We start from the raw sequence: 72,089 nt of genomic DNA on the forward strand, positions 1-72,089 counted from the left end.
CAAAAAATGATAAAAAGTTTAATAATAATCAAATATAATAAGACCAACGCGGATCAAACTAAGATGGGTCAGATCTAAATCCAAATCTAAGTCCAAGTCTAAAGCCAAAGCCAAGTCTAAATTTGAATATGACTTTGAATTCAAGTCCAATGCCCAATGTCCAAAGTCCAAAATTCAAAGTTTAATTGAAAAGCCCAAGATCCAAGCCCCTTGAGGGCCTTGCCCTTTAAGCCAAATCTCAACATTTTAAACTCAAAGAGTTTTTCAAAGATGTTCAATATAGAATTAAACACTTTTCATAAAGTGGACTTTTTTCTCCAAAAATCATTTAAAAAAACAACTAGGCAAAGAAAGAGATATTTTGCCAATGACATTGGTTAAAAAATGGTATAATTTTGAACCAAATAATAACAATCCTCTACATGAGTCAAAATTATAAAAGAAAAAACAAGAAGTTATTCGTGAAAGTCATATGCATAAATGAATGTACCTTTTGGGTTTAAACCTTCACTTAGTGTCAACAAGATTTAAACAATATTATAAACTAAGTAGTTAAGCTTTAAACTTAATTCATATTGTGAACTTCTCAGGCTCATTCGCACACATATTTATTTCAAGTAGCCACATGTGTCATCAATATATAAAAACTACATATATTTAGGGTCTTATGTAGTATCCCACTTTATGAGTACTCTAGAAACCTTAATATCATAAAAAGTGGCCCACACCATCATACTCATATAGGTGAGACTGTCAAGAGTGAAAACTTGTTTAAACTAGTTTAGTCAATTTGGCCTACATATCTCATTAAGAGTCATGAGGCTCATTCTTACATCACAGGTTTTTTTAGTGCATACATCAAAATGAGACTTAAAGACGCTCTCTATCTTCATATTCTCCCGAAGAGATCAAGGGCAAGGGGAGAGTCTGGTAGAGGCGATCGGGGCTTCTGCCAGCCCCCGCCGACTACACAGGGGTGGGGAGGGCCCGACAGAGGCTGTCAGGCCTCTGTTGGCCCTCCGGCAACCATAGGGAGAAGGGGTCGGCTACACCATAGGGGAAAGGGGAATGGTTACCTACGGACGGGGCTCGCCGGACAGGGGCTCGCTGAAAAACCCAGAGGGGGAGCAACGAGAGAGAGAATGGGAGGGGAAAGAAAGAAGAGGTCGATGGGCGTCGGGCGGGCCAACGGAGGTCGACGTGCACTGGTCAGGTGGGCGACAGGAGGTTGCCGGTTGAACGGGCGATGGGAGGTCCCCTGGCGGCGGGCGGGCGACGACAGAACGATGGGCGGCAAGCGGGCGATGGGAGGCAGACGAGCGCCAGTCGGGCGATTGATGAAACAGAAAGCTAAAAGGGGCTCACATTAGGGATTTATGAGAAATTTAGCAATGGATTAGCGATGATAAAATTTTGTCACAAATGTCGTCGCAAATATGCGGCGGAGTAGCGACAAAATTTTTTTGATGCTAAGCCATCGCGAAGTTGCGACGAAATTTGAGACACAATTATTTCGTTGGGAATCCATCACGAATTTGTGACAGATTCCTGACAGAATTTTTTCTGTCGCTAAGTCCGCAAATAATTCAAATGTTAGCGACGGATAGTTTTCTCTAGCTAATCCATCACAAATTGGCGACGAAAAAAAAAAATCGCAAATTTTCGTCGCTAAATAGAGTTTTTATTGTAGTGATTATCAATGCAATTGACGTGAGAGAAATGAATGTTTTATTTGGATTTCACAGAAAAAAACTGACTTTGTTCACGCAACTGTTATACTTTGAATTTTGGCACCAAAATGATTCTTCCATTGTTTTTTTTTAGAAAACATTATATAACATTGATATTAATAGGTATAGCTCAGCTAGGTGGTGAGGTATCACACCCCCTACAAACAAAAATTATTCCATTGTTGAAACTAATTGCCACTCTTCACATAGCTAAATACTTCTACCTACAACTCCCATATGTCCACTATCCAGCACTTCTTAGGTCTTCTTTGAGTTCCCCCTCCAATCTAGATTTATGAGTGACAATATTTCCCATGTAGTTCCTATTCCACCACTTCAATCTTTTGGCGAAAATCAAATGGAGAACATAACTTACCGGAAGTTGCTATCGACGGTCCAGTCAAAACTTACATAAACATGAGTGGTCGGTGTTCTCTTTAGCCTATTGATGCCCTCAATGAGCCCAGGCCATCGGGTCAAAAGCTGAACAAGACCCTTGAATCCAATAAGAGAGAGAGAGATTACCTTGGTTGCAAGCTACCATGGATCTCCTTATATAGTGGGAGAAGAGTGGGGGTTACTTGCATGGCATTCATGCATGTGAACCATTCACATTCCCAAATTGAATGTAAAATTTTCACATTCACATAACAATCCACCCCACTCTCATTTTTGTCTTTCTGTGTGCCTTGTGTCAAACCGGGTCACATCCGATTGGATTCGATCCAAAAAGTCCATTCTCCCACTTGACCCATTGATACAAAAAAATATATAATCGAGGTTCTTTACCGTTATTTCGATTTAATTTTCATGTGGGTTCACATGCTATCCTGTATCAGAAGAATAAATCATATAAGTCATAGAGATGAACACAACTATATGAGATGCTATATTTCTATGTACTACAATATTATTTATTTTAAGTGTTTAGCATGTTATGGATACCTTTATGAACAGGTTGGTCTTTAACCCATTCTATTGGTCATTTAAATATTGTTATTCTACGATTCTATCTTTTCAAAATGAAAGATACTTTACATAGAATCAACAATACACAAAACCATAGAGAATCAATTTAGTTTTATAAATATGATCACATAACGCCATAATATATTGTTATACATCATAAGGAATCAAATAGACCCATTCTCATTACATGTTGAAAATATAATCTTGGTGCTAGCTTTTTAGTAAGAGGACCAGCAGTCATCTCCTTTGTACTAATTGTATCAATATACACTAAATGATTCTCAATCATTTCTTTAACAATAAAGTATTTTAACTTCATGTGTCGACACAAGATAGAGCTCCTATTGTTATTCGAGAAAGACATTGCAACTTCATTATCACATAAGATCTTTAGTGGTCTCCCAATATAGTTCACTATACCAAGACCTATAATAAAGTTTTTAATCAATATGGCTTAAGACAACGTCTCGTATAGAGCAATAAATTTTGCCTCTATAGTGTAAGTCATAGTTGTAGACTGTTTTTCACTTCTCCATAAGACAACACCACTTGCTAATTTAAAGACGTATCCAGTAGTAGACTTTTTACTGTTGAGACATCTTTCTAAGTCAGCATTAGAGTATCTAATGACCTCTAGGTAGTCAATCTTTTTGTAAGTTAACATATAGTCTTTTATTCCTTTCAAATAGCACATGACCTTTTTCACTGCCTTCCAATGCGTAATGCCTAGATTAGACTGATATTTACCAATCATCCCAACAATAAATATGATATCTGATTGTGTGCAAGTCTACGCTTATTAAAAACTCTCAATCGCTGAAGCATATAGAACGTTTGCCATCTAAACATTCTCATTATTATCCTGAGGACAATCCTTTAGGCTCAATTTATCCCCTTTTACTATGGGTGTAGATCTAGGAGAGCAATTTTTTATCCTATATCTTTTAAGGACCTTAAGAAAATAGGATTTCTGAGAGAGGCCAATGGCACCCTTAGTCCTATCACGCAAGATCTCAATTCCAAGGACATATGAGGCTTCACCCATGTCCTTCATAGTATACTCAATTCATTAGTTGCAAGAAGAATATCATCAACATATAAAACCAGAATTATGAACTTACTCTTACTAGCCTTAAGGTATATGCACTGATCAATAATGTTTTCAATGAATCTAAAGTTTAAAATCATTTGATTTAACTTTTAATATCACTGGTGGGAGGCTTGTTTAAGTCTATAAATTGATTTCTTCAAATTGTAAACTAAATTATTTGAGTCATCAGCACTAAAACCAAGAGGTTGTTGCATATATACCTCTTCTTTCAGATCCTTATTCAGAAAAGATGTTTTCACATCCATTTGATGTAGCTCTAAATCAAAGTGATCTATAAGGGCCATGAGCATTCTCAACGATTCTTTAGTTAAGACAAAAAAAAATGTTTCATTATAATCAATGCCCTTCATCTGTGTTAATCCCTTTGCAACAAGCCTAGCCTTATACCTCTCCACTCATCCTTTGGAGTCTATTTTGGTCATAAAGACTCACTTACTACCAATATGTCTTAATTCATCAAGTCAATGTATAATATCTCACACTTGATACTTTGCCATAGAGTCAAACTCTTATTTCATGATATTGATACAATATGTATATATTTTATTTTCAATGGATTATGCAAAGGTTAACAGATCATCATCAATGTCTATGAAATCATTGAGCTCTTATAAATACACCATATAGTCTGGATGGATAGCAAATTTCTTGGTCTTCATGAACTTTCATATAAGTGCTACAGGTGGTTCAAAATGAACCTTTACATCATGTTATTGTTGTATATCCTCATTAACAACTTGTTCTACTTGAGATTAATGTTCACCAACCGGATTTTTTCTAACATCATCCAAAAAAACAATGATAAAAAACTGAGTCTTTTTTCTTCGCAGGTATGAAAATTGAATCATACAATTCTTCAAATGCAAGACTTTGAGATGCATATATCCCAATAAAATTATTTTCAAGAAATCTTGTTTTATCTCATTCTACTATTTATGGTGTATAAGATGAACAATAAAACCTAAAGTCCTTTGATTTTTTTGGATAACCAATAAAAAATTCACTAGTTGCCCTAAAATTAAAGGCTTTTATATGTGGGTTATATAATTTAGATTCAGCTGGACATCTCCATATACACATATATAACAAAGAAGGTTTATTACTAGTCCATAACTCATAAAAAATCTTTTGAACAACCTTCGTAAGAACTTTATTCAATATGAGAACTATTGTTCTAAAAGCTTCACCCTACAAGGTCAAGGGGAGGTTAGAGTGATTTAACATCATTTGAACCATTTCCTTAAGTGTATGGTTTCTCCTTTCAGCTACATCATTCTAGTAAGCACTACCATACATGGTGTATTGAGGTACAATGCTTTCCTCTTTTAGAAACCATGCTAATGACCCTTTTGTTTGTCTCATCTCAGTGAAAGAACCATAATATTTATCACCTCTATCAGACCTTACCATTTTAATAACTTCACGCATCTATTTCTCTATTTCTTTTTTGAAGTTCTTAAAAATCTAAACAACTTCAAATTTCTTAAATAATAAGTAGAGATATATATACCATGAGTAATCGTCTATAAAGGTGACAAAATATTTTCACCCATATAACATGAAAAAAATGGCTCACAAACATCCGTATACACAATTTCTAATTTTTCATTGCTATGTTTGGCATCCTTTTTATGTACTAGACTATTTATCCTTTATGCAGTCAACACATGGTTTTGTATCTGTAAAATCAAGAGATCTATGAATCTATTTTTTCATAAGTCTTTGGACTCTCTCTTTCGAGATGTGTCCTAACCTTCGATGGCAAAGCAAATAGAATTGACCATCCTTTAGGCTACATTTATTATTAATCATTATATTATTAATAGAGTGAGATTCTTGGATTTGGAATTTGGTTTTAAATAATACAAATCATCAGATACATATGTAGAACCAAAAAGAATAAATTTTTTAATTATAATAAGCTTAGAGTTTTCAAACTTAAATGCAAAACCAAACTTATTAAGTTTTAAAATAGAATTGAGGTTCTAACTATAGGATGAAACAAAATGTATCAACCAAATCCAATATGAATCCAGACTTCAATACAACTCTATAGGTCCCAACGTTCTTGACATGCGAACACATCTTATTTTCTTAAAAAATATTTTTTTTATGATTTGTTAGTTCTTTTTTGTTCAGAAATGCCTACAAAGAGTTGACAATATGCACCACGATACCATAATCAATCCACCAACTATGCAATAAAACACTAATTAAATTGCACTCATGAGAAATAAATGACTCATTACCTTTATTCTTGAGTCATTTTTTATGCTTCCAGCAATCTACCTTCTTATGACCCTTCTTATAGAAGAAACACTTTATAGAAGAACCATCACCTTGGGATTTGGCTTTTGCCTGAGAGTTGAAACTCTCGCCATATGTTCTTATTCTTCTTGAAAAAACCCTTTTTTGCTCTTGGCCTATACTTTCCCTAATGAGAAGCCATATGTTCACTCGGCACCTTCTCACCCTTCAATCTTTCTTCATCAACACACATGGTCAAGAGATTATTTGGTGTAAGTTTTATAAAAGATATTTTTAAAAAGATATTTTCAATAAAACGTTTATGCAAACCAAATAACAAATAATAAAAACCAGTTCACACTAATGGCGAGATCCGGGTCAAACTCAGAGAATGAAGATGAAATCTAAGTATTCTAAACATCTTCACACCTTTATTGCCTTAAAAAAAATAAAATATAGCACACAAGTACAAAAACCTATTACAAGATGTTCGAGAAAAAGGAAAATTAATACAACCTAATTAAAAGTGTCCTAAGGCCCTACTTCACTAAAAAAAAAAAAGCATAAAGGAAAATGCCGCTGTTTCTGAACCATGATCCTTGTATGCGGGTGTCAAAAGTCTCAGTGCGTCCACCTAAACACCAACCTTCTAGATTTTATTTTCGTTCATGAAAGCCACCTGCACAAACACAAATATGCAACCAAAACGAAGAACTACACACGACTATGTTAGTGAAAAATGCAAAAATGAGAGCATTAACAGAAAATAAAAGAACAAAAACTAAACATGGATCCCAACACGATCTCACTGGTTTCTGAACTAAAACACAGTGTCCTCTATTCTAGGACATGATACCAACTCAAACATTCACTCATGACACTTAAAAATTACAAAAATAATAATTTTGCCCTACGTGATTTAAAGAATCACCTATTCTGAACAGATTCTTATAAAACAGCAAGACAAACAAGTAAACAACGCCGTATCCTAATAAAATTTTGCAAAAATGTTTTTAAAATACTCAAGAATCTAATAAAATTTAGGGAATTGAAGAAATTTACAAAAAGTTACATAAGATGACGATGACAAACAAAAACATTAAACTGATAAACAAAATTTTTTGGACAGAATTCAGGAAAGTAGTATGAAAGTCTGTAAAATGGATTCAAATCCTGACAAAATTTTTCAGAAATATTCTAGATTCGTTCGAAGACCTAACTCAATTTACAGATTTGAAAAATACATCCAAAATCTTCAGATACGCATAAAACAATATCAGAAAATCAAACAAAACTAAGATCTAACGATTATACATCTTGTGAAGACTCAACACATGCACTCATTATCCTTCAAAAAAAAATAAATTCTAACTAATGAACTGAACAAAAAGAAAATTTATTAATCTGCTAAATATCAGAAAGAAAAAAAGTAAAATAAGAAAATGCCAAAAATAAAAGAGAGTGCCTACAATGCAACCGACAACTAGGATTGGATGATGGTCGAATCTAGCTGTCGGTCCTCTTTTTTTCTACAAAAAAATCACAAAGAAAAATTCAGAATATGCTGAAAGAATAAAAGTAATTAAATCTAATCTAATAAATACAGAAAAATAAAAAAATAACAGAAATAAAATATCTAGATCTAACGATAGAAGGAGAAAGAAAAGAATCGATTGAACCGTCAAATCCGATGTCTTTCGATGGATTGGGTTGAGGAGAGAGCGAGTTGTGGCCTCGTGAAGTGTGCAGCAACCCTTCGAAGTTGATTCCCAAGCTGATCCTGCAAAAAAATAGAAAAGAAAATAGAGAAGGATAAGAAGGAGAAAAAGAAAAGAAAAGAAAAGAAAAGAAAAGAAGAAAATAAAGAAGAAGAGGGCGTTGGGAAGAAGAGAGGGAGAGAGAGTTTCACGTGAGATTGAAAGAGGGGAAAAAGAAGAGGGGGGAGTGTTGTAGAGAAGGCCAAAACTGATCTCACGCCCCTCTCTTCTACTATTTATATTAGTTTTTTTAAGTTAAAACAAAAATTAGAAAAAATGACTTAAGTTAAAATTATTTCAAACTACTACCTAACTTTATCCTAAATTACAAAAACAAGTGTGGCACCTATGAGGAGTGCATTTTAGAAGTTTTCATAATGGATTTGCATTGAATGGATTGCTGAACATGTGTGGATCAGATCTAATATCCATAAGATGATGTTTTGGGCAAAATCTGGAATCAGTTCTTCTTGAAATTCGATCCAAAACCATAAAATGGCTATAACTTCATCATTTTAGCTTTGATTTGGACAAAATTCGAACCATGACTCCTTGACACATAAAGCACCATAAATATGAGTATCAAAACAAATACATAAATGCATGAATTTAATAGTAAGTATGAATACATTTTTATGCATTATTATTATTGAAGGATCACTCATCATTATGTGTGTTGTAAGAGATCTTGAAGGGCCCATATTCAGTAGGCAACGAGATAAAAAATAGGTAGACTAGAAAAGATTTTGAAATAACGAACTTCATGTCATTCAACTGAGATGCAATATTTTTTATTTCCAAAATGTGCTATCAGATGTGAATATCACCATAATATTTTATAGATACAATTTGGACATCCTAGCTTTATTAGAATTGACAAATTGAGTTTCAATGGCTCTAAAGAATTCCTTCACTGTCCAACAGTGAGGGATGATGCCTCGAATGTTTTTAGCAACACTCGATTGCAAAAGCAATCGACTAAGTCTATTCGAGAGCTCTTACTTCTCATGGACTGCTTTCTGATCAGTTGTGCTTTGCTCTTTAAGAGCGCAAGATTCGTTAGTTTTAAGAGTCAAATATAAGTCGATGTAACCCAGAGTGAATAACATTTTAGGTACAAACATACTTCATGGATTGGTATACACATCTACTATTACTTCCTATGTGAATTTGAAACATAATGACCTTTCTTTGGGTAGAATTATTGTTTCATAAAATCACATACAATCATAATACTGAATCTTAACACGGTTCATAAATTCTTCAATCAACACAACTCAGATCACTTTGGTGACTGCATGAGTCAGTTAATCAAGATCTTTTAACACAAACATATTCATATTATAGAGCATGCTCATGCACTTATGATAATGCATGTATATTCATGACAAACTATGTATAATAACACCAAAAACACAAATTTATACTTTATCTCATATGAACAAATAAAATTTTGATGAAACACATCACATATATCATGAACTTAGTCATAATTAATGCTTAAATATCATGAATAATTGAAAACAATATAAAATGCATGCAAGAGTCATGCATCCATGTAATAAATACACATAATGAGAAAATGGCAAAGACATGCTGTTAGAGGTAATACCTGGAGTCCTAGTGTTATAACCAGTTAAAAGTACTTTGAACCGGTCTAAAATAGCCTTGAACCGGTTTGAGAACTGCCAAACCGGTTTAAAACACATACTAAAGCCTATAAACCCCTAAAACCAAATGAGAAAACCAATATTCTTTCTCAAATATAAGAAAACATGGTCGCCTCATACAGTAACCGGTGAGAAACCTTTCAAAATCGATCGAAAAAGGATTTGAACCGGTTCCAAAATTCACTGTATTTATCATAGAACTAGTTATGCTCCTTAAAAGGGGTAAACAATGCATGGATCTAGTTTTAGACTTGACCCAACTCAGTTCGGATCCAAATTCAGATTTAATGGGTTCCAGGTCAGATCCCACGATCCAGACTTAGTTAGACTAGATCCCAAGTCTGAACCATCGTTCCAGACCCAATCTGAATTCATACCTGATTTGATCGAATCCCAAGTCAGATCTGGATCCTGGATATGACCCAGATCTAGACTGGTTTAAAAGGATCCCTGGTTAGATCCAGACCCTGAATCAGATCGAGTTCATACCCAATCCACCAGGTCTTGACCCAATAGGCGGGTTTCGGGTGGATAGGTTGAGGAACCCGACCCGTCGGGGACTGGATGCGGATAGGGACGGGCATGGATCTGGTCCACTTGAGACCCCTAATAGGTCTAGGTCTAGGGCTGGATCCACCACGTTGATTGAGACCCGCTCCATCCAAAAAAATGGATAACGAATCCGGGTCGGGACCGGGTCTATTGTTATCGGGTTTTCACTATAGCTTTAATGCTACAATGAAAACCCGACATTTCACTTTTAGAAAAATGAAAGTGAAATGTCAGAGCTCTCCTTAAGAGAGAGAAATCACCTTGGTTGCACCCATCAAGTTACCATGGATCTCCTGATATAGTGGGAGAAGAGGGGGGGGGGGGGGGTTACATGCATAGCATTGATCATGTGAACCATTCACATTCCCAAATTGAATGTGAGTTTTTCACATTCAGGTAACAGCCCTCCCCCCACTCTCATATTTTGTCTTTTAGCGTGTCCTGTGTCAAATCATGTCATTTCCAGTTGGGACCCGATCCAAAAAGTCTTAACACGATCTTCTTTTTCACTTTATCTAATTTTCGAGTTAGGCCATACATGGGTACTCCTTCAGTCTTAGTATTTGCCAACTATTCTCGGCAATTTCCTTACATTGTGATCTTAGTGTTCACATCTTAAAGCATCGGAAAAATAGGGTATCATAACGGGATCGTCATTGCCATTGTCAACAATTAATCCTTGGCTGTCAAAACTTAGCTTAGGTATGAAATTTAGCATAGAGCAACCAAAAAGAACTGGTTAATTCTGTCGATTTTACTAGCACGGAATCTACTACTTTTCTAGTTAATGTAAAACAAAGGAAGCCATTTAGCATGCTCCATCAAATCATTCGATTAATCACATTATTGAACTCCTGCATTGCCAAAGTATGTGCTTGATTTCCCTGCCTTTTTGAGTTGATCTGATCACATTCCAGTCCCCGAGCAACCCTTATGGCTGCTGAGCTACCATGCCTAACTCACGCCTCTTGGTGCAATAATTATGTCCGTAGGCCCCCAGTGCTGCTCCTTGATTCTCACCTTTAGACAAAATAATGGTGATGGCACCCCAACATGCACAACAGCATCATTCTGCAAACGAAAAAGCCTACACGTCTCCCCTTCAAAATGCGCATATATTAGAAACTTATCGAAGGATATCTTAAACTTATGGCACCCCAAATTTTTGTTTCTTTGAAGAACACATCCACCTGAGTTTTTTTTTCAAACTCTTTATAATCTGAATCAGATGGGCCCGGTCCGGTGGGCCAACCCAACCCAGCCCACCATGGGTCAAGCTTTTAGGCACTGACCTGATAGGTACTGGGTTGAAACCCGCCCGGCTATATACAAGGAACCGGGTTGGCCCACGGGCTATCGGGCCGACCCAATGAGCCTGAACTACATAATTAATTTCTTAGTAGCTGGCTACATAGTAACTTGGTAACTATTACTATTTACCTAATTAGTTACATTAATTTTATAGAAACTAGAAAGACAATTATTTGTGTACATGTTATTAACTATTACTATTTACTTAATTAGTTGGATTGAAATAAAATGATAATTAGATGGGTGCATTAATTTTAATTTAATTCATTGTCTTTGGTATTATATAAGAATTAATTTATGAACTTCATTCGAAAATAACATAGAAATAAGTTTGGGCTGGGCTGGACTGACCCCTAAACATCAGCCCATTGGGCCAATGAGCCAGGTCATGGGCTGCTCTTCAAACCCGAGACCGTTAAGAACCTGACCAAAACCCATCTCATTAATTAATGGACTGGGTCATCTTCAGGCAGGGCTGCACTTAAAACCTGATGGGCCGAGCCAGGCCGGCCCAATGCTCGCCCCTATTCCTGGCCATTAGTTAGCCCGAAAATGGCTAGCCACCCTTTTTTGGTTTTAAGTTTTTTTATTGTTTGGCTGGCCATTTTTCAGCCAACTACTAGCCGGGAAACAGCTAGGGCGGTGTTGCCGAGTGAAGGCAACACCAGCCCAACTATTTTCCTGCTGATGGCTGGAAAGAAATTGGCCAGTTTCTTTTTTATTTAATTCTTTTTATTTCTTTTTTATTTAAACTTGGTTTTTGGTCGTCCAAACACTTGTTTAACCAGGATTCTAGCAAACCAAGTTAGCTAAAAACCTGGGTTTTGCCTTATGTCCTCCAAACAGGGTTTAAGGGGCTGATTCGATCAATCTGAATCGGATGATTGCGATTGATTTTCATAAGATTGCCTTGAACAACCTCCTAATTGCAAAACAATGACCAAACTGACTAGGACGGCCCTCCAACGTTTGTTGGTCCATCCTGGTTTTGATTTGGATCTGATCTTCTAGAGCTAGGACCAATCTCCCACATTCGACAGGCCCAAGGACCGTTTCTGGACAGTTTTGGATCCTGCATTGGACTCAACTTTGGACCCACGACAATACATTTGAAGTGGCAACTAGACTCTCATTTAGGCCATTATCATCTGATCATGGTAGGTCGCCAATTGCCACTCCCAAAGGACAATAGTGGAGGTGAATAAATGCCCTCACTAGTGGGGGCTGTTATTTAGAATACATTCTAGTGCTGATTCCTTTAACCAGCCTCTTGATTGATAATTATTGTTCATGTTGTATGCAATATCCTGTAGCTTCCCATTGACAACTAGTGTTCCAAAGATTGAGATATATGAGAGGCAACTTTAATTTATGATAGAAATGTAACAGCCAAGTAAAAAATAGGTTTAATACGAAAGATTCTTGAGTTATGGAACCTTTTCAAAAAATGAAACACCAACCTGCACAAAAAGTTAAGGATGCATGCATCTAGTACCATATATCCCTTTCTCCCCCTCAAAAGACTGCACCTTTGGATGGCCAAGGCTGGCCTTGCAACCCTGCCAAAACAAATAATGGAACTCAAGGTAAAGCTTGACATGACCATCTCAAAGATGCTATAATGCAACTCAATGTAAAGCTTGACATGACCATCTCAAAGATGCTATAATGCTAAACTGTACCTAATCACATCTAATATATTTGGATTATACCTGAACTGTACCAGATCTAATGGGATCCAGGTTTGGTATGAAAGAAGGTCATAGGAATTTGGGTTGAACTTATAGGATCTGATTAATGTATGAAGCAGGGTACAATTGTTGAAATTTCATTTTAGACCCATGCCTGAACTGAGTTCCATTAAGATATGCAATTTTTCAATGTATTATTTTACTATGTATGGGTTGGGTGTCTCGGACTGAGCCTTTGGAATGGGACATGTGCAGTGCAGAGTTCTACTGAGTGGAAAATGCATCGAGCGTCGGAATGAGCGATATGTGTTGGCTTGATCGGTGGTATGCGGTGGTAGCATGACACGCGATAGACAACAATATTATCGTTAGTGCATCGCTGCATGGCGGCACAAACGTGGAGCATTGTTTGATTAAGCAGTAATAACGAATCAGAGGATATTGCCTTTTGATATTTGATTAGGGACCTCTCGGCTTATAGGAAGTCTCACGTGTAGCGGTTGGACGCATGGGGGTGCATGTGGGTTAGGGCTAATTCTCCCAAGAATCACCTTAGGTGGTTCCAACTGAGTATGGTGACTTGAGGCTAGGCGAGAGAATGCCTAGGCGCCGACGAATAAGTCTAGGTGGTGCTCTTCGCTATGGTGTTCAATCATCAACTGGTCTTCGAATGGGGGGTTGCAAGGTTTTGTTCCTTCAGTGACGATGTTTGGTGCAGTGTGCGTCTGGAGTCGCAATACGCTCCATGTCACACAAGGCTAAGGCAAAGTTTGTGCCCCTTTTTGGAAGTGATAGCTGGTATGAAATGACTATGCACTAAGTGACATAGACTATATAGAATATGCATTTGGAGATGCGCTTGATCAGCTTCCGCTAGGTAGCTATGCATGAAGTGATGCGCAGGGCCAATAAAATGATTCAACACATGAAAAAGTGTTGGTACGCGGCCTTTGGCCATTAGGCTGGCCAGATGGGGCAGTCTGGCGCGTCGCACATTTGTGAAGCATTCTATGCCCATGACAAATTAGTTGCAAGTGAGCTACTGAAAAGCTTGCAGCGGTAAGGAAGGACTGTCATGCCGCACTGGCCTATTGAAGAAATAGGCTCATGATAGATTGGCATCAAAGCATTCACAAAGACCTTATTATTCATTGAGTTCGACATTGAAAGGGACAATGATGGTTTATCTTAGTTACATAAATTTGCGCAGTTTAAGTATTGTTGACCGAGCACAAAAGCAAGATGTTGGCAAGATAGTATGGGACATCTTGATCATGGTAAGCAAAACTGTAAGGTTGTTATTCAGTTGGTTAAGAAAACATAGATAAGCCAAAGATTTTCACTAGTTGTGTGTTAGGCTCGCAGGTGAAGTGTGACATTTTTCTTATGCATGTAGAGAATGCACGTTGAATTCGGCTGAATGGATTTACACCTTTGGGTATGAGAGACCTAATTAAACTTCTATATTCTCTTTCAAGATTGTGGGTTAGTGGAGTGCCCATGTTGAGCATAATGCTCATTGTTTTGGTCCCTTTAGTTGACAGTTCTTTTGTGAATTGTGTGTGCAAAAAAAGTTATTGTTCATGGCTCATCGGTTTGGTTCCTACAAAAATATTTTGCTGACTCTGGGAGAGAGTTACAACGTGTTGGCTCTGGATGACAGTTGCAGCGTTGGGCCAAAGTGCCCTTGTAAGGATGAGTGCTTAAGAAAACTCTTTAAAGGACCACTTTGGGGTGATACGCAATTAGGCATCCCTCACTTGAGGACTAGTTAGAACCATTGAAAAACCACAAGTTTGTGCTTTAAGGGATTTGATATCCCTACGACACGCATTGGTGGTTGTTCTTCTCTGTGAGGACCATGAAGGGCTTAGAATTTTCCTTGCTAGGGTTAAAAGGCATCCCGGCCATAAAGCATAAAGATGACAAGTTTGTCATGTGAGCGAGGATGACCTGCTTGTGTATGAGACTACATTGGGGTCCTATGAGCAAAGAATGCTCGATGTTGGTAAAGTGAAAGACCATTATCGAAGTGATCGGAGGAGCGTTAAGAAATATGACTTGGTGTGTAAAGATTGTGGTGATGGTGGATAAAAACTTGAACAAGTTGAGTAGGGTGATGAATACAAGTAGACCAAAGAATAAATACAAAGAAAAACTGACATATCAGTCAAGACTGTGTTTTTACTTGCACCAGTATTGTCGAGGACAACAATAGTTTGGGTGCGGAAGAATGTCCCGTGTCGAGCCTTCAGAATGGAGCATGTGTAGTGCGGAGCTCTACTGAGTGAAAAATGCATCGAGGGTAGGAACACGCAGTATGAGTTGGCTTGATCGGTGACGTGCGGTGATAGCATGGCACACGATAGGCAATGGTATCGTCATTAGTGCATGGCTATGTGGTGGCACAGGCGTGGAACATTGTTTGATTAAGCAGTGCCAGCGGATCAGAGGATGTTGCTTTTGGAGATTTGGTTAAGGATCTCTCAACTTGCAGAAGGACCCATGTGTAGCAGTTGGATGCACAGGGGTGTGTGTGGGTTAGGGCTAATTCCTCCAAGAATCACCTTAGGTGGTTTCAATCGAGTATGGTGACTCGGGGCTAGGCGAGAGAATGCCTAGGCACTAGTGAATGAGTCTGGGTGGTGCTCTTCGCTATGGTGTTCAATCATCAACTGGTCTTCGGTCTAGGGGCTGCAAGGTCTTGTTCCTTTAGTGGTGAGGTTTGGTGTAGCATGCGCATAGAGTCGCAATACGCTCCATGACATGTAATGCTAAGGCAAAGTTTGTTCCCATTTTCGAAAGTGATAGCTGGTATGGGATGACTATGTACTAAGTGGCATGGACTATATAGAATACATATTTGGTGATGCACTTGATCAGCTTCCACTAGGCAGCTGCACATAAGGTGGTGCGCAGGTCCAATAAAATGATTCAACATATGAAAAGTCTTGGTACATGGTCTTTGGCCATTAGGCTAGCCAGATGAGGCAGTCTGGTGCATCGTGGGTTTGCAAAGCATTTTATGCCCATGACAAATTAGTTGCAAGTGAGCAATTGGAAGGCTTGCTGCGGTAAGGAAGGATTGTCTCATCGCACTGGCCTATTGAAAAAATAGGCCCATGGCATTGGGTCTGGTTTATGTAATCCTTATCAGACTCTGTTATGCTTTTTCTCATGGCACTCTACTATCAAATCTGGATCTGAATCTACTTGATTTTAGCAAAGATCTGACCCTTTCACACCTGAATTTGGATAGGAACTCACATGCTCAGATCAAATAAAATGAACTCCAAGAGTAGGGGGACCCCACTGGCTACTTTGGATGCCAAATAAGATAGGTGCAGCATGTTATGTTGAAATTTAACAATAACATTGTAAATGTCATTTCATCTTACCTGCAGCTGACCAATGCCACAAATATCACTCTTGAAAAAATCTCAACCAAGAGGATGTTGGAACCTAAATCCGATATGTATGGGGTCACTGAATCGAATGGGGCATGTGTTAGAAGGAGGACTTAAACTTTAATCCATGTGAGGACACATGCTCTCTCAGTTGAGTTATTCCACCCTTCTTATATGGTGGATTTTCGTCAACTTGAGCTCATGTCTTTTCATGCATTGTTTCCATGGCCCTAGAACTATATATAAGGATCCATGGAGTTTTGAAGTTAACTCCACCATTAACATGAAGATAATGCTCCATAAAACTCTATAATCCCCATCCATAACCCATGTTCATTAGGTTACATGCAACTCATAAATCATATAATTATATTACATAAATTATCTTAATGAGCCCACCATTCTTGTGGCTCTTGGAGTTCCATTTATGAGACCCTATGGCCACACATGATCCAATAGAAGAATCTTGATGAATGTCCCATGAGCGTCACCCCTTGCACATGTTGAAACGTGGATCCCTACGGGCAAGGGGTACGCCCACGAAGTTTTACGCTGCCAAGACAGTGACCATAAGCATGACAGACAGAGCCAGCACAACTAGGTCTCTCATCCTATGAGTGGTATCTCTCTGTAAATATCAAAAAGAAGAATCTGGTGATATTCTGAAACAAGAATATCTAAAAAAGCATGGTCAACGTTTGGATGGAAAAATATTTTGGGAATCACTAATCATCCTTAAGCACACTTTGTGAAATAACATAATACCACCTAAGAACAAAGGGCATATCAGGTCACATTGCATATGTGGTGGAACCACTTTGAGGCCCAATAGGGGAGTTAAGCTTAGGGTGGGTTGTGCCCACCCTATGTAATATTTGCAAAAATTTTGGACTTTTTAAATAAATAAAAGAGGAATTTTTATGAATTATTCAGGTATTTAGTTTAGTTAATTATCATTTTTTGGCAAATTAAATAGCTAATGTTGGTTGATTAATTAGCAAATATTTATCGATAATATTTTAGTATTTATTTAAGTTATTTAAAATTTAATTAAGGATTTACGAGTTTTTGTATGAGGTATTTGGATCTAGATCTTAGTGAAGATCCAAGAAGATCAACCCGCACAAACGTAAGCTCAAACTGTCTGAATGATTTGGTAGGATTTAGGCCGTATTGAGGTTTAAACTAGATATAAAAGAAATTTGGATCCATTTGAAACCCAAATAGATCTCACTAAAGTAAATAGGATTTGGGTCCATTTGAGACCAAAATGGATATATATTTATGAGTGGATTGGATTTGGATCCAATGAGACCCAGATGGGCCTCACCAAATCCAAAACCATTCCTCTCTTCCCTCTCAAAATTTAAAATTTTAATTATTGAGAAAATTAATTATTAATTATTATTTAATTCAATTATCAAGTGAATTAATTATTATTATTAATTAACAAATAGTAAATATGAATTTATGAAGTTTATAAACACATTTCTGAGTTTGGATTCCTATTGATATTAAATATGGATATGAAGTTGGATCCACTTGGTGGACCCAACCCAACCCAACCCAACCCAAAACCTCATCCCATGGTTTTCACCCACCATATTCATCCCTTGTTTTTTTTTCATCCCATGGTTTTCACCCTCTTTTTCCCCCTCTCTTACCTATAAAAGGGCTCTCCTTCCCTCCCTCATTTCACAACTCTCACTCTCACTCTCTCTTCTCTTCCACTTGCGTTCTGTCTCCCTCACCACCCGTGCCTCTCCTCTCTCAGTCGAGAACTTGAGGAGCCACCTCTTCTTTCGCTTGTGTTTTGTCAGAGTGCCTAGGCATCGCCGCGGTTTCTGCTGGAGTTTCACATCCATCTCTACCAACATCAATGGGACTCCTTCAGTGATTCGCCTTTCAACGAGGTTTCCTTCACCGCTAGCATCGAACTCACATTGGTGCAAGACCGCACCCGCACATTCCATACTCGCAACACAGAACCTGAGGCAAATGCACACTGGTTCGCTCATATTCGAATCATTGTTAAAGCACAATCTATGTCGCATATTTTGGAGGAAAATCCCCAAGGGTATTTTTGAGATTTTCTACTTCTTGTAAAACTACACCCACTACGAGGTAGGTTTATATTGACTTAGTGTATATGTGTAGATTTAGGTTGTTTGAACAATAGTTTTTCCATGCTAAATTTTTTTCATGCTTTTATGTTTGCGTAGTTATAATATATATATATATATATATATATTCAAAAACTAGTTTTTATTGCATTCTTTACGAATAAAATATATATTTACGCATACATTAGATTTTTATGAGTAAGAATATGCATGTGTTCATGAAGTTTTGAACATATACACATGTTAGTATTTCAAATATTTTTTAAAATATATAGACATATATATGTTCAAGTTTTACAAGCAGATTCATACATGTGTATCTAAGATTTTACGAACATGTACACACAAGTGTATTTCAAAATATTTATGAATATATGTATGTGGTTTGGGTTTTTTATTATGCATGTTTCTGAATTATTACATAATCATATTGTTTTAAGCATGTGCATGAATGAAAAAATAGATTTTGACAATGCATGAGTGCAATTGAAAAATTGGAATTTTATAAAGTGTGAATTGTATGATGTAATGCATATTGAATGAGTAATGTAATACATGTTGAATGATGTATATGTGTTGCATGATAACTAAAACTGTACCATGATGGAATTGCATTATATGACTGTTTCTTTTGATATGAGATCAATTGAATGATCAGCCTAAATGGGTGACTCATGACCTTGAGTATGGTCAACTAAATTGTAATATGTTAGTGCCTCTAATGGGTGGCCAAAAACCTTATCATGGGTTAATTAAAAACATACATACTTGTACTCGCTAAAAGCTATTGAATATATAAATTAAGCATGTATGTCAAGAAAATTAAATTAAATTAAATGATAAATAATATATATGTTAATTCTCTTGTAGCTGACGATGAGAGGGTAAGTGGTATACTAGGCTTCATGGGATATTATTAAGCACGAAAGGTTGCTTCTTTATCTACAGAGATAGGAGATAGCTGCAACTAGTGTTGCGAGTGGTAATAAGATTGTTTTAACTAAAAGTAAATTCTAATATGTCAGGTTGAGGGTGTTGGGATTTTTCTCTTGATAAGATCCGAAAAAGAGAAGCAAGGCCAAGATAATAAAATACAAATTGATTGAATATACCCCCTATGTTGTGCCTCTAATCCAGATATTGTCTGTATTGAAAGAGAAACAAAATTACATTTTGCATATAGTCTATAATGTCGTGCATTATCTATAAAAGAAAATGTAAATGAAAAGAATTATAAGTTACCCATGCCTAGAATGTTTTGCTTACCCTAGTAAGTCATGCATAGATTAAATGCTTTGGCATAAGTAAGATTGATTATTAAAATGCTTATGCATTGATAATTGCTATTATGTATGAAAAACATGTCATTTCATGTCTGCTTATTTCTATGCATGTATATTTTGTCATTATATTTCTGTTGGGGGCTGTTCTGCCTCCCAACCAAAATCATTTTAAGAAATGAATAGCTAAGCCAAAGTTGTTGTAGGAAGCTGATGCGGCATCAAAGAGCCAATCATTTTTCTTTCACGAGAACTGAGTTTTGGATAAACTTTACTAGTTATTTTGAGAAAACATTATTGTTATTCCATATTTTGTAATTACCCTGTCTTATACAATGAAATCATTTGGAGAAATATTGTTCGCATTAAATTCAGTTTAACATTATTGTATGATCTATAACCCCCTAAGGTTTTAGACCAAAGTTAAAAAGGTTTTCACTAATGATTTTAAATAATTGTTTTTAAAATTTTTATATGCTTTTTGGGTGTAAAATCTTGGGACGTTACACCCTAACACAATGAAAGTTGGATAACCCTGATGAGAGGTATTTTAAATATTTAATTGGGTATTTTTGTGTTTCTTTTTCAATCAACATTAAACATGATTCCATGAAAGCATGCTTGATTTTGGTTAGAATTTTAAGGGTTTTATTTTTTTCAATTAACATATATGTAAATTATTTTTGTTACGATTTAGAGTTTTGATTTAATTTTCTATAATAACATAAATGTTTGATTATCGTTTTAGAGTTTTTTAAAACTACCACTAGGCATTAATCTATGAATCATAAATGCTTGTTTTTAGTAGAATATTAAGGGTTTTTTAATGAATCGGCATAAATTAATAATTTATGAGGTTTACACGAATTAGGGTTTTGATTTTTTTTAAAATTTATATGAATGTTTAATTATGGATTTAAGGTTTTTGTGTTTTTCTTTCTCAATTAGCATTAAGCATGAATAATGAATGTTTGTTTTTTGTTAGAGTATTAGGGATTTTGTTTTTATATCAATTAGCATAGATGAGAGATCCATGATTTTTATAAATTTAATTTTTTTTTATAATTAGCGATGAATCAATTATGAATTGTTTTTCAAATATAAAAAATTATGATGTCAATTGTAAAAAGTACAGTTTAAAACATTTTTTTTATTTTTTTAAAAAATATTATTATTATAATTTATTAGTATTTTTTTTGTTTTTACTATATATTTGTGCCCACCCTAGTTTAAATTCCTTGCTCTGGCCACTGCATTGCATATAACTGATTCATTGATTATATTTAATCCTCACAACACATCTCACTTGACGAAGATGTACATGGGCTACACTCTTATATAGTTCCCAAGTGAGTCACTTTCATCTTAAATTTATGAAGAGTTCAGACTTTCACATGCTAAAGACATAAGGAGACATAGGGTTGCAATCATTTTTTTTTTATAACCTGAAGAAACTAAACTCGGCACGAAGACCTGATCAGGCTAGCTCAACCTGCCATACCTAGGGTCATTGTGCTGGCAGCATAAAACTCCGAGACTAGGACCCCAGCCCCAGGGCCTATGCTACACATTCGCTTTCATAGAGGGGCGACACCCATGGGAATCGAGATGGGGACTTTAATTTTGCAAAATTTTGGCTGCTCTGGATCCTATCGGATCCAACTCTCCAATGTAACAGTTTTTGCATCCCTAACCGAACATAACGACCCAACATGTCGGATGCCATCATCTTCGAGGGTGGTGGCCCCAATTGTTCCAAGATCATGATCATGTGATGGACCAGCGCAAGAGCCCCTTTCTTTTCCTCATGAGAATGTTGGTAACTGGGAATTGAGTTGATCTCAATGTCATAACTAACATTCTCAGGAAAAATATTGCATTAAACTAATTTTGTTTTTTTTTATTTTTAAAGAAAACTTTTGGAAAATTTTGGTATACACAAAATATAAAAATATAGAGCATGCATAAAATCATCTAGAAAATAAAAAAGCAAAAAAAAAATATTATAGAGTTCGCTTTTATTGCATTAGTAACGGGACAAAAATGAGATGTTTTCCAGAAGACAATATTTTGTAAATATAACTTTTTCAGGAAACGTGTTGGCCTTTGAAAATATCACGATAAATCCAGAAGTATCGAAAATATCTTGGATAAACGTGAAACAGGTTCATCTCCAAAAAAAAAAATGAATTAAAAAAATTATTTTTCTCGAGACATTTTCGTATACTTTTTCTAAGAATATTGTTGGTGACATTTTTATCGAAGAAAAGAAGAAGAGAATAAGGAAAATGTGGCAAAAAGAAAAAGTGTAAGGCCATCTTTGTGCCATACCCAGGAGTATATATTTTTTTAGCTTTGAGAGGTGACTGGTGAGCGTGTGGGGGTTGCCTTTTGCTTTCTCCAAAGTGTTCTCTTTTCTTCCTTTTTATTTTTTTATATGTTTCCTTTTTAGTTTCCCCATGGGAAGATGAGTGAGGTAAGTGGTGGGCATGGATCCATAAAGCAATTGGATGCCCAAGCAAGATCATGAATCCCGAATCCCCATGACCATCTTTTCACGCTTTCTCCATCCCCCAAATTGTCATCCCTCTTTTATCTCATTTATTTATTTTGGTCCCTTGTAGGACTAGGAATGAAACTTCGTCAAGTCTTTTAGTTTTTATGAGGATATTAAACTGCATTAAGTCAGATGATTCAAACGGGTCAGCTCCAGGCCCCACTCTGAGTTTATTAGATTAGATCCTCACACACTTTGACAGTCCAATAAGGTTGCCGTGTTAAGAAGTTGGATGGGATCTGAAAACCACTCTAACTGGACCAGTTTTTGCCTATCGCCAACACGGATCCATGTCACCGAGAAGCCCCGAGCCAACTTATGTCCTACTTTTTCCATAGAAGTGACATTTGACCATATAGTTTGGATCAGTGTAGTACCATATCTTCTCCAATCAGCGTCTATGAAAAGATTTCTAAATGAGGATCATGTTTACTGTTACACTTCCTTATAACTGCATCCTATCAAGCTGATACATGGATCAGGATATAGTTTGTGAAATCTTATACCAGACTTGAGCCTGACCCAGTTTCGATTAAGACCTGCAATTTTTCAATGTAAAAATGATAAAAGATATTATTTTACCGGGTCTGGGTATAGTTTCTCTTATAATGAACCCGATTAGATCCAAGTCTAGACCCGATATCATACCCAAAAATTGGGCCCAAGTCTAATTCTACCTGGATCCAAACCAAACCTGACCCGTTGACACCCGTTGTTAACATGAAGCCATAAGTTTGAGTCTGGAAGGCAACCATTTTTTTTTATTTTGAAAGGCAAACTGAGGTTAGGCAGACCCCCACAAGTAATTATACAACCTACCACTGGGTTTTGAACCTGCAACGTTCCACAAGTAACGTACATTGACAGCTCCTACCAATCACAGGGAGCTCCCATTGGTGAAGGCAAACACTTTTTTCATAAAAAGGAAAATGTTAGAATTGATCTCTACAGTCCATCTGTTTTGTAGGTGTACTCTCTCTCTCTCTCTCTCTCTCTCTCTCTCTCTCTCTCTCTCTCTTTTATATAAGAACGGTGGGATTAAGACCCCTTCCTTTTATTGAGTAGGCACCACTTCAAAAATGCCAATGCTTGCCAGCATTTGTAGATTAATTTGAGGCTGTAGATGTGTTGACATATCATCGTCTATTTACTAGAAAACATATTATAGATCACATTATTTTTCAAAAAACAATTAGATTTTTTTTCCTTGCAAAGTTTGTCGAGTGCATTAGATGAGGTATTTTTCATTTTTAAATGTGGTAAGCGAATATTACATTACAACTTGAAGATAAAGAAATAGAATTGTTATGGTAAAACTGTTTCAACCCAAAGCATGGTTTTAGTAAATAATTAATTAACACATTTACAGGCTTCTATATTGCAAGAAACACATTTAACTGTCTTTGATAACCTACTAACGCATTTACAGGTTTCGATATTGCAAGAAACCATTTAGCTGTGTTTGCTTAAGTGGTTAAGAAACCATTTAGCTATGTTTTCTTAAATGGTTAAGAAACCATTTAACAATGTTTTTTAAGTGGTTATGAGAGAGAGAGAAGGGTTGGTGGAGGAGGCCGGATCAGGTGCAATCACATTGCAAAAATGCAAAGTTTGGCCGCACCTAGTGTTCTCCATCTGCCCAAGACAGCCTATGAGATATGGGACCTAACAGTATATGGAGGGCATTCAGGTGCAGCAGCATATTGCATTTGATTCCAATTCTTCGTTGAGTGAGGGTGCAGGGGAGCAGCATACCACCTCTCTCTCTCTCTCAGTTTTTGTGCAGGCTCTGACACCGGAATCGGTCCGGTGATTCGGAATTAAGGCCGTTTTTTCAATTCATTATGGAATACCCATAACCATTATGCACATTATACATCCCTACCTACGCACGTATGCCTGTGTATATGTGTATCATCCAAAAAATTTAAAGCTGAGGGGTCACATTACAGACCTTTCTCAGGGACTCTCTCTCTCTCGTCACATTACAGACCTTTCTCAGGGACTCTCTCTCTCTCTCTCTCTCTCTCTCTCTCAAAGGACCATTGTAAATATATCCCTCCCCAAAGATAATAGATACATCGAGCTTTATCCCTTCCTACTGCGTTCCGCATCACCCACTTCACATGACTCATTCCTCTGCCTCTACAACTCTTATGCCCTTCAAGCTCCTTTCCTTCCTCGTCTTCTTGCTCTTCTCTTCTGCAACTCCCTCTCTTTCCTCTGCACCCTTCAACCCAGAAGGTTAGGCTCTCTCTCTCATTTGAAGTTAAGTTTGTTTTTCATCGTTTCCTATATGAAACTGAAATGGGTTTCTTTTATCTGTTTGTGTGTGTGTGTTGGTGGTGTGTGGGGGGGGGGGGGGGGGTTCTCTTTTATGTGATTGCAGTGGAAGCCTTAATCGAAATACGTAAAGCATTGATAGACCCACATGGAGCTTTGGGTAATTGGGATGTAGACTCTGTTGACCCATGTAGTTGGGCATTGATCACTTGCTCCACGGAAAATCGGGTCACTGTATTGTAAGTTCTTCCCCTGTATCTCTTCTGATTTTAATGCATTCTAATGCTCAAAAGAGTTTGTTCCTAATTTCCGTTTCTTGTTTTGATGTTCTAGAGAGGCAGCAAACCAGAGTCTGTCTGGTACATTATCTGCAGAAATAGTAAATCTGACCAATCTCCAGCAAGTGTAACGATTTATGTCTACCTTTTCTTTCTGTTTTTTCCCCATTAAAACAAGGAATCAAAATTTTCAGTCCGGTTGTTATTATTCAAGTCATTTATTTCTGAACTTATTTGCATTTATTACACATAGGTTGCTTCAAAACAATATTATCTCTGGAGAGATACCTGCAGAGCTGGGGAAACTTCCAAAATTAAAGACACTTGATCTTTCTAATAACAAATTTTCTGGACCTCTCCCTGATAGCCTTGGTCAGCTCACCAGTCTTCAATATTTGTGAGTTTTTATCCTTTTTTAAGTTTTGACTGTGTGTGTGTTTTCTGTTTTTCATTCCCTTTCATCACATGTAATGTATGGTCTTATTTTTCTTGAGGTAAATAACACGGTCATGGTTGAGTGCATGCAGGAGGTTAAACAATAACAGTCTCTGTGGAGGTTTTCCCGTTTCTCTTGCTAAAATCCCACAGCTTATTTTTCTGTAAGTTTATTCTCCCATTTATTTTTCACTGAGAAGTTGAAGTGCTAAATTCCTAAGAGGTTTCTAGATATGGTGATGTTTAATGACTTTTAGATGCCATGATGTTACAGGGACTTGTCTTTCAACAATTTGAGTGGACCTGTGCCCAAAGTTCCAGCTAGAACATTCAAGTAAAAATGTTCTGTGGCATCCTTTGTCATGTTCTTTTCATATTGTTGTTTTTTCTTATGTGAATTGTATTTTATCTGATGATAGTATTGAAGGCAATCTTCTAAAATGCGGGAGCGGTTCTACACAAGATTGTTCCACAACAACTCAGTCAACTGTTCTTTCTTCCCCTCCAAATGCATCACCTGGTACGTTTCTTTCTCTCCATCCACTAATTCTTCTTCTTCCTTTTTTCAGTGTATGTTTCAACAGGACTTTCTACAATTTAGCATTTTGGTATCTAAAGATCTGTTTGTTGGCTTTTTGTCATTCTTTTTTTATTCAGGAAAACAAAAGGGCCATAAAGTCGCTGTTGCATTTGGAGTTGCTCTTGGCTGCACTTCAGGCGCCCTCCTTGTTTTAGCTTTTGTAGCTTGGTGGAGAAAGAAGCAAAACAAGCAAATGATCCAAGATGACTATGGTTGGTCCTTTTCTTACTTTTTAATCTAAATTTTATCATCCCCCAAAAAAATTTGTTGTAATTTTTTAAAGAAGCAATATTAGGCTTATATTTTGTTTGAATTTTAATTCAGATCATCACCATGATGAGGAAATGTTGTGCTTGGGGAATCTGAAGAGATTCAGCTTCAGGGAACTCCAGTTAGCAACTGACAACTTCAACAGTAAGAGGATATTGGGGAAAGGTGGTTTTGGGAATGTGTACAAGGGCTATTTGCAAGATGGAACGGTGGTGGCGGTCAAGAGATTAAAAGATTGTAGTAATGGTGGTGAGACTCAATTCCAGACTGAGATTGAAATGATCAGTTTGGCTGTTCACAGAAATCTCTTGAGGTTGCTTGGTTTCTGCAGTACCCCTTCCGAAAGACTCCTTGTCTACCCTTTCATGTCCAACGGCAGTGTTGCTTCCAGGCTTAGAGGTAAGTGCTCTCTCTCTCTCTCTCTCTCTCTCTCTCTCTCTCTCTCTCTCACACACACACACACACACACACACACACACACACATCATGCGTCTGCTTTTTCTTTAATTTACACGATCCTTGTTTTGCCTCAAAACAAATGTTCGATTGGATGGATGCTAACAATTTACTGTTCAATTATACCATATAGCAAGAAAAAAGGGTGTGCTAGCAGTTGTGATTGGTTACTTGGCAAGGTATTTCCACTCCTAGTGGAATTGTTATGTAAATTTATTTGACATCCGTACAGATATAGGTATCAGCATGATTAATTAGATATGTATGGCTAAACAAGGTATAGGTGGTTGAAGTAATAAATTAGAGAATTATGCAAAATTAGTGTTTGTGCATATGTTTTTGGAAGACCTAAAAACCCTACTTGGGAAACAGAGCATTTGGACAACTGAGCCTGAGTTCCCACGGACTTGGACAAACTGAACTGAGTGCCACAAAGCATCACGAGTTGGATTAACTGTTGCAATTTTGAATAATTTTTCAAGAGTGTTAGATTTATGATTGGCTAGGCAAAACGGCCATGAACTCACGTGATTGCTTGGAGAAAATAAGAAACTATGGACATCACAAGTTCTACGAATTCAATTCATGGGTTTAGGAAAGTCAGGAAAAATCTAGGGAAGTACAGTTCCGCTGGATTGAGTCCCCAAACAAATAATCTATGGGCCGAATGAGAATTATTAATCATAAGAGTTATCAATCATGAGAATTCTTACCTCCATATCCATACGTACTCTAAGGAACATTCAGTTTCTCTTGGTGATAATTCTAATATCGTTTCGTTTGTTTGGGCAGCAAAACCCAGTCTTGATTGGTACATGAGGAAGAGAATTGCATTAGGAGCAGCTAGAGGTCTTGTGTATCTGCATGAACAGTGTGACCCCAAGATTATTCACCGTGATGTTAAGGCTGCTAACATCCTTCTCGATGATTATTGCGAGGCAGTTGTTGGTGATTTTGGTCTTGCAAAGCTCATGGATCACACTGATTCACATGTGACAACTGCTGTCAGGGGAACTGTGGGTCACATTGCTCCGGAGTATCTGTCCACCGGACAGTCATCCGAGAAGACGGATGTTTTCGGATTCGGGATTCTCCTCTTGGAGCTCATTACCGGCCAGACAGCTCTTGATTTTGGTAATAAAGCAGCAAACCAGAAAGGAGCAATGCTGGACTGGGTATGCATTTCAAATTTTATACAACACTGTCTTTTCCTTCTTGCTGTTGTTACCAATACTTATACTGTCCAGAAAATTTTCTATTTAATGAACAAAATTTCTTCATTAGATGACAAGAACACCTTTACATCCTTATATTTTATCATTGCGTACAAACAAAGACTCTTCTTGTGAGTACCTTTGTCATTTATTGGTATTCACTGGCGTTATTCATTTTGGAATTTTGCATCTGTTTATGTATGGACATGAGGATACTACAATTACACATAATCAAGATATTGCGCATTGGTTTTAGTTATTCAATTAGAAAGGATGGCGTTGGAAAGTATTTTTGTCCCTTCCATCCCTCGTCCTGTACTTGGTGAGAGCAGATCAGTTCATATTGTATATAACCCATTTATCAGTTATATTCAATCCCCACTGCACATCTCACTTGATGGAGATATGTGGGACCCCCACTCTCACAGTTCCCAAATGAGATGTACAATTCCCAAGTGAGATGTGTGGTGGGTATTAAATATAACCAATGGTCGGTTATTAGGATCTGCTTGCTTACTTGGAGGGAATATGTTTTGAATCCACTGGAGACTAAAGGCTAGACTAGCCTCGAATGTGGTGGAGATGGGTTGGACTTAGTGAGGCTGATCAGTTTGTTTTGAAGTGTTTTGCAGGTTAAGAAAATACATCAAGAGAAGAAACTTGATTTGCTAGTAGATAAGGATTTGAGGGGAAATTATGACAGGATTGAGGTTGGGGAGATGGTTCAGGTGGCCCTCCTCTGCACTCAGTACTTGCCCATCCATCGGCCTAAGATGTCTGAAGTTGTTAAGATGCTGGAAGGAGACGGGCTGGCACACAAATGGGAAGCTCCCTACAACAACAACAACCAAACAATGGATTTCAATGCCAAGAAAAAGAAGGGCAGCAACAAGAGGCTAACCGGCACAAATTCATATTCAGACGATGCCAAAATGATGATGGCTGATGATGATGATGATGGCAGTGGTGCTGCTGCTCTTGATACCCAATCGATGGAGCTCTCTGGTCCCCGGTGAAGCCCAAGTGGAAATTCTTTCTGTTCCTGATGGATCTTAAATTACAATGCATGATTCCCATTTAAAAATTTTGTTTCCTTTTCTTTTGCTTTGTGAAATGCCTTTGATGTCTTCACCTTTGTACACTAAATGTAAATGCTATATGGGAACGTGAAAAAATCTCTAATCTTAACACATGTTTCCCCAAAAATGAACTGTAGACATCACATTTGTAGGATCTGATTTACAAGGCATGTTATATAATATATGTAGAGAGAGAGAGAGAGAGGTCTATCACCTAGGCCAGGTTCTACACCATCAAAAGCAAAAGGATGCTTAGCTCGTAAAATATGCTCTAAATTCATTGATTTTTTGCTACTATTGATTGTGAGTCATATGTGAATGGTCATTAATGTATGATTAGAAATTGTTAAAAGTAAATATTATTAATTTATAATGCAGTTCACATCTTTTTTTTAAGAAGTTCACTTCTTAAAATTATCTGTATTTAGAGTGGCTGGATGGTGCCAATATGCAAAGGCTAGTAGTGGCTTGGAACAACCTGGACAATAGAAGGTATATGACTAAAAAACTATTTAAATGCCGACATACATTTTTAGTTATACAGCTTTTGAGGAGAAAGAAGTTCCAAGGGTTTGGATAATAAATACAGACACCATAGAACATAGAATATTTTTAATGTAGGGAAGTGCGCCCACCAAGAAAAAGGTTGGAATTTCATCTTTCTTGGTTGATGCGCCCATTTGCATCAAAAGACAAATGGGTTGGAGGATGCTCTGGACATGCCCCCATTAACACAAGGCTGGCCCAAGTTCGTTATAGGAAAAACCAAAAGCAAGTTTCTTTGGCATGAATTTTGATGAAATTTTAATTAGATGAATTTTGATGAAATTTTAATTAATCTGTTTCTTCTTAAATACTTCTTACAATGCCACAGCATGGCCAGCGGGGGATGCGAAGGTGTTGAGTTGAAGACCCTGGGTCAAACTCCGCTGACTCATATCCGTAGCTTTCAGAAGTGGGTCCCTTAAGGCAGGGTGGTCGTGGGGCTCCACCCGGGGTTTTCTCTCGGTGCAAATATTCAAATCCCTCTTGTTCCCTAAACCGAGCTGACATAAACCTTTTAGCGGTTCTTTAAGCATACACCATTTGAGAGAAGAAAATTTTGTTTTCATTGTGTACAAGAATTAGAGATAGGGCCTACAAGGGCTCCATTCATCTGGTAGGGGCGACTTGTGAATGTTACCAAGTTGATGGAATGTCACAAGTTCGAAATCCACGGGTGGCATTCCCTGCGGGAAGGTCGAAGCTGGGTGTACTCTCCAGAGGTTAGAAAAACTTCAAGGGTTTTACAACCCGGAGGGCCGGCCAATGTGTGGTCGGTGATTTTATTTGGTGGAAGGGTTATTTCCCTTTTACCTTAAAAAAATTAGGGATTGGGAGGAAGTACGTATCACTATGGCCCATATTAGGTCTGAATGGGGACACGTTTAACAGTTTCTTTTTAAAAATTTGACTTGACAAATGTGTTTGACATGGTCTTTTTTTTTTTTTATGAATCAACCGTTGGATCATGTCTTTGATGAAAAATGATCTTTTAAAGCCTTTCAAAAAAAGAAAATTGATTTTTTAAAGGTTAAATATTTACTAAAATTTTGCACCATTGATTTAAGCCCTTGTGAAAACGTTTACCTGTGATAATGAATGATACAAAAGTCAATTCTGTGCAGTAAGATTAACAAATATATATAAAAAAAAAACTTCAAAAATACTTCATTTACCTAGTTCATAACTAAGTGCTCCTCACATAAACCCTACTCCAAGAATTAGCAGGTAGACAAGTGCTATAATTTGTTGGAAATCACTTAGTAGTAGTAGTATTCTAGATGGTCCATTTATGGGAAAGACCTCTGAAGAAACCTATGTCTAGGTGAGTCCCTAGCACGCCATTTAAAGGGTGTGTCATGATGGTGACACGAGTCAGACACACTATGACATGACATAATACATGATTTTGACATGCACGGACATGGGTTTAATATTTTTAATGTCATTTTAATACTTTTAATAATATTCAATAAATACCGAAAGAAAGTGTAGCTACACAACATAGAGTCTTAATTTTAGATCTTAGAATTAGACAATACCACAAAAGGGATAGACATAGGATAGATCCTAGAATTAAGTAGTGGACACTGAAAGAAGCTAAACAAGAAATGTTTGTAGTACAAGTAGTTAAGAAAGTCGATTGGTGTCTCGAAGAGGATTCAGAATCAATGTGGAATAAGATAGCGGGTGACATGAGAAAGGTGGCTAAGGAGGTATTGGGTGAGTCTAAAGGTGATGCACTGCTAGGCAATGATACATCATGGTGAAACAAGGATGTCAAATTAGCTATTAAGGTTAAAAGAGAGTGTTATAGAAATCTAAGAGTCGTGATAATGAGAATTTGGAGAAGTATATGATAACAAAGAAGGAAGCTAAAAAAGTAGTTTGAAACGCGAAGGATAAGGTATATAAGGAGGTTTATGACAAGTTGAATACCAAAGAGAGCGAGAAGGATATTCATAGGATTGCAAAGATGAGAGATAGGAAATCGAGAAATCTGGGTATGGTTAGATGTATCAAAGATGAAACACAAAGGGTTTTAGTCAAAGATGAGGAGATTAAGGAGAGATGAAAATATTATTTTGATAAGCTATTGAATGGAAGTCATGTTCAGGATCTTGGAGACTTGTCCAATCCTTTTTATGAGATGAATCATGACTTCATGCGCAAGATTCAAAAGAAAGAAATTGCAGAGGCTTTGAAGAAAATGAAATCAAGAAGGGTAGTTGGCCCAGATGGTATACCTATCAAGGCTTGTAAATGCTTGGGAGAGAAAGGTTTAGAATGATTGACAAATCTTTTTAACAAGATTTGGCGGACAAATAAGATGCCTAATGAGTGAAGGAAGAGTATTTTGGTGTCTCTATATAAGAATAAGGGTGATATACAAGATTGCACAAACTATCGTGGTATAAAACTCATGAGTCATACTATGAAACTTTGGGAGAGGGTGATTGAGTCTAAGTTGAGGAAGGTTGTCATGATATCGGAGAATCAATTTGGTTTTATGCCTGGAAGATCAACTGTGGAAGCTATACATCTTCTTAGACAATTTATTGAGAGAAATAAAGAAATGAACAAAGATTTGCATATAGTTTTTATTGATTTGGAGAAGGCATACGATAGAGTACCTAGGGGCGTTCTCTAGTGGACAATGATGAAGAAAGGTATTTCTCTCAAGTACATTAGTATAATTAAGGATATGTATGAAGGAGTAGTAACCAGTGTCCGCACTTGTGGAGGGGTGACAACCAATTTTCCTATAATGGTTGGGTTACATAAAGGATTTGCTTTAAGCCCTTTCCTATTTGCTATAGTGATGGATGAGCTTATGAGATCAATTCAAGAAAATGTGTCGTAGTGTATGTTGTTTACTTATGATATTGTTTTGATTGATAAGTCTAGAGTTGGGGTTAATGCTAAGTTAGAATTATGGAGACAGACATTGGAAGCAAGAGGTTTTAAGTTGAGTAAGAGTAAGACAGAATATATGGAATGTCGGTTTAGTAAGCAACGAAGTAGTGATGGGAGTGTAGTGAAGCTTGGTGAGGAAGAAATATTGGTGGATGATTGTTTCAAATATTTGGGATTTACCATTCAAAAGTATGGAGAAATTGATGGAGATGTAAATCATAGGATAAAGGTTGGGTGGGTGAAATGGAAAAGTGCAACGGGAGTGTTGTGCGATCATAGAATGCCATTGTTGTTGAAGGAAAAGTTTTATAGGACGACTATTAGGCCCGCTTTACTATATGGTACGGAATGTTGGGCTGTCAAGAGACATCATATTCAAAAAATGAGTGTAGCTGAGATGCGTATGCTTAGATGGATGTGTGGAAATACAATAAAAGATAAGATTCAGAACGAGGAGATACGTAAGAAGGTAGACGTTGCACCTATTGAAAATAAGATGAAAGAGAATCCTTTATAGTGGTTTGGACATATTCGGCGAAGGCCTAATGATGCTCCAGTTAGAAGGATGGAGAAATGGGAAAATATATTAGTTAAAAGAGGTCGGAGTAGGCCTATGAAGACTTGGATGGAGATGATAGAAAAGGATATGAATGCTTTGAACCTCACCGAGGACATGACATTGGATAGAAATGATTGGAGGAGGATTCATGTGGAAGACTCAGAATGATTTTCTTTGTTGGTTCATATCGCCGACCCCAATTGTTTTGGGATGAAGGCATAGTTGTTGTTGTTGTACCTTTTTATACTATGTCACAGGGACACGCCATTTTGGTAACGTGTCTTTTATGACATGTAGACACTGGCATACACACCATTATTATTTTAAATATTTTTAATGATTTTAAGTATTAATTCAATAAAAAAACTATTTTTAAATATTAAATTATTAAAATTTTAGGTTTTTATTGATTACAAAGTTAAAAAATTGTGTATCCTCGAGTCCAGTTTTTTTTATAAACTTTCAAACTTGCATGTCGATTCCGCGTCCTCGTGTCTACGTGTATTTGTGACATAGTTTTTGTATCTTAAAATATTAAAAATATTTTTACAGTCATTAAAATTTAAAAAAAAAATCTTTGTCATCGTGTCCTACTCTAAAAAAAATGTTCAAACCTGCTTGTCGAGCCAACAACCATTGAAAGTACGGCATTACTGGGGTGCGTACCATCTTCTTTCGATCTGTGAGAGAGAGAGAGACCTGCAGGTGGGCGTGATAGTGTGTGGTCTGACAGGAATCATGGGTTCAGTTTTCTTTTGGTAACAGTGCAGTGCAGTGGTGGTGGTCGCTGGTCAAAACTGGTGCAATGTCCCGTCGTTTTCTCACACCAGAGGGAGGAGCAGCGCTTGGCTCTCTCCTCCAGTCCTCCTCCATCTGTCACTGGTCAGTACGTACACCCACACGGATACTGTCACACACGTCCTTTTTTTTTTTTTTTTTCCTTTTTCCTTTTTTCTTTTCTTTTCTTTTTCAGCACTGCATGCCCTCTGGCTGAGCTAGTACCGCAAAATGCCCCTCCTTCCTCCCCACTTTGACGTCTTTCTACATGCCCTTCTTCAAGTTCAAGCCCCACCCAACGGTCGAAATTTCGAATGAAACGCCCCACCACTATCTATATATCACACAAAGACACGGGTACGACTCGGTGTACCACTCAGATCCGACACAAGAGTTCAAAAACTTTTTGAAAAATAAAATATGAGGGCGTGGATTTTTTTCAAATTTCCAATGAATAAAAAATTATTTTTGATTTTTTCAAACACATACAAATATATTTTATTAAAAATACTGCTGCAAATAATAAAATGATATTAAAAATATTAATAATATTCATATGTGTCATACTCGTGTCAGCATGTTGATAGCATGCGGGAGTCGTGTAAGCCATTAAACGCCCTCTAAATGGCGTGTCACCATGACAGCACCGCCACCACTACTTTTGCAGTAGGTTGGGAACAAGAACGGCTAAGAGTCGTGGATATGCGATGCATTGGGTTTACATGAGTCAGCCTTTGGTGATTTGGGACCATATCCAATTGGATGAATTGATGGTCCAATCTAAACGCGCATGCAATCGTTGAGACTTAATTTTCATTGCGTCTTATTTGTTCATTAGGGTATTTTTTTTCTTTTTTGCTTAATTTGAATGAAAAATGGCCGCACTATCCATCAAAATGTAGTTACTTGGACAATGTAAATAGGTATGAAAAAAACTCTCAAAACCATATTTTCAAGTTCCACTTCTTAGGATGACTATAACCAAGACAGCTCAAGCTTGTGTCGTTATTTTAGCTCAAACTTCAACTCAACTCGCCACAAGAATGAGTCAAACTTGAACACTTTAAACTCTATTCATTTAGCCCGTTTGCCAACCTTAACTACTAGATTTGGGACTATATTCAGCTACTCTCTCTCTCTCTCTCTCTCTTGTTGGAATTTGGCTCAAAACTATCCCTATATATGTATTTCCTCTATTTTCTATTTTTTTTTCTAAGTTTGTGGATAATGAGTTCTCTACAAAAGTTTAGTCATATATTGAAGATTTTTAGAAAAACTCTTATCCTTATATAAAGGGGTGATGCCTTAAAGGGCAAGGCCCTCAAGCATATTAGATCTTGGTCTTTGACCAAGCCTTGAAATTGTCATTGATTTTGCTTTGATTTCTCTTCGGATCTTCTAGATCGTATCCTGATTCATTGGAACCTTGCCCAACGGTTTTGCATGGGGCATTAAAGGCTCAAAACAGTCTAGTTGCCGCCCTTATCCTTGACTGGTTCAAGTGTTGACCCAGTCTTGGTCGAACTTGACCCTTTTAGGGTGATTTTGGAACCTGTTTTGGTGCCCCTCTATTCCCAATGGATTGGGCTTTTATAGCTGGCCGTTTTGACCATCCATGACCCATTAAACTGACTATTTTAAGACTATTAAACTCTCTCTCTCTCCTAGGTTGAACCCAGATCGAGAAAGAGATCTAGACAACCTAGATCTTGGTAGAGATGTCTGGTTAACACGAATCCGGTTAGCCCAAACTGTTTGGTCCTAATCTGGTTAGCCTAGATCCAGTTGCTGTTCGAATCAAGATCTAGTTATAATTCATATCCTAATTTAGTTGTTGTTCGGACCTGTATCTATTTACTATCTGGATTGTTGTTTGAACTCAGATCTAGTTGCTATTCAAATCCAGATCTAGTTACAGTTCGGATCCTGATCCGGTTGTTGTTCAAATTCAAATCCAGTTATAGTTTTGATTCATACCCACTTGTATTCAGAATTCATAGCCATACCTAGGACTCATACCCAAATCAAGCCTAGATCTTGCTATCCTAATTAAGAGATTCAAGGTGATTCGGGTTGAGGTTATTGGTCACACCCAATGCAGGGCATGAACCAAGTTCTTGCAAGTAGGCGAACGCTTAATTGTATTCAGAATCCATAGCCATACCTAGGACTCCTACCCAAATCAAGCCTAGATCTTCCTATCCTAATTAAGAGGTTGTTCAATGTGATTCGGGTCGAGGTTATTGGTCTCACCCAATGTAGGGCATGAACCAATTTTTTGCGAGTAGGCAAAAGCATGATTATATCCTAGGAAACTAGTTGCACGAATACTCATTACATCAAGCGTGTATATGCGTGCCTCCGAGCGTACCTAATTCAAACTCAGTTGTCTGATCCACTAAATTAAGGAACAATTTCAATAATTTCCAAGTGATAGACCTACATATGGCAATTGCAAAAGTTGAAAACCAAGAACTGGCAAAGTTGTCTCATTTTGATGCCACTAATTTCAAAGGATGGCAACAAAAGTGTTGAGAAATTCGGTTTTGATGTCACATAATATGATACACTGTCTCATTTGATTTTATATGATATGATAATATGTTCTCTTGAAATAATGTTATATTATGACTGAATATGTTTTGCCATAAATCTAACGAGTATTTGATGCAAGGATATCTCACCCAATAAGGATGAAGACTTTCTGTTCAAGTACAACTATGGTGCAAACACACTCCTTGAAGAAAAAACTTGATGAGTCATGCTTTCCTAAAGTTCAAATGAAGATAACGGCTACCTCAAGATGAAGACTTTTTTCTTCTTTAGAGTCATATGTAACAGAACCTTCAGGAACTTGCATATTGCATATTACATACTCATTCATAATCACTATATCATAAAAGTATACGATAGTTTCAAAAAGCTCCTTTTTGAAAACTAATAATTGTACCTTCTTACAACCTTTCATGAAAAAGATATTTTGTCATATAATAATTGTACCTTATACTATATACAAGACAACATGAAAAAAGGAATGTAGGAAAAAGACAAAAACATAACATCGACTACATGGAGAAAACAAATATAATATGTTTTTGAAAAGACTTTAGTTTCCCTCTTTAAAGAAATATTTTTTATAAGAAGAAGACAAAAACATAAAATCGACTACATAAGAAAAACAAATAAAATATGTTTTTTGAAAAGACTTTAGTTACCTTCTTTAATGAAATGTTTCTTAATACAAGAAGAAGACAAAAACATAAATCGGCTACACATAAGAAAAACAAATAAAATATGTTTTTGAAAAAACTCTAGTTACCTTTTTCATAACCATAGAATGTCGACTTACTTGAAGTCATCATTCTCTCTACAAAGCATTAAATGCCTTCTGTAACAAATCCTTGTTAATATCCTTCTCAAAGAATGTCGACCTTCTTTTGGTCCTTATTCTCTCTGGAGACTTTGAAAAACACAACATAAAGAAAACACTTGACATGACTATGTACAAATAAATATCTCAAAGCACTCATAGTACTTACACTCATTTAAAGTAAAGAAGTACTAATGTACCTCAAATCATTAATTAGAATAAAGACAAAACTACAACCCAACGTTCAATGTACTATTGTAAGAAATAGACTTTTTACATAAAATATATATTACCTAAAATATTACAACGACTAGTGTACCCTCTATTTTACCTTTATGGAAAAAGGCATTCTCGAACTTCTCTAAAAGATGTTTTTGAAATAACATAACATTTCACATTTCAAAAAGTTATAATTCCAAAAATGTAACGACTACTTTTTATAAGCTATATAAACACACTCAAATAAACTATTCAAACATGGAATGGAATAGACGTGTGAGCTTACAAAGAGAAAAATTTCTATTCGTGATTTGAAAAGAGAGTCTTGAAAAAGAAAGAGAAAAAGAAAAAGAAACAAAAGAGAAAAAGTCAAGTCCAGCTCTTTGACAAAGTGTATCCTCTGAGTGACAAACAGATCATTCTGAGAATCCTTCATTTGTGCATTCATATCATTCTGAAGGTTCTATAGGAAGTTTTATAACTCTGTTATTCACTGTATTCCTTCTTTGTTTAAAGAAGTAGACCTCTGTGAAAGAGGGTGTTGCCCTTCTCTGTTGAGAGAAGAAGACCTCTTGGGAAGAGGGTGTGCCCCTTCTCTGTTGAGAGAAGAAGACCTCTTGGGAAGAGGGTGTTGTACTATTTATCCGGTGACTCGGATGTTATAGTGGAAATCTCAAGTGGTTTGCTTGAGGACTGGATGTAGGTCTGGATACTGACCGAACCAGTATAACTTATGTGTTTTATGTGTTGTGCCTTATTACTTAATTATTTTTATTTTATCAATCATTATCATATTTCACTATTCAACCTCCCTCTAGTGGAATTTCAAAAAGGTGTCCGTCTTCCTCACGATTGCAAAAATGGTATACGTGCTCACTGAGGACTATTCAGAAGAACGGAAGGATGAAACCATTGCTAAAACCGCAGGGGACTAAAGTGGAAGCAAGATGACTTCGTGTGTCGCAGACACATTCTAAATACACTCTTTGACACCATGTTCGATCTCTACTTAGAAGTTCACACTACAAAGAAGTTGTAGGAAGCCCTAAAGAGCAAGTAAAAAATAGAGGATACAGGAAATCGTAAGTTTTTACTTAACAAATATATTAATTTCAAATTCTTCGATGATAAGTCACTGCTACCTCAAGTCCATAAGATGCAAATCTTGGCTAATCAGATCAAGTCTGAGGGTATAAAATTTGATGAATCATTAGAGGTAGCTGCAATCATTGGGAGATTACCCTCATCTTGGAAAGATTATCGAAATGAATTAAAATATAAGAATAAAGAGTTTACCTTAGAACAACTTCTTCAACATCTTAGACTCGATGAGGGAGCCCGATCTCGAAGTAAGAAAGATGATATGAAAGAAGTTTGTGCTAAGGTAAATATGGTTGAACATAAACCAAAGTTTAAACCCGAACTTAAGAACAAGAATAAGGAATCCAAGTTCATTGATAAGATAAAAAATAATATTTTTTGTTATACTTATGAAAAACTGGGTCACTATGCAAGAGAATGTCAATACAAGAATAAATTTCAAGGCAATAAAGATAGTAAACCCAATGATGACCTGATGGTTGTAGTTAGTGACATATATATGATCAATTTAGATAAAGAGTGATATGTAAATTTTGGATCAAATATCCACTCATGCAATGATAGAACCATTTTCAAAACATATGAAAACATGGAGAAAGACCACATGATTTATACAGGTGATTAACATGAAACCAAGGTCCATGAAAAAGGGAGTGTAGAACTTCACTTTAGCTCCGAGAAATGTTTAACCCTAAAAAATGTGTATCACATACCTACCGTCAAGAAAAATCTTGTATCTGCCTATTTCCTTACTACTCATGGTTTTATAGTTGTATTAGAATATGACAATATTATACTATAAAAAAACCACAAGTTTATAGGCAAAGGCTACACTACCAATAGGTTGTTCAAGCTTAATCTAATGAATAAAGATGATTATGCTTTTGTTTATATGTTTGACTCATATGATTTATAACATGCTAGATTAGGACATGTAAATTTTAAGTCTTTGAGAAGCATGAGTAATTTAGAACTTATTCTTAAATACAAAATTGAACATCTTAAAAAAATTGTAATGTTTGTATTCAAAGTAAAGTTTGCAAAAAAAGTTATTTCAGAGTATTGAAAGAACTTCTAAATCATTAGATTTAATACACAGTGATGTATATGATTTAAAAAATACTCCAACTCATGGAGTAACAATTGTTTTATAACCTTTATTGATGATTTCACAAAATATACTTATGTCTATCTTATGAAAATAAAAGATAAACTATTTGAAAAAAAATTAAGATTTTCAAAGCAAAGGTTCAAACTATCAAGGGTACTGACTTATCTCCTAATGATATCTCTATTAAGAGTTTTTTTTAGCCACTCAGCTTGCATACTAGCTTATGCTAGTGCTATCAATTATGTCTCTATTGTAGAATAGGTTATCATAGTTTGCTTCTTAGATCCTCAAGCAATTACTCCAGATTCAAAGATAAATATTCAATCACTTGTGAACAATGACTCATTAGAATCAGAATTCCAATTTGCATCATTGTACCCTTCAAGTATAACAAATTATCTCTCATAGAATATTTCATATTCTAGAGTTTCTTTTAAGTACTTTGGGACTCGATATATTGCATCACAATGCTCTTGTCCTAGATTACTAGTATATTAGCTCAACTTACTCATGCTTAAAGCTATGTCTGGTCTAGTTTTATTCATAGCATAAATAAGACTGCCAACAATACTTGCATACTTCAATTGGGATATGCTTCTTTCAATGTTAAGTGATAGCTTAATACTATGATCAATCAGAGTAGCAATAGACTTATAATCATAATGATTATATTTCCTTAATATTTTCTCAATATAGTGGTATTGAGTTAATTCATAATAATTTTCATGTATCATTAATTTAATACCAAGTATAACATAAGCTAAACCCATATTTTTATGTCAAATTTAGATGAAAGAAAGATTTTGGTATTATTTATGCATTCTACATTATTACTCATGATTAACATATCATCCACATAGAGATAGGTAATTATAACATGACTATCTTCTACTTTGCTATATATGCATTTATCAAAGTCATGAATTCTAAAATTATATGAAATGATTACTTTATCAAATTTCTCATGTCATTATTTAGATGATTGTTTTAAACCAAACAATGACCTTAATAGTTTGCAAACATTTTTTTTTCTTGAACAATATTTTGTCTATGTTTTGAAATTTTAATAAGATCTATAGGCCTTATGACTGGGGTATTTTAAACAGGTTTACACCCTTGATCGACTTACCTATATCAGTGTGAAGGTGTGGGTCACCTTCTATGAACCTTGGACTTTGTCTATAGAACATTCATGAAACTAGGATACAACACAAGACCCTTAATGTGCGGCTTCTATATATTAGTATACACACTATGACCACCTGACGTGAAAGTGTGTGTTATGGTGTCTAAAAGGGCAATTAGGATTCACAGTTCAAAGCTAACACTATTGAGGTTTCAGAATGACTAAGACTAAGTATCACTAATGTGGGGTTCAAACCCAAAAAGTACCTTCACTTATGCACTGAGTCTTCGCGAACAACCTCTTGAGTCTTCTTTTATAGTTTTGATATACGTGTAGATTGTTGGAATTTGGCTCAAAACTATCCCTATATATTTTTTCTATTTTTCTATTTTTCCTAAGTTTGTGGATAATGGGTTCTCTGCAAAAGTTTAATCTCATATTTAAGGTTTTTGGGAAAAACTCTTATCCTTATATAGAGGGGTGGTGCCTTAAAGGGTAAGGCCTTCAAGGTCATTAGATATTGGGCTTGTGCATAATATTATTCTTGGACTTTGGACCTTGAACCTTGAACCTTGATCTTGATCTTGACCCTTGACCCTTACCCTTGGCCTTTGACCTTTGACTTTAGAATTTGGATTTAGACCTTGGGCCTTGGGCTTTGGGCTTGGGTTTGGTCTTTAACTTATCTTTTTAGTACTTGAAACAAATTTAATCCTCAAGTCCAAATTTGACCTTTGATCAAGCTTTGAAACTGTCATTGACTTTGTATTGATTTTTCTTTGGATCTTCTAGATTGTATCTAGATCCATTTGAACCTTTGAATCCTATTTTTGTGCCCCTCTATTCCCAATAGATGGTGCCTTTATGGCTAGCCATTTTGGCCAACCATGGCCCATTAAACTAACCATTTTGAGCCTCTTAAAGGTCCTTTATGGGTGGCCTTGGGCTAGGACCTATATAAACTCCAGCCCTCTCTCATTTCTCTTATCCCTCACCATTGTCCTCTTCTCTCTCTTTGAGCTTTGCTCTCCTCTCTCTTACGAGTTCTGCTCTCTCCCCACTGAGGTCTCTCTCTCTCTCTCTCTCTCTCTCTCTCTCTCTCTCTCTCTCTCTCTCTCCTGGGTTGAACCAAGATCCTGGTAGAGAGATCTGGTTAACCTAGATCCAATTGGCCCAAACTATTTGGTTCTTATCTGGTTAGCCTATATCCAGTTGCTATTCAGATCTAGATCCAATTACAGTTCAGATCCTGATCTAGTTGTTGTTCAGACTACATCTCGTTGCTATTCAGATACTAATCCAGTTGTTGTTCAGACCCAGGTTCAGTTGCTATTCAAATTCAGATCCAATTGCTATTCAGATCCATATCCAGTTATAGTTTGAATGTTAATCCAATTGCTATTCGTATTCAAATCTAGCTACAATTCTAATTCATACCCACTTGTATTCAGAATCCATACACATACCCAAGATCCATACCCAAATCAAGCCTAGATCTTCCTATCCTAATCAAGAGGCTGGTTCAAGGTGGTTCGTGTCAAGGTTATTTGTCTCATTCAGTGCAGGGCATGCATCGATTTTTTGCAAGTAGACGAAAGCTTGGTTGTATCCTAGGAGCATAGTTACACGAATACCCATTGCGACTTGATCCTAAGTGAAGCAACTATCTCTTGAAAGATAGTGTGTATACACGTGCCTCCGAGTGTACCTTGTTCAAGCTTAGTTGCCTGACCCACTGAAATAAGCAATAGTTCCAATATCTCTCACAAGTGGGGGCACCTTGTTTGAAGTTGTGTACACTAGAGGGTTTTGAGGAAACTTGTAATAGACAAGGACTAGTCATCTGTATATTCTCGTTAACATACAAATAAGAAGAGCTTTCATTTGGTTTTAATGCCCAATGTCATTTAAGAATTTTTATGGATCTTGTTTTTTGAACAATTTTCATGAAATAATCGATCAATTTTTGTTGGTGATCCCCAGTTTTTAGTTTTGTTGCAATCCTTAATGTTTTTTGGTTAGTGTGTCAATGGGTCAGGTTTGGTTTGGACCCAGGTCAGTCCAAACCCAGACTTGATTTGAGGTGCTGGTACCTGGTCCAATCGGACACACCATAAGAGAAACCATAGCTGGATTCTACAAGGATTACATGAACAAGTCCTTGACCATATCTGACAAAATAATATTTTAAATTTTTTTACACTAAAAGTTACAGATCTTAGTCGAAACCCGGGTCGAGCCTAGATCTGGTATAAAATTTCATAAATTATACCCGACTCCAATATTATTCAGACCCTTTGATTTTGGCCCAAATTCAAATCGGACCTCCTTGTTCATCACCAAACCTTGGAGAGCAAATCAAGTGATCTACCAAATCACTTTTAGAAAAGTGATTTGGCATCCTCACCATCCACAAAGTACACAAAGACCATGAGGTCCTTATGGGATGAATCATTGGACGGTGAAGATGTCAAATCACTTTCTTAAAGTGATTTGACAGATCACCAAATCTGCTCTCAAACCCTGACTGTATAGGGTTGGGTCTACGTCAAACCTGACCCAATGACAACCCTATTTTCAAGAGCATGTGGTACGCTAGGGCCTCCCTTTTAATAAGGAGGTGCCCCACTACATGGTTCTACACCAAATACCAAATTTGCTCCTGTTTTTAGGTGAGTTGTATGTAGAGCTAGTAAACAAGCCAAGCTTGGGCTGTTCGGACTCGTTAAAGCTACACCCCAGCTCGAGCTTGGATCATCAGCTTGTCATGAGCTGATCCGAAACTGAGCTCATTACGAATCAAGCTTGGCAAGCCAATCATGAGCTGGCTCATTTTTTTTTATTATTTTAAGTATTTTAAGCTTGATCATATATATAATATCTAAAAAATACATATAATAAATATATAGTCTTGTTTTCTAGCCCTAAGTTATACACCACCATCATCCAAAAAATTAGACAATGTTTTGGTTTGTGAATATTGCAAACCATCCTAGGGTTTGCATTTACATGTTTTTCACATCCCGTGATAGAATGTATCATCTTAGCTTAGGTGTTCTATTTTTTTCTTCTTGTTTTATTTATATGCTTAGGTTTGCCAAAAGCAGGGAATGCATATTATTATCTAGTTTTGTATGTGTGGATCCCAAATTTTAAAAAGAGGAAAAGGAAGGTTTTCCAAAATCAAATTTTGATTTGGATAAAAATTAGATTCAAATTTGAGAGTTATGGGGTTTGCTATTCAAGCGGAGTGGTACCGATTGCAGGTCAGTCCAAGATCCAAATGGATCCACATGTGCGGAAGCTCTATAATGGATAGTCTAGATTTTGATAGGATTTAGTCTGGAGTCATTTAGACTCAATTACATGTTTAATCTGCAATTTGTTATAATACAAAAAGTGATTATCATGTTTTCGCCTTTTCAATAAACATAAAATTGCATTTTTTTGACAAGGGGTTGTCCAAATACTGATCAAACACAAGGATAGGTGACTAGTTTGGAAAACATTTATACCTGGAACAACACAGTTGGGATAGATCAGAACGAAGGGTATCCTTAAAGAATTTGTCAAAGATCCAAATGCAAAAGTTCTAGGTACTTTTAATGTGGTTCCCACAAAATAAAAATCAGGTTGATCGGAATATGAATGGCTCAGTTATGACTCAATTACTAGACCGGACTGATATAGTCCCTGACAGACACCCGAGTGACTGTCCACTCTATTCTGGGGCATTTTTGACAGAGTAAACACCAGAATCAAGAAATGAGCAAAACCAAAAAATTGTAGGCATGCTCAATAGCTTTCAAACAAGCTAAGCCACATAGAGTTTTGACTCCAAATTAGAGAGTTATGCTCAAAACAATAATGACTAGTTCTTTTTTACTTAGTTTCAGAAATCACTAAATTATTCATACAATCTTTCAAACACTAAAAATTAGAATAGGCAAGTTTTAGTTTTAGTATTTAAAGTTTGACCTACACAGAAAATCCCTTTAAATGATGGATTCTAAAATGAGATTTTTCTTTTGCCCTACCTCGACTTTGGTTAGTCTAAGCAAAGAAATATCATACACACAAAAACAAATCTGTCTAAGCACGTATTTCTAAATAAATCACTTTTGTGAAATCATTTTTTTTCAGACAAGAAATGCAACAAACTAGAATCTATTGAAGTAAGTTCTAATCAAATCAGAGTTGCAGACAATAGACAAATGGTTTCGGCCACATTTTAGAAGTTCATGACAACACCAACAAGTTATGTCCAACAATAACACAATCCGGTTCATGATAGCTAATGTCAATGGACAGTAGCAACAATGGACTAAGATGAAGCTAAGAATGATGTGTGTCACAATGGTAGCAAACCCATGGTTTGTAGATCCTTGAGAGGGATTCTTCAACAATGTGAGAAACAACTTGACACAGTAATAGCCACGATTCTCTCTGACTAATGGCAGCAACAAAGGTTCACAACTTGCTAGAAATGGCAGCAAAGACTTGAACAATAGCTAATAGTTCTCACACGTTCAGGTTGGAGCTTCACAACAGCAAAATCTTCACCCACACAGCAGCTACAACTACAGCTGCCAACATACTGGTCTAGCTAAAGCAACCTTCAGAAAAATCTGTCCCAATGTAGGAGACGAATATGGAGTTTCCACCATTTTTTTTTCACTTCAAAATTTCTTCAAGAGAACAAAGATGGGTTGCACAATTTTTTTAAAGGCTTTAAAACGCAGCTCATGTTGAGTTAATGATTTAAGGGAGGTTCCAAGGCCACCTCCAATGTGACCAATGATAGAGCATATTTTGAATTTAGACTTTTAACTATTTTTCTAACCATCAAAAGAGACATAAAGAGCTACACAATTTTTCTGGAACCCTCATAACTCACCTTTTAAGCCCTTTGTGGCTGGATTAAATGGATAAAGTGTGTGTCCACATTGGCTCAAGCCTAAAGGCGCCAATGTCAATCCAACATGACTAGTATTGGATCTATTGCAAGATTCAATACTTGCCAATTGGATCTCTCCCAACGGATGGCTCTAGATCCAAAACCAAAACTGTAAAAAAATATAAAAACTACCCAAATATCCCCATACACTTTTTAGTGCCAAAAATAAATCCTAACAGATACCAAAACTATCCGAATTTGTAGAATCTGATACTTAAAAAAAATAAAAATATATAAAGATGATTCCAAAAATTACAAAAATAGAACCACAAGATAAAATATATTTTTTGAGATGAATGAAGTAAAAATCTCATAAAATTAAATGTATAAAATAACTGAAATACCCCTTAACCCCAAATGGACCTGAAATGGGTGATTTTGACATAGGGTCATGGGTCTTGCAATCCGGATTGGGTCTTCTGCTCCTCACTAATATCCAGATGTTCTGCGGATACTGCTCTTTGTGGTTGAGTATGTAAAGTTCGATCAATAACAAAGAAGTAGACACACCGGTTTTGATAGACTATTTTTAAAAAAAAAAGAATTGCCTCTTGCTAAAAAAATTTAGAAACAAATGTTGAAAATGAAAATTTCCATCTGGATACTTTCCATGAAAAGTGTTGCAGACATGTGAAGTAGAAGTGAGTGTGTAACTTGTATTACTCAACAAAAAATTGATTTTTTGTCAATGTTGACCTAACTTCACTTTCCAATTTTTGCTCCTAATTGAAGTCATTATAAAATAATAAGCTCGCTCTTCTTTACTATGATAAATCATCTATTTAACCTTTAACTTCAAAGCAACTAGTCATAGAAGTACATGTATAAGCTCATGCTTCAATACCTACCAATTTAATCTCACACAGATTGAGACTCTAGAAATTTACAAATGAGCAAGGCTCATTGGCCATCTAGGCTCAAAAATAAGAGCTCAAAGTATATAAAAGTTTGGGACTTTCTATTCCAATGCACTTTAGCCTCTTCACTCCAAAACTTGCATCTTACTTATTGATATTGAATATTTCTAAGTGACCAACCAATTTTTAAAGACTTTAAAGGAAACAAATAAGACATGGGGTCATTGAACTTGGAATAATGAGGATAAACAGTAATAATAATGGTAAGGGACCAAATGATAATCCTTATTTTTAGGTAAACAAATTTTTTTGTTCAAACTTTAGGTAGAACGATACTCAAAGGGGGTAACAAAGAAGGTTAGATACAACATTTTCTTGAATGTGAGGCTCAAAGAAAAGCAAGTGGGTAAGGGATCCTGAGCATCTCTCACATGAGATCTTTGATTGTAGAGGAAGTGTTGAACTTTTTGAAACTTTTTCACTTTTCTCTTTAATAATGTTGTTTTTATTTTTTAATAATGCCTTTTTCTTTCTTTTGATATTTTGGTATTTTTTTTGTGAGAACTTTTTTTTTATACTCATATCTATAAAATAAGAAAATTCCTTAAGTAGGTTTTGTTTTATACAATGCGATGACCAACTTAGTCTTTTTCAAGGATGTCAAAAACAAAATTTAGATCAAAAGATACCAGAGCATAAGATGAATAAATCCATATGACCGACCAAAGGAGGGGATGAGAAACAAAGACAAAACAAAAGGTAGTCTTGTCATTCTTCAGTTTGAAGAGTTTTTTCTCTAAGTGGATCATCACGGTCTTAGACCATAGAATATGAGACTATGCATGCCCTTGTATAATTCATCCTTTGCTATTTTCAGGCTTCACAAAAAGATTTATCCTTATATTTCACCACAAACATCTTTACTTTATGTTTTCGTCTCATAAAGGGCTCTACTTTCAAATTTCCTCTTCACGATAATGAAAAAGAAACCGACCATTGCTAATAATATGAGCATGGTTGGCATTCTCAAAATTCAATATTGTATCCGCCATATGCAACTTGGTGACTCAAGTGAGTCAACTCAGTGACGGATGAGGCATGGGTTTTCATTAATTTAGCAAAAAATAATTAAAAGTATATAAGTTATAACACAACTTTAAAAAACAACATATAAGTGCATTTATTATATAATATGATGCATATAACATTTAAAAAATTACTATAGTGATAAGTAACAGAGATATTTTTAAAATATTATAAAAAATGATATTTAACTCACCATTTTAAATTAAAAATGTCATAAGATATTTTCTAATATATAAATATCATAATTTTGTTTTGATGCTTATATTTTAACATGAGATTTTGAAAAAACTAGACAATTAGATGCATGAGAGTTACTTAAGATGCATTAAATTCTCACTTTAATATGAATTCTAATATAAATATTATCATTTAATCCTCTCTCTCTCTACACTAATAAAGTTCACTCATTCACGAAGAGTAGAAAATGTCTTTCCAAAAATATAAGGTTGGAATGTGTTTCTCTCTCTTGGCTTCATTAATACCATAATTTACTTACGAAGAGTGCAAAAGGGCTTTCTAGAAAGTCTTTCTAAAATCCTACTTTGGAAAGTGTTTAGAACTCTTTCCAAAATCTTTTTTTGGAAACTAATAATGCTTTTATTAGCCATTTTAATTTTTAAAAAGACCTTTGAATTGATTCATTTTTTGACACCTTGGTTGAGTCAATGATCAAGTCGATTAACTCGGCCGAGTATTGGTTGACTCTATCGAGTCAAAATGCTGACTTAGCCGCATTTAGTCCCTAACTGAGTTATACTAATCTTTTGACTCGGTTAGCAATCAATCTGAGACAACTCGGGAGAGTTGACTCACCGAGTTTGCCAACCATGGATACAAGGAGTGTCATAAAGTGCATTTGAACTTATCATAAAGGCAATGACTTTTTGGCAAAATCTATTCAAATGACAAAACTCCTTTCAGAATAAGGGTACTTTTGATAATTTTAGATTTTTATTTTTTATTTTTAAAATTTCTCATTTTTTAGATTTTTTGTTTATTTAATTTTTTTTAAAATTTTTTATTTTCTATTTTTTTGGATTTTTTAATTGACTATTTACAAAAAGTAATTAGAACAAATCACTTACGTTTCCAAAAGATATGAGAATGATGAATGCATGACTTTAGATTGCAAGAGGTTAAAAGCAAACCTAATTCAGATGATGTAATTTTACCTCCTATGACTTTCTGACCTAGTGTGGAGAACAAGATGTGCTTTGAATATTCCCTTGCAATAGACTATAAATGCTATGAAGATAGGTGCATGATATTTTTCTCTTGAAGTATAAGGTAATCCATATTCTAATTCTGCCCTCTTTCTTTCTAACATCGATCTTTCATGAGATTGGGAACTGGACTTTTGCTCCATTGTTGCCTTAGACTTGACTCTTAAAATGGTATATGATGTTGACCTTCTACATTATTAAAAAATTTTGCTGACCTTTTGGCTCTCTTGACTAACATAGATTTGCTCTATATAATGCAAATTATAAATAGCTTCTTTATTATTTTCAACATGAGGTTGAAGTTTGGATTGAACTTACAAAGATATTGGTACTTTTCTAGATGCTACTCATGGTCTGAGTTGAGATCAAAAAGTCGATGGACATCATAAGCATGGGAATGGCAAAGCTATATCTTTCTTTGGCAACTTTTGAGTTGTCTGGAGGAATCTCATCAGCAGAACTTTCTTCTTCCTCTAAAGAGACATGGAGAATTTCAGTTTTTGAATTCTCCATGATATAATATGTGCAGTTCATCTGACCATGATCATCTGCATCTACCAAGTTGGATGAGTCAAAATCTTTCATTGCATCAACAAATTCAAGATCTTCATCTTCAATGAGAATTTCAAAATTTTCTTCTCCTTCTAAAATGTGAGCACTTAGGGTTGATTCAAGCACAATATGAACTTCTTCTTATGAAGCAATGACAAGACTTTCCTCTTCTTGAGCCTTTGCAAGACTTTTTTCTTTCTTCTTTATAATAACAGACTCAATGGATTACTCAAGCACAATGGCTTTTTTAAAGACTTGGTTAGAAGTGTTATCTTCTTTCCCCTTAACTTGAGTCTCACATTTGTAGTTCAGAGTGTAAGCAGATTGTGGTGATTTAGACAACGACGACGGCGAGACTCTTTTTTTATCAACGAGGTCAATTCAAACTTTGGAAATTATGACAAATTTTCTCAATACTGGTTTGACTTTGCTAATCATGTGGAGTTCTTTATTCTAAATGCAACTTAGTTCCTCTTGAGCTTCATCATTTTTCAAGATCAGTTCATCTTTGTCAATATGGTCTTGAATTATGTGCAAAAGAGGAATGCACTCTTCAGTATCATGGCCAAGAACCTGATGATATTTACAAAATTTTGTTGGGTCTCCTTTTATTTGAGGATGATTTGACACTTTAAAAAATTTAAAATCTTTATTTTACAACAAAATATCCAAGACTTGATATTAGGTATGCTCAATCTTGGTGAACTCTTTGTCATTCGGCCTTCTATGATTTTGGGTTTGCCCCTAATTTTGCTTGATAGACTTAGACTTTTTATTTGCTCTTTAAAGAGTAGCCACACTAGCTTGGTTCTTGGGTGATTCTTCCTTTATAGATCTAGCTTTTTTGGACCCAGTATTAACCAAAATCTCATTATGCATGTCTCTTTTAAGATTTTCTTCCATCCAAGTGGCAACATCAATCAGATCTACGGTTTTATACCTTCGAGTAGCCAAGAGGCCCTTAAGAGGTTGGTTGAAGTTGTTCATAATGAGGGTGATGCCATGGGACTCCTAGATTGGGTCATCTGTGCGATGACACACTGATCTCCACCTATTTATGAAGTCTTGAACGTTATCATCCTTTTTCTGCCTAAAATCATAGAGTTGGTTGATTATTGGCAGAGCATCAATCTTGTACCAAAACTGTGTTATGAATAAATTCATCAAGATCAGGAACTGCCGGATCTGATGGATGTCCAAGGTGGAGAACCATGACAAGGCCTTCCCTTCCAGGCTTTTAAAGAATCAATAGACTAAAGCATCGTCATTCTTTAAGAAATCCAAACAAGCATCTAGGAATAGAGTGACACAAGTATCGAGATTTTCTGTCCCGTTAAACTTGACGAACTTTCTAGAGGTGAGACCTAAAGGCTCATTATCTTGACTCAAGACAAAATCCTGAATCTCATATGGCCTTCTCTTCCATTTGGTTCTCTTTATCTGGCAAGTCACATTGCTCAGTTCCTCTTCCAAGTTTTGGACCTGAACTTCGTATTCATTAGGTGAAAGATTTCAGATTTAGACCATAGGAACTAGACCTTTGGATGGTGGGTTGTCTGGATCTGCCTAACAAGGGTATTATGACTTATTTGTCTCTGTAACCACTACTCTTGTTGTTGCTTATCTCTGAACTAGATTTCATTTTTTGTGAACCTTTGTTGGACCTCTTACATCATTAGTCGCAGGGTAGCATTGGAGTTTTCCAATTCTTCAAGAGTAGATCTGTATGAAAAGTCCTAGATTACTTTTTTTCCTTTGACGGACACTTCATGACTATGTTGAGTCATATCTTCCTCATCTTCTAGATCTATTTTTTTTTCATAATGTTGATGAAGAGAATCTCCTCTAAATGAAAAGGTCACCCCCACACCTTAGAGTGAACACCCTACCAACATAACTCGTAACTCCCTGGTGCCTCTAGGTTTTTTCTTAGGGTTGCTAGGTGGATCTTAGGTTTTAGAATCAAGTTTATTGGGGTTCTCAAAACCCTATACTAAATTAGATGAGCATGGGTGTAACGCCCCAAAATCCCAACTTGGAAAACACAATTGAATTTTCGAGTAAAATTTTTTTTGAAAGCATTACGCAAGCGAAAAATTAAAAGGGGAAAAGAATTGGAAATTCTGAGCGGGTTACAGGAGGAAACAACAACTAGAAACAACACATTTTATTACAATTGATTTACCAAAAACACATTGTTTCACTTTACAAAATGTCTCTAAAAAGATGGGACATTCCCTCAAATAACGATTAGAATCACAAGAAGTTTAGAAGTGTGAGATCTAAGTCTCACAACACATCGAGCCCCATCGTACAACCTGTCAATCACCTGCATCCCCATAAAATGGGGTCAGACCTCTTGCAAGGTGGTGAGAGAAACCATTCACAATGTACCATTTCCAAGAAAGCATGAACATGAATCAAAAGTACATAAAAGAACTATATCTAACATGATGAAACTGCTAGAAACATGCAACCAAAGTATATGTGCATGTGAGCATACATGTGCACCGTGCGACAAGTACGAGAACTAGCAAAAGTAACAGTACAAGCTATATGCATCATGATGAGATAGTTAGAAACATTTAACCAAGGTAAGGCATTTCTAGAAACGTATCACAAGATATGTAATAGCATTCTCTTGCTTACTCATTCAGGTACACGAAGGAAACTCGCATTCAATCTACATTCTTTAAGGCAAACCATTTCATGAAATGGGCAACCAGGCAGATATCATAATTATGCTTATCTAGCAACATTCCTTCCTTCTGAGGTACTTTGGCCCATCTAGCCTTGTGTTCCCCGCAAGGCAACACAAACAACGCACAACGATCTAGCATGCCCAATCACGTGATTTAAAACAACAAATGTTGAGATGATCATTTCATCGGTGGAGGCGACATATTACCATTTAATGTCTTGAGGATATTACTACACTTGATGCTAAGCATGCAACCGTTTGTGTTTAGTGGCATGAATTGCCATAGTGTGTGTGTAAAGACTTCTAATTTACACAACAATCTTCAATCATTCTTTTATGCAGATGATAAGATGTGATTTACAATAAGTACGTATATTGCATGCATGGTATTTCATAATTGTGTTAATATGTGCAAGTGAGCACAAGCAACTTAGCAATATAGTTCAATACTCAAGACAACGCCAAATTATCACATATTACAATTCACGATTATTTTGCAACATGCATTTGTATTTGCCAGTATAAGGCATACAAGGAAAAGCTCATACTTACGCATTTATTGCAAGGTTGTCAAGACATGTATCATGATGTGCCAAAGTGCAAGTGTGAAGGCATACAACATATTTTCCATATTCTTTGCACACATACAATTATGTAAATTTATAGCGTCTACGCATGTCACATACAATTTGTAATTACATTCGTGAAAATATGTGCGAGTGTGAAGTGTCATTCGTCAACAACTAAGGATACGTAAGCAAATATGCACTTTCACAAGTTACAATAATATGAGCATTTACATTTCACGTGCCATATCACATGCCATTATGAATCTCATTAGGTGCCCTTAAGCAAAAAAGGCGATTCGCATAATCGCAACGCATAGCGCCATCATTCATACACAATTTAATGAAGAATTCCCATGCATGTGTCATGTTGTGCCAAAGTGCGAAGTGTCATTGGTCAACCATCAAACATAAATGACAATATTTACGTATCTCATTTCTATTCACAACGTGAAAATATGTGCAAGTGCCAAGTGATACGATCATTCACAATGAAACACAAGTGTATGAGTCCATTGAACCACTATTTGCAAGAATACCCGTTTATACATATCGAACACAAGCCAATAACACCAAAGTTCAAGCATCAATTTTGAGATACCATACACAATGATAATAGGCAAGCACAACTCGTAGCACAATCATTCGCATGCAATACCGCGACAACAATGCACGCAAGTGTCATAGTGTGCAAGGTGGAACATCATCATACTATGGGAATTACGTTAGCATTTCCAAGCGACATCACCGCACTTGGGAAACAACTAAGGAGAACTCATGAGGCACGGTAGCGATGGTCTAAGAGTGGTGCAAACACCAACAATGGCTAATAATGGCCATAGGAACTACTGTGACAAGTGCGAACTAGGTGGGCAGCAAGCTGCCACTTAGGAGGCGGCGACGGAAGATGCCGCAACAACCGACTACGGCCAAGAAAGAACCGTGGTCTTGCTGCGACTAAGGCGACCCGAGTGGGCATCAAGTTGTTACTTGTTGTCCACCTCCCTACTGTCACGACGCAACAACAGGGTACGCCACAGCACCCGAAAGACAACCAACACACTGCACCCAGTTTGGGGCCAATGTGTGGCAGCCACTACCTAACCCGACAGGGTGCAAGTCGTAGCCAAGGCAAACAGCCCAGGTTTGGACAGTCTGGTCCAGACCTGTGCTGGGGTGTGCTAACAACACACACAGTCTGGACAGGGATGTCCAGACCCGGTGTGGCGCTGCCACACGCGGCATCCACAACCTACCCAAGTTTGGGTCAGGTTGGGGCTGAAACGAGCAGCCTAGGTCTGGACAGTCTGGTCCAGTCTTATGCTGGGATGCTCGGGCCCTGAGCAAGGGTCTGAATCTCATAATTGATCAAAATTCATCTGATGACCAAAATTGTTAGATGTAAAAAGACTATTTTAACCTTTACATGTACAAATTTTCTCTAGATATGTAATTTTTTCCCCAAATATGTGCTTAGGTATTCTATCTAAGATCTGAGACAGACTTTATCACTAATTTTTTACCCTAAAATAAAGGATTTCAAAAAAACACAAAAAAGAACATAAAAACTATATATAAATATCTTTCCAACAATACCTGATTCGTTGGAAAATGATGAACGAGCAGTGAGAAACAGAAGATAAACAGGCGCAATTGCGCTTATCTTGATTATTCTATATTATTTTTGGTAACTTATGCCAAAAAACTAAAAAAATAATAAAAAGCAAAGATACATCAGAGAGTTAGCTTTTCAATGCCGCAAATATCACCTGATGAGCGATTGAGAAGAAATGTCCTTTAAAAGATAAATTGTTTGGTTGTTACCGTATGCAAAGCATATTTTTGTTTTGATCTTAGAACTCTAAAACGAGAATCATAAAGGGGTTTTTGGTTCTGACTCAAAACAGTAAAGTTATAGGACTATGTCTCAAATTTTCAACGATTATAAAAGCGTAGGTTTTTAACGTCAGATCAAATATATATAGATCTGATAACAGAGACTGTTTTGCATAAAATATACAAATATATGAATTTTCTCACATATATATATATATATGCAAAATTCTTTTCATATATGTGGATTTCCTCCTAAACATGTAAATTTTCTCTTAAATATATGTAAAGTTTATCTTATATATGTAGATTTCCTCATAAACATATGAAATCTGCATATATATGAAGAACTTCGCATATATTTAGAATTTTTTTTGCATATATTAGAAAAAAATTTGCATATTTTAAGAGAAAATTCATATATTTAAGTGAAAATCCACATATAAGAAGAACTTTGCATATATTTAAGAGAAAATCTTTATATATATGAGAAAATTCAAATGTTTAGGAGAAAATCCACATATATATATATAAGAAAATTTACATGTTCACAGATTTTAAGAGAAAATTTGCATGTTTAAGAGAAAATTTGCATGTTTAAGAGAAAATTTGCATATATAGGAGGAACTTTGCATATATTTAAGAAATATATATATATATATATATATATATATATATATATATATATATATATGAGAAAAAACACTTATTTACAAGGAAATCCTCTTATATAAGAGAAACTTTACATATATATATATATATAAGAAAATCAACATATATATATAAGGAAATTCATATATTATCATATTTTCTGTAAAACATTTTCTATTCTCAGATTTGTATCTATTTAATTCGACATTGAAAAATTGCATTTTTATAGTCGTTGAAATGTTGAGACACAAACCTATAACTTTACCGTTTTGATTTAGAACCGAAAACCCATATAGGATTCTCTTTTTTGAGTTCTAAAACCAAAACAAAAATATGCTTTGCAAATATGAACAACCACACAATCTATTTTTAAGAGGATATTTTTTTAAAATTATTCATCAGATCAAGGCAATTTTAGTAGCGTTGAAAATTTAATATCCTAATTTGTCTTTGTTGTTTTTATTATTTTTTCAGATTTTGAGCGCAGGTGATTGAAAAATAGTATAGAATAATCAGGATAGGTGCAACCATGTTTGTTCGTTTTCTGTTTTAGAAATGCTTTTGGAGATGTATCTCAGCGCTCGTTCATTGTTTTTCAATGAATCGGGTGTCATTGCAAATATATTTTTGTCTAGTTTCTTTGTTTTTTTTGTGTTTTCCTATAATTCTATCTTTTTGAGGTTGAAAATCAATGACAAAGTCTATCACAGATCTTGGATGCAATACTTGAGCACATATTTGAGAGAAAATTTGCATCTATGAAGGAAATTCGCATATCTGAAGGAAATTCACGCATGCGAAGGTTAAAATAGTGCTTTTACATCCAACTATTTGTGGTTTTGATTTTGACATTGTGAGGTTTTTAGGAAAATATGTCATTTTTTACCGTACAATACGATCATTTTATGTCAAAATATATCCAAATAACTAGTCGGATTTGAATTCAGCATTACCTTTTCCCATCTAAATCTGAATCCAAATCCTAATCTGATTAGGTTAGATCCAATAAGATCAAATTCTGTAATGTTCAGATTCTACCTTAGTCTGACCTGATTACATCTCTATCAAGGATGCAATCGATTGGGATTCTGACCCAGGTCCAGTTAATCTCTTACAATGGAAACAATTAAAAGCAATGTGCATAGCCAGCATTACATTTTCCATCTTCCTGTCCTCTTCATTTGCAATTGAATAAATGTTTTGTTACAGAGAGCAAGGAGTCCTTCTGCCCCGACTACTACTTTATGCTCATGAGAGGTTGCAGATTTTTAAGGTGGAACAGCCAAGCTTTTTTGTAAAGTAACATTTAGTAACTGCAAAATAGAGATTGGTGGCCTACGAGGGCTCCACTCATTTGGCACATAACATCACTGGGCTCCGCTCACTTGGCTAGGAGGTGGCTCATAAATTCACAAGGTTGAAGGATGTTAAGTTTGAAATGTATGGTGGAAGCTGGATATACTCCCTGGTAGGCAAGGAGGACCTAGGGTTTTATCTTGATAGATGCTAGAAACAAAGCACTGGTCCCCAACTATCCATAAGATAAAAAAGAGATGGGTGATAAATGGTAAGCTTATGTATATTAGTTATTGCAGGGATAATTTGATCTTTTTAACATATTATTAACAGCAAGTTTGACGGTAACCAACTTTCGGGGACATTCGAGTTTTTTGTTCTCCCATGCAGAATGGACAAACTGGTTGCACTGAACTTTGCCTGGTGGTCGCTGTCCGGGCACCATAAAACCGTGGCACACACACACCCTCCCCCTACCTCAAGGGAGCCTCCAGCTTCGCCTTACCGACTTGAACTTGAGATGGGGATATCGCCCTATCCACAAGTCTGAGGTCATGTGGGCAACCCCTTGGGGTCGGGCATTTGATTAACCCAGGCTATATGATTTAGAAGAGCTTTGATGGACATTTGAAAATGGTTGCTTTTATGGTGACACACACTTTATTTACAAAGATCTAGGCTCTAAAAGCAAAATCTAACCTTTGGATCATGTTTAGCATGCTCTATTTAATAAACCATGCTAAACATTTAGTAGTAGCCGGTAAGCACATTTTTCCACCGCCAGAGAGATTGCTGTTTCATAAAGCCATAACTTGACCTTTCAATGTTCCATTTTGTCATTTCATCACTACTATATCCATCATTAATCTTTTTACCACAATATTTCTGCTTATGTTATCTACTACAATTCGACCAAAACCATAAGCGAGAGAAATACTACAATTTTCACAATTTCATGCTGTTACTCTTTGGATTGACATTCATCGTTATCATTTTGTCAGATATTTCAACCTTTGTTAATAACAAAACACAGGGAAAACCTAATTTTGTCTATGAACGCCAACAAATAATCTAATTCCTTTTCGGATTACCATTTTCAGCATCTCAAGTTAATGTTGCTGCTCTTGATTTATACACTTATTTTATGTTCTATTTGTGAGGATAGAAGTAGCATATACTCAGAAAAAAGGAAAAAAAAACTCAATGACTGCATTTTTTTGTTGTCAACAAGGGCCTCTTTGAATATAATTACTTTTTTTGTCACTTCATCTTGCATTTATGGATTATTTCTTATAGAAATACTCTTTACTTGTTTTCCAGTTTCCTACAATTTCCTCCATACCAAATTCATTTTTTAGATGTTTTATGAGCATGAAATGCCAAACAGTCAAGTATTCTGCAGTCAAATCCAAAAGAACTCTGAAAGTATTTTAAAGATGCCACAGCCTCATTCATGTCTACAACAGAGTCACAACTAGATTTTACAGTTTTGCCTTTATTCAAAACATAGATCCTGACGACCACCATCCTGATATGCAGGCCTACAGCTTGTGCACATACATGAAACCTACCTTAGCTAAATGGAGCAGAGTAGGTGACTAATTTAAGCAGGAAGGTGCTGTCTGATAAATTACGTCTTCATTGATGACTAACACCCTTGGACATCTCGCCATTTGAGATAAACTAGTCCTGCGCGATAATGTGTATATGCACCTGCTACTACCAGCAAATGGAACAATTGATGGCTATGTCCAGCAATGTCAAACTTACCTGGCATCCATCTCTCTGGAATCCTAGTCGCATAAACCAATGCTCCAAGCCCATAGAAAACACCCATTAAAATCTCGTATCCGGTTGTGTAGATCGCTTCTGGCTGGTTCCAATGAATTACTACCTTATGTAAGATGGGACCAACACCAGACATGCCCATGCCAAAAAAGAGCCATGCCCTGATGGCCCGGAATTCTGGGCTCTGAAAGACTGGCATTAGTGATACAATTACAGAAGCGATACCAAGAATGGTTATGAAGCCCAAGTAGAGATTACAGAAGAAGGGATTGCACATGAAAGAATAGTATACTGGTGGATAGAATGATGTGGAGATGAGGGCAGCAATGCCAGCATAGTCAAGTCTGAGCATGATATAAGAGAGACGTTGCGAGTGGCATGAAAGGAGGTGGCATGTGCTGCTGGCAAGTAGACAGAACATAGCTCCTCCAAGGAATGCAAAGAAAGGCCATCGTGTGATGGGTCTGATCAGCAGAGGAGCAATCATGTTTGCAAGGTCTTCTTTTACGCCATGCTGCACAGGTCATGCACGAAAGAAAGAGGCCAGTAAAAAACAGCTAAAACAAAATTCAATATGTTTTCTCTGAGAAAGCAAGCCCCTACATGTAATGGATAACAGATTGGCAGGATAACTAAACCACACCATGGAAAAAAAAGTCTCAGTTATTAGTTACAACCAAAAGATCGATTCATTCACCTATTTTTTAAATGCTGAAAAAGCTAAGATATTATCAAGATTCAATATATTCAACCCTTGAACACAGCAGAGCAGCGAATAGACAGTGAGAGATGTGCTTAAACATTATACTGGTGTATTGTCCTACTTATGTTCTACTGAAACTTTGTATTTGGCTGCCTGTGAGTCTCGGAAGGAAATTTAATTGAGCAAGAGTTTACTCATGTCCAGCATGAAGCAGCAATAATACTTATTATTTCCTACAAAGAAAAGAAACAGACAGACAAGCTTATGGATTTCTGTGAGCTCAATATATTTCAAGCATTTTTCTGATCCATGTTTCAAATCCTTATTGCTGGCAATCCTCCCAGCTTCTTGTGTGATTTGTTGTGCTAAAGTACTAGTTCCACACAATGAAGATGGCAAGTCCAAAAGACAACTCTTTATATCTCGTGCCCGGTTCATAAAGAGTTCATTCAAACTCATTAAATAGGCTCAGCAAGTCGAACATGAACCCCAAGTATTCAGCTCGGCTCCTATAAGCTCGTTAAGTAGTAATAAATATATTTTACATATATTTTATATCATAGAGTTTAGATGATTGAAGTGTTTGTTGCAAGCAATAAATTTAGAGTTCAAAATCTATTTAATAGAACTTTGAAACAATGTACCGCTTTGTAATGAACCAGTTTGAGCTTGGCTCAGTAGGTTCAGAGTCCAATTTCTATTATTTTCAATTTTAAAAGATGTGTCTTTTTTGTTAATGAGCCAGCTCGTTTAACTCGGGCTCCCCATGAGCTTGAGCTCGGTTTGCCTCACCACAAGAATAAGCCAAGCTTGAACATTCTCTGTTCAGTTATTTGGTTTGTTTACCAGCCCCAGGCACAATTGTGGGGGAGCCACTTTTCTCGAGCAAAGAGTGAAACCTAGACAGATTGAGGCCATGAATAATCAAACTGAACTTTACGCAGTCAGTAACTTGGGAGATTATTCACCTACCACCAATTAAGAATATTGCAGGGTCTAAATGGGTTTACAATATAAAGTATAAACCTGATAAAAATTATACAAGAATACAAGGAAAGGCTGCACATAGTAATACGGTCTCAACCACAATAGCCATTTAATTTAGTTGGGAAGATAGGAAAAATATGTATTTTTTTCTTTAGAGTTAGTTAAAATGGGTCTTGGAAATACCTCTTCTCACAGGGACTTGCAAGAGCAGGGGTTCCTGAGAAAACTACTAAGTTATAATCCAAGTCACAAGGACTCGGCAAAGCAGGTGCCGCACCCGCGTCGACGCGATGCGATGCGGGTGCACGTGCGGGTGCGGCACCCGGTGTGGTCAACACAACCCTGGGTGCGGTCAACGCACCTAGGGTCATTTTCATCCAATTTTTTAACGTAAAAAAAAAAAAATTGATGCCCGATCAAAAGGGGTTGCGAAAGAGGATTAGGGCAAATTTTTTTTGCCCTAATCCTCTCCTCTCCTCTCCACCGCAGCTCCGCTCTCTCGCTTGCCTCCTCTCCTCCCGATGTCTCGTAGGGGAGCCCGACGCCACCTCTCCCTCGTCGTTGCTCCCTCTCATTCTCTTGTTGGGTCGGCATGGGAGGGGTCGAGCCCCGCTGCTCCCTCTCGCTCTCTTGTTGGGTCGGCAGGGGAGGGGCCGAGCCCCCCTGCTCCCTCTCGCTCTCTTATTGGGTCGGCAGGGGAGGGGCCGAGCCTCCCTCCCTGCTCCATCTCGCTTCCTTGTTGGGTCGGCAAGGGAGGGGCCAAGCCCCTCCCTGTTTTCGGTAGGGGAGGGGTCGAGCCCCCCACCCTGCTCCCTCGGATTTCAGGGGAGGGGTCAAGCCCCTCCCTGTTTTCGGCAGTGGAGGGGTCGAACCCCCCTCCCTGCTCCCTCTGATTTCAAGGGAGGGACCCGAGCCCCTCCCTGCTTTCAGCAGGGGATGGGCCACGCCCCCCACCCTGCTCCCTCTGATTTTAGGGGAGGGGCCGAGCCCCTCCCTGTTTTCGGCAAGGGAGGGGCTGAGCCCCTCACCCTGCTCCCTCTGATTTCAGGGGAGGGGCCATGCCCCTCCCAAGAAAAAATTTCTTTCGGGAGGTGTTGTCCCCCTACGACCCCCCTGCCAGGGCCGCCCCCCCCCCCCCCCCCCCACTGAACGCGCCGCAGGACCCGCGCTGAGGGAGCCCCCGAACCCCCCAGTAAGGGCAAAAACTCTGAATCATGCTCCATAACTTATCATTGGACTTGATATTATAAATCTTGATTGTCTACATAATTGATTTTAATATAATTTTTTTTTCAGGACAAAAAATGACGGATAAAGGGAAAGGACTTGCGTCATCTTCATCCTCATATGTTGATAGTTGTAGTGGAAGTGATCATGTAGGGCCACTATGGGTACATGTAGATAAGCTTGCAAAAACTGGAGAAGGAGGTGGTGGAAACAAGAGATTTCGATGCAAGCTCTGTGAAAGAGATTTTGTTGGGTCTTACACAAGAGTGAAGGCTCATTTGTTGAAGATACCAGGACATGGCATTTCAGGATGCAGAAAAGTTGATGAGGCAATGCGAAGACAATACAAAAAAATACAAGAAGAATATGAGAAGAGAAAGACAATGAGTGATTCTTGTGCAATTAGTGTGCCATTTGGAAACCACCAAGAAGATGCTGAAAAAAAAAAGTCAATATAAGAGGTACATAAACAATACAAGCATCATTAAATACATATGGAAGGAAGGATATGGATAGAAAAGTAGAGAGATATTTTTATTTTATTTCACTCTCATTTAATGTAGCTAGAAATCTTTATTGGAAGGATTTAGTAACATCTTTGGCAAATTGTAATTTGAGTGGATATGTGCCTCCAAACTCAAAAAAAATACGAAACACACTTTTTGCAGAAGAGGGGGCAAATGTGGAGAGGTTGTTGGAGATTAAAAAATATTCATTGGAGCAAAATGGAGTTTCTATTGTTTCTAATGGATGGACAAATATTTAAAGACGTCCACTGATCAATTTCATTGATTGTTCGCTTAGTGGCCCAATATTCTTGAAAGTAGTTGATGCATATGGGACATCTAAAAATGCAGAGTATTTGAAGGGGTTGTTTATAAAAGTCATAAAAGAAGTGGGTGATTAGAAAGTGGTACAAATCATTACAGAGAACGCTCCAATTTATAAAAGTACAGCGTTGAGTTTGGAGAGTGAGTACGCTTATATTTTTTGAACTCCTTGTGTAGCACATAGCTTAAATCTGGCCCTAAAGAGCATATGCAACCCCAAAGAAGAAGAAAATTCACAAGCATATGCTTTATGTTCATGGATTGAAGATTTAGAAAGAAATGTCAAAAGCATTAAGAATTTTGTTGTTAACCACCATCGTGCTAATGATATATTTAATAGGCATTCTGACATGAAATTGTTGAAGGTCGCTGAAACACGTTTTGCGTCCATCATTGTGATGGTGAAGATGATTAAAAAAGTGAAGAATGCTTTGGTTAACATGGTGACTGATGAAAATTGGACATTCTATCGTGCTGATGATGATATTAAGGCTCAAGAAATTAAGAAATTCAATCTTGATGATGAGTTTTGGGACAGAGTGGTATACTTCGTTCAATTTATGCAACCTATTTAGGAAATGTTAAGAGAAGTTGATAAGAATGAGCTCATGCTTCACGAGTTTATGAAATGTGGGATAATATGATTGAAAAAGTACAAGTTATAGTTTTCAAGCATGAAGAAAAAAATCTGCATTGGATGATTCAAATTTTTTTAACCATGTTCATTCAATTTTAGTCGGAAGATGGGATAAGAGCAACACTTATTTGCATTGCATGGCACATTCTCTTAATCCAAAATATTATGCAAATAAGTGGCAAGCAGGTGGTATTGGTCGTGTCCCTCCAAATTTAGACTCAGAGCTATCAAGACATAGAAATATGTGTATGGCAAGACTTTTTCCAGAAGCATATCTTCTACATTAAGTCACACAAGAGTTTGAAAAATTTTCATCTTTCAAGATTATATGGACCGACATTATTCGCGAGAGAGGAGGATAATGTAGATCCTATCACATGGTGGTCAACATTTGGATCAAAAACACCTCTTCTCTAACGTCTTGCATTAAGATTGCTATCGCAGCATGCTAGTTCATCTTGTTGTGAAAGAAATTGGAGCACATATTCTCAAATCCACAACATGAAGAGAAACAAACTCATCAGCAAGCGTGCAGAGCATTTAGTATATATTCATTCAAATCTTCGATTACTTTCGCGAACCAATGATGAATACAGATACTAATTTGCTCGCTTAGTTATTTGATTATTTCTTAGTTTTTCATTTAAATATACTTGTATTGTATTTAACATTTTCAAATTGGGTTTGTAACGCTAACGCAGACAAGGAACATCCAAATTTTGGGATGTAAACCTAGAAGACTGTGACTTCGAGAGATAGCATGATTTCAACATGACAAACATGGATTTAGCTAAGTCTAGTATTCCTTCTAATGATGCACTTGATGATGAAGAAGAAAATTATTAAGATCCATTACTTCATCGTCATATACATTGTAGGATATACTTTTGGTATGTAATTTAATTCTTTTCTGCTTTACTTATTTGATTGATATTTAGGTTGATTTATGTAATTGCTTTACTTATTTGATTTATTTAGGTTGATATATTGCATGCATACAACAACAACAACAACTACGCCTTCATCCCAAAACAATTGGGGTCGGCGATATAAACCAAAAAAGAAAATCATTCTGGGTCTTCCACATGAATCCTTCTCCTCCAATCATTTCTATCCAATGCCATGTCCTCGGTGAGGTTCAAAGCATTCATATCCTTTTCTATCATCTCCATCCAAGTCTTCCTAGGCCTACCCCGACCTTTTTTAACTAATATATTTTCTCATTTCTCCATCCTTCTAACTGGAGCATCATTAGGCCTTCGTCGAATATGTCCAAACCACCGTAAACGATTCTCTCTCATCTTATTTTCAATGGGTGCAACGCCTACCTTCTTACGTATCTCCTCGTTCCGAATCTTATCTTTTATTGTATTTCCACACATCCATCTAAGCATACGCATCTCAGCTACACTCATTTTTTGAATATGATGTCTCTTGGCAGCCCAACATTCCGTACCATATAGCAAAGCGGGCCTAATAGTCATCCTATAAAACTTTCCCTTCAACTGTAATGGCATTCTATGATTGCACAACACTCCAGTTGCACTTTTCCATTTCATCCACCCAACCTTTATCCTATGATTTACATCTCCATCAATTTCTCCATACTTTTGAATGATAGATCCCAAATATTTGAAACAATCATTCACCGGTATTTCTTGCTCACCAAGCTTCACTACACTGCCATCACTACTTCGTTGCTTACTAAACCGACATTCCATATATTCTGTCTTACTCTTACTCAACTTAAAACCTCTTGCTTCCAATGTCTGTCTCCATAATTCTAACTTAGCATTAACCCCAGCTCTAGACTCATCAATCAAAACAATATCATTAGCAAACAACATACACCATAGCACATTTTTTTGAATTGATCTCGTAAGCTCATCCATCACTATAGCAAATAGGAAAGGGCTTAAAGCAGATCCTTGATATATTGCATGCATGATGAATGATATTATGACAATGTTAACTGTTCAGCTTTTCACCCTCAGTCAGATGGTCAGTCAGAGCGAACCATTCAGACCCTTGAGGACATGCTGCGGGCATGTAGTTTGGAGTATAGCGACTCGTGGAATGATATTTTGCCATTAATGGAGTTTGCCTACAACAACAACTTTCAAGCAAGTATAGGCATGACTCCATTTGAGGCATTGTATGGTCGACGATGTCGAACTCCCTTGTGTTGGGATGAAGTCGGAGAAAAGAGTTTGTTAGGGTCAGAGATGGTTCAGCAAATGACAGACCAAGTGAGATTCATTCGAGAGCGTCTTCTCACAGCGCAAAGTCGACATAAGAGTTATGCGGATAAAAGACGTCGTGAGTTGGAATTTGAGCAAGGTGATCACGTGTTTTTAAAAATATCGTCATTTAAGGGAGTAATGTGTTTTGGTCGAAGAGGAAAGTTGAACCCCAGATATATTGGACCATTTGAGATACTTACGAGGGTTGGTCAGGCAGCATACCGGTTAGCTCTACCACCTTCATTATCTCGAATTCACAACGTGTTCCATGTTTCCATGTTGCGGAAGTACGTGCCAGATGCCTCTCACATATTGGATACAGTCGAGACTGTATTAGATTTACAAGATGATTTGAGTATGAGAGAAAAGCCCATCGAAATCCTGGACACGAAAGTGCAAAAGCTCAGACACAAGGAGTTATCTCTGGTTTTGGTTAAGTGGAGTCATCACAACAAAAAGGAGGCTACTTGGGAGCGTGAATCCGATATCTGTGAGCAATTTCCACATTTGTTTCCAGGTAAAGATTCGGGACGAATATTCTTTTAAGGGGGTAGAATTGTAAAAACCCCTCCGGCAGAGTCGCCGGAAGGATAATTATCAAAATAAAAAAAAATGGAGGGAAATCCGCGGGGGTGAGGGTTAACCTCACCCTGCGTGAGGGTTATAAAAACCCTCACGCAGCCTCCCTCTACCGCATTGCATCAAGCGGCAGAGGGAGAGACAGAGAGTGAAAGGGAGCAAGAGAGAGGGAGGGGCTCTTACCTGAGACGGCGGCGGCGACGGCGACGGCAACAAGGTGAGTCCACCTTCCCCCATCTTCTTCCTTGTTCTCCTCTTTTGATCCGAACTCAGGGGGGGCCGACAGCCATTGCTGTCGGCGAGTTGCTGTTAAAGAAAAAAAAACAGTCAGAGAAAGAGGGAGGGGTCGGCCGGCCCTATGGCGGCCGATTCCGACGGCCGGCCGACGCCTTTGGCCGGCCCCGGAGGCCGGCCCAAATAGGTGGGTGGAGAGAGAGGGTCGGCAGGGGCCGACCCTCTGCATCAATATTCGGAAGGGGCACAACCCCTTCCGCCCTTTTTTTTATTTGGGGGGACCGGTTCGGTTCGGGTCGGACCGAACCGGGTCGGTCTGGGTGCGACCCAGACCGAGCCCTTTGGTCTGGGTCGCGCCGAGACCGAGTACTTTGAAAAAAAAAAAATCTGGTTCGGCCTGGGTGCGACCCAGACCGAACCGGGTCGGTCCGGGTCGCACCCAGACCGAACCGGGTCCTGTGAGTTGGGTGAACCGGTTTGGATCGAACCGGTTCAAGCTGAACCGGTTCAGGTCGAACCGGTTCAGGTCGAACCGGTTCAGGTCGAACCGGTTCAAGCCAAACCGGTTCAGGTCGAACCTGTTCAAGCCAAACCGGTTCGGCTTGAACCGGTTCAAGCCAACCGGGTTGGTTATTCTGGTTCAGGTCGAAACGGTTCAGACCCGATTGAACCAAGGTCAAAACCGAACCATTTGGGTATGGATCTGGGTTTCAGTTCGGACCCAGTAGAATCTGGACCTGTCTCAGATCCAGATTAACCGGGTCCAGATCTGACTGGATCGGTCTCGAATCTGGACCCAGTTAGATTACCCTGGATCCAATCATGCAGATCTAGATCCAATTATACTTTCCAGGATCCAGTCAAGCAGGTCCAGATCCAGTCAATCTGTCCTGGATCCAGTCAGACTAGTCTGGATCCAGTCAGAATAGAATGGATCCGGTTCAGACCCAATCAGACTTTCTGGATCCAGTCAAGTAGTTTTGGATCCAGTTATGAAAAGGATCTGAATCCAAACAGACAGGGTTTGGATCCAAATCAGAATTGGATCAGAAAATAGTCTCGAAGTGGCCCGAAATCCGAAATGTACCAAGAGATCCATTTGGATCCGTGAGATCCATTTCAGTAAAATTGACATATCTTCGCACTCCGAACTCGGAATCGAGTGAGGTTTGGTGCGTTGGATTCGTATTGAAGAGGGGAATCCAATAGTCTATGAAATTCAGTCAAACTAGAAATACAGAAACGGTGGTTTCTTGGATAAGATTCGGGAAGGGTATTTTGGTAATTTTAGTAAGAGGTTTTGTGAATTAATTCAAATATATTGCTTTAATGACCAGATCCTACTGTTAGAGCATCTTGAGAATCACCTTCGGTGGAAGTACAGTGTTCGCACTTGAGGTAAGGGATGTTATAAGTAACTTTAGATGTGAATAAACCTGTTTCACGTTGCTTGTTATCGTAGTGTTATAGATGTTCTGTGAGTAGCATGATAGATTTGAGTGAGACCATGACATGCATAAATTACATGCTTGACATTATGAGTTAATTTAAATACATGTTTATTGTGATATGCATGTTAGTTTTAATATGTCATGCATGATAGAAGGCGAATGTGTTTATGATTGCATGTCTAATTGATCATTAATATCATGCATTGTGATGAGATTAAGTTTGGATTAGAGTCTCAATTAGTCCATTCATGTGGTATGAATGGATATTTTAGAGTTCAGCATGCAGTACCCCTTAAATCCCGGAAGTGGCGACCTGTGGCAAGGGCTAGCTGGTTCGCGGCCAGAGTGCAGCGACCATGGAGAGTGGGCCGTCGGTGATTTAATGATGTAGAGACACTACATCATTGCGTGCTAAGAGAGAGCGGTGTGAGTCCTAACGTCATCTTGAGATTAATAATGAGATTGTTGTGATTAGTCATAACACCACTCGTGAGGGAACGAGTGAACTGTGAATTTAAAAATATTGTTTAATGTGTGAACTTAGTTATGACTTAGGATTTCACTCACACTGGTTTGGGACTCTGGAGGATCATGGATGGTTGATAACCATCATGTTTAGGATGTAGCATGAACCATGCCGAGATTGAGAGCTTGACCTCCCGGCTAGCTACCGGTGGGGTCCCCGTGGTGGTTCATTGCAGTGCCTGGTGGTCTGGGGACCACTGGGAGTGGATGGTTCATTGTTTGGCCAACATGTAGAATTGAGGTGTTCTACAGGGTTGCTACGCCCATAGATGGCTATTACCGGTATAGCCAGACTAGAAATAGTTGTGTGAAAGAGAGTATTTGAGAATGATAATGGAGGAAATTAAAATATACAAACATGTATAGTGTATCGAGAATTAAAATAAGACTAGGGGCTTAGAGCCCACTACAGTTGTAAATTGTTGTTTATTTACTTATGATTATTTCTTATTGGGTTGTAGACTCACCCCATTTTTGTTTAATTACAACTGTAGGTTCCAGGCATTAGATCATTCACTTATGAGCAACTTCTTCTTCTTCAGCAGAGTATTTGTATCTTTTACTTTCCTTGTCATTGAATAAAATGTATTTGTTTTATTTTATTATGAATGATGAACAATTATAAGGAAAAAGTTGATTTATGAGAATAAAATAAAAAGTTTTTTTTCAGGCACGTTTTTCTCTGTGTAAGCTTTGCACTCTTCCCTCTAGGAAGTAATATCAACTGAACTCGGAATCCTGAGGTCCCAGATCGGGGTGTATCCTGAGGTCCCAGATCGGGGTGTTACAAGAAATGATACAATTACTTCACATGCACTGTTAAACTTCAACACAAAGAACAAACTCCTCTAAAGTTACTGGAAACAAGGACCAAACAGACTACAGAAACTATAATCAAAATGCTAAGAAAAGTTCCTGTCAGAACCAAATTTGCTTTGCATAATCCAAAAGAACAAACTCCACAAGGAACAAGGAGGGAAAAGAAAACAAAATGAACATCAATAATAAAAGGGCTAAAAGTTAAAGATGACAATTCTATGCAACAAAACCGAATTGAAAATGTTCTAGCAATAACCACAATAAAAAGGAAGAGAACACCACAAGATTTCTTCTCATTAGGAAAGAAACCGAATCTTTTAAAAGAGAAAAGAAGGATCAGAAAGATAATCGAATCAAGAAGAGCGATCCACAAATCAAAACCAGCAAAAAAACGATAAATTGCTAATTACCAGAACGCAAACATCGGTGTGGTTGGAGCTGGACAAGCTCTGAGGCAAGCAATTGGCAAGGAGCTCGAAGACGTGCCACCCGGGCAAGGAATGGAGCACTTCCATGGACGGCAAAGCCGTCTTCAGCTCGCTACTCAGCCTCTGCAGATCCGACATGTGCGGCATCGAAGGCAAGCACGTCCTCAACTCTGAATGCACCCGCTGAAGACGAGCCCTCGTCAACACTTCGGGCAAATGGTGAAGATCCACCGCCTCCGGCACCTTCATCGCAGTGTAAACCGTCAAGCAGAGGAAAAGGAAGAACCCCACCAAATGCCTAACCCCCAGAAACAAAGAAGTAACCGTAAGAACGACGACCATCATCAGAAAAAAGAGTTAAAACCTCAAACCCACCAAACCCCAAGAAACAAAGAAGCAACCGTAAGAACGACGACCATTATCAGAAAAAAGAGTTAAAACCTCAAACCCACTAAAACTACAAAGAAAAAAAACATAGTTTTTTCTGTTTTTTTCCAACTTGGATGTTCGATTTTCTTACGTCCAGACGTTGAGGGTCTCGTTGTGAATGGTGAAGATGCTAACGAATATCTGTTTGAGCGGCCATTCCGAACGATAGTGGCCGATGATGAACTCGTTGTCTCTCAGATAGGCAGGCAAAGAATGGTATTCCACCAACTGATACTTCACCTTCTTCCATAACCTCTTCCCCTTGGAACCACCATTCCCCTTTGGGCAGCTCTTGAGATCCTCGATCAAAGAATGGTTCTGCTCGGGGGTGATGCCGCAGGAGTCACAATCCCCACTCATCGTTTCCTGGGGACACGAAGATCCCCAAATTGGACCCAAGAAATCGTTCAAACGATGAAGGGGGGGGGGGGGGGGGGGGACGAAATAGACACCCCCGAATTTTATAGAGTAGGAAGGAAGATGGACAATAGCGTAAAGCAGGAGAAAAAACGAAGGCAGGATCAAAATGCGAGAGAATTGATGAGGACAAGACGAAATACTACATATAATTTTGTTGTGCTGTAAATTTGTAATTAAACGATGAAAACCCAAAAGAAGGCATGGCAGGAATAGATGACGCGAAGATTCAGTTGTAGAGAGAGAGAGAGACGTTGGTTGGAGTCGGACTCTCGGACAGGAGTGAAAGTTGGCGTTCAAATTTAAGCCCTTCGTAAATAGTAACGTACGACCTTGAAAACGAAGTTTAAGACACCAATTTTTAATAAAATATGTAAAAATAAATAATAAAACCTTATTTTAGAATTAATAAAAAAAATGTTTTTCTGAAAAAAAAACTACTCTTTTAATGAAGACGAGGAAACCACTCTCGGGGTGAGAGACCTAGGCACTGGCTCGTCCTTGATTCGTCCGCCATTGCCAGCCACACCCGAGGATGCCATTTGCGCGCAAGAAGCTTCAAAATGGTGTAACTCATCCCTCAGCTGGATGCGCGTAATGGTTAAAAGAGCATACACTCGCACCAGAGAAGCCCCGGCAAATTTTGGACACCTCAAAAATCTTGGTGGGCCCCACAAGCTCACAAACTCGCCCTTTTATTGGGCCCCACAGGATCGACCTTGGTGGACCCACAAGCCTACCTCTTGGAATCTTAGTGGGCCCACATCAAATCTTGATTTGAGAAGGAGGATGTCTCTATCCCGGACCGAGCCTTTGGCAGACAGGGGCATCACAGGTTTGCAAAAAAAAATTATACCTATGACAGTCTCATCTAGAGATGGCAGTGGACCGGGGGAAAGCTGGGCCCCGCCCCGTTTGGACCGGGGATGAAGGGGATGGAGGCGGGGACTTAAAATCCATCTCGTTCGGGGATGGAGGCGGGGATGAACATACACTCCCTCCCCCCCCCGGTCCCTGCCATGATCCCCGCCCCGCCCCGTCCCCACCACTTTTCCCCGCAATAGCCCCGCACCGCACCGCCTCATCCCCGTTTGAACCGGGGATGGATGACATGAAACGGGGATGGAGGTTCTAATCTTGAGACAGGGCGGGGGTGGAGACCTTGTCTCCCGCCCAGCCCCACTGCCATCCCACACTCTCATCCAAGTGATAATCACTAAATCTAGAAGAGGTTTACAAGAAACCAATGTATCATTTGGTTTTAGAAAATGTAATCATGAATACCAAGTGTGCACTAAGCACCGTATATTTCACATACCACCTCTCTTGGATGTTATACAAACCCAAAAGGGCTAATTTTGGAATGTAGCTCATGTATATTTCTAAGTGACAATATAGATCTCAAAGGGCTTGTAGTTCTCAAATCGACAAGGTTGGTCTCTTGTAGACATGTGTGTTCTCAAGTAGGACTTCATTTTCAAGTGGATTGAGCTTGCTCTCCATTTCAGTTTAGGCATCCTTGTCAAACCATCCGGAATAGCTTGGTATTTCTTAAGAACATTTGGCTATATCACGGCCATTAATGATACTTGAACGATGACATTCGTGGTTTAGGCACACGCTCGGTGAGCTTAGGCACTTTCCAACGAGAGGCTCTCTTTCAATCCCTCTTCACCTCTGGAAGGACCATTGGTATCAGGTTAATCAAATTTGCAGCATTGGATGTGATAAGCACACCCTACACATATGTTGGTGCTTGCTGAGCTATTGTAAGCATTTTCTGAATTCTCATACTATTTGGTCATGCATACACACGCCCCTCTCGTAAGGTTACTCCCTATGCACATCTGAGGCACCTCACACAGGACACCTGTAGCACCAAAGGCCTTAACTGGTCATGCCCTCATGTCTGCAGAACCACACCATTATGCACCCCTAAGAGTGCACTTCTAAACACACACACCAGCCACCTGCAGCACCGAAGGCCTTAACGGGCCACCCCCTTATGCTCGAAGAACCCCTTACCACTGTGCACCTTCTCGACATAGACGCCTTCGTCGAGTCACATTTCACGATTTGCTCCTGGCATCAGAGGCCTTCAGTAGTCACCCTCTCTTGCCGGCAAACCCCCTCCTCCAAAGGTATCACTCAACAAAAACACAAAAATATGAAATTCTACACTAATTTGAATTAATACGTGAAATTATAATTCTACCATTGATTATTATAGAATTCTCTATCAGAATAGGTTTCTGTAATTTGACCAAATTAGGTATCAATTTAATTCAAATCATTCTAAAAAAATTTAAATATGTTCTCAACATGAAAATGAAGAGAATTCAATTTAC

The 72,089-nt window shown here is 37.4% G+C and overlaps 2 protein-coding genes across 2 annotated transcripts; one reads left to right on the top strand and one right to left on the bottom strand.

Moving 5' to 3' along the window:
* The first annotated feature begins 24,531 nt into the window (after window positions 1–24,531).
* LOC149835495 (protein CLAVATA3 INSENSITIVE RECEPTOR KINASE 6-like) lies at window positions 24,532–29,154 on the top strand. The gene is made up of 11 exons (XM_090009599.1): window positions 24,532–24,649; window positions 24,795–24,927; window positions 25,022–25,093; window positions 25,220–25,363; window positions 25,494–25,565; window positions 25,676–25,735; window positions 25,821–25,921; window positions 26,059–26,193; window positions 26,306–26,650; window positions 27,500–27,882; window positions 28,554–29,154. Exons 1-11 carry the CDS (start codon window positions 24,532–24,534, stop codon window positions 28,935–28,937), a joined length of 1,947 nt encoding a protein of 648 aa, XP_089865725.1. The 3' UTR covers window positions 28,938–29,154.
* A 28,685-nt stretch (window positions 29,155–57,839) lies between these two features.
* LOC149835496 (heptahelical transmembrane protein 4-like) lies at window positions 57,840–69,684 on the bottom strand. The gene is made up of 3 exons (XM_090009600.1): window positions 69,416–69,684; window positions 68,878–69,193; window positions 57,840–58,746 (listed from the first exon to the last, which is right to left on the bottom strand). The coding sequence occupies exons 1-3, from the start codon at window positions 69,682–69,684 to the stop codon at window positions 58,093–58,095; spliced, it is 1,239 nt and encodes a 412-aa protein (XP_089865726.1). The 3' UTR covers window positions 57,840–58,092.
* Between the last annotated feature and the right edge of the window lie 2,405 nt (window positions 69,685–72,089).

The sequence above is a fragment of the Nuphar pumila genome, chromosome 6, assembly GCF_984573655.1.
Source record: "Nuphar pumila chromosome 6, dmNupPumi1.hap1.1, whole genome shotgun sequence".
In the NCBI taxonomy this organism is placed as follows: Eukaryota; Viridiplantae; Streptophyta; class Magnoliopsida; order Nymphaeales; family Nymphaeaceae; genus Nuphar; species Nuphar pumila.

Excerpts from the sequence above, each read along its gene's own strand:
- LOC149835496 (XM_090009600.1), bottom strand. The coding sequence starts at position 69,684 with ATGAGTGGGGATTGTGACTCCTGCGGCATCACCCCCGAGCAGAACCAT. Across the intron at positions 69,194-69,415 it reads GAGACCCTCAACGTCTGGAC|GCATTTGGTGGGGTTCTTCC; the intron begins GTAAGAAAATCG and ends TCTGGGGGTTAG. Across the intron at positions 58,747-68,877 it reads ACACCGATGTTTGCGTTCTG|CATGGCGTAAAAGAAGACCT; the intron begins GTAATTAGCAAT and ends TGACCTGTGCAG.
- LOC149835495 (XM_090009599.1), top strand. The coding sequence starts at position 24,532 with ATGACTCATTCCTCTGCCTCTACAACTCTTATGCCCTTCAAGCTCCTT. Across the intron at positions 24,928-25,021 it reads GAAAATCGGGTCACTGTATT|AGAGGCAGCAAACCAGAGTC; the intron begins GTAAGTTCTTCC and ends TTGATGTTCTAG. Across the intron at positions 26,194-26,305 it reads AATGATCCAAGATGACTATG|ATCATCACCATGATGAGGAA; the intron begins GTTGGTCCTTTT and ends ATTTTAATTCAG.